The sequence below is a fragment of the Sinohyriopsis cumingii genome, unplaced genomic scaffold (genome assembly GCF_028554795.1).
Source record: "Sinohyriopsis cumingii isolate HCF-2022 unplaced genomic scaffold, ASM2855479v2 utg001339l, whole genome shotgun sequence".
Lineage (NCBI taxonomy): Eukaryota > Metazoa > Mollusca > Bivalvia > Unionida > Unionidae > Sinohyriopsis > Sinohyriopsis cumingii.
In genome coordinates, this window is record NW_028315985.1 from 4,089 (window position 1) to 76,177 (window position 72,089).

The window sequence follows — 72,089 nt, forward strand, 5'->3', positions numbered from 1 at the left end:
TACTGTGCTCTTTTCCCTATGGCCTGAGCTATATACTTCCACTCTCCAGTGTATAAAACCATCCCCATCTGTCTTTTGTATAGAATTTTTCTCCAAAATCACATGCAAACCATGATAAAAAGACTCCATTATCACAATCATATGTAAAAACCACCAAATTGATACCCTGGATGCACGTGGTAACCATGGAAACAACAAACTCCTATTATGGTATAGGTCGCATATAGGACTCACGGTACTAATTCCACTCCAATGGTAAACATATGGAAACACTGTCATATTCAAAATTCAATAACTTAAAATTTATGGGTGCTGATAATGACACCTATAATTTTTCGTGCACATCTAACCTTGGTGCAAGCTTATGTGTGGAGAACACCATATGACCCGCGGGCAATTTGTTTACATACATGTGCATGAAACACGTGTTATTGATTCTGCACCAAATGAATCAGGTGCTACTTTCAGTATTGAGTACTCCTGAGTCAAGCCTGTAAAAATGCTAAAATTGCATCAGTAGAAATTTGTCAATATTTTTTTTACATTACATATAGGGACAAGCTCTCAAAAGATATTTTTCCTAAAATTTTAATTTTCATTATTAACCAATTATGGACCACCAAACCTGTAAATACTCTATCATTTCTTCACCCATTTCTAGACTGGTTCACAGTTCTTCCGTATAATTAGTACCGTGTGTCCTATAACCAGATTTAATTTTTTTTGAAAAAGTTGTATTTTACTCCTTGATATTAGAGCATAATTGTAAGAAAGAATTGGCCATGCTTGTGCATGGATAATAGTGCAATAGCATTTTATGTGATACCAATATCTATAGTTAAAATTGCATCCGCATCACATGTTGCTGTGTTGTATTGTACTTATTAATGGCTTATTCTTGTTATTAAAATAATTGTTTTCTGCCTTTGTATCTTCATGTTATCTTTCTATGGCATGCATGCTACACAAAAGAAACACAAGCATGCTGACATCAGCAAGTATGACATCACAGGGTATCAAATTACATGACGCATTGTATTTTCATCTCTCACTGGCTATAAGACAAGTTTTAAATGTTTTAAATTTCAAAATTGCATTTCTTTTCTTGCTGACTCTCACAGAAATAAGATACAGTGCATCCCTATTCACATCAATCAAACAAAACAAATAAGTGTGCCACATGACAGGTCAAAATGATAAGAGGCCATTGCCCTTTTGTGACTAAAACATATACACACACCCATGAAGCATCAAGAGATGCTGACATTCCAAACTTATTTAAACTATCATCACATGTGATTCATGACCCCCAAATGTTAATAAAAAGGTATAAAAGCCAAGGAAGAGTTCCATAAGCTTTATTATATTGAATAATTAAATAACATAGTGCTACTTTTTAGTATAAAACTATGGGGAAGGGTGAATAAGCAAAGAATAGACAGAGTAATTTCTTCAAGCCTGGTAATGTTCCCCACAACGGGGGTGGGGGAATGTGTATCAACCCAAATAACACATCAGCATGAGGTATGTTAACATAAGGACAGCAAGAGACAAATTTGAAGAAGCTATCAAAAGTTCCTATAATGCTGACATTGATGTTGGAGACAGAAAGTGTATGCACAACTGTTATGACTCAAGCTATTAAGTATGCTGGAGGTGGAGAAATGTGTGAAAAACTTTGCTATGCCAAGACAAGTTCATGTCTCTATGCAATATGCAGACACTGATAAAAATTGTCACTGAATACACTACTTGTTAAATTTAAGTAATAGAATTGAATTGCATATTGAAGTTGTCTAATACATAAACATATACCTACATTTACCAAAGCTCATAAAAAGTTAAGAAAAAGTCTCAAAATCATTACTGTGGCTACTTTCCACTATAAGCAGTGTTAAATTACTTACTTTTTAATATAAAGCTGAAAAAATGCATACATTATTGAACAAAAGAGAACAAAGCAAACATTGCAATCACTCAATTACAGTCAAAGGGGAGGTAATACACCTTGAATTGGCAAACCAAATAGCAAGCTCTAATTTACAGCTAAATGATTCCTTACTATTACTTGATGGTAAGAACAGAGCAATGTAGGTTTAATAAATAGCTTTTGTTTCAAATATGAAACCATATTTCTGACATGAAGCTTGTTTTCATTTATTCACAACAACATATATGGTGAAGAAAACCCATATCACTTGGTGCACGCAGTAATCAAATGCTGAGATTTGGAATAATGTGTTCTGAGACCACAAGTTGCAACACCCTGAGTATAAAGGTTTTCTATCATGGGACTTGGTACATGAAGAAAAAAAGAGATCTGGTTTGGTGGGAGAGAGCAGTATGTTCACCATGCAGTTATACATCAAGAATGTTTCAACTGTATGAAGGGAGGTTGGGGGAAGAAAAACTGCTGTGTAAAGAATGCAATACAGATAGGACTTTTGCAGACTTATATTGGGAATGAAGGGTTGAAAACTATTATTTTAAGTGAAAATGTCCCTCCCTGCTCCCTCAACAAAAGGAATGCAGAAAAGTTCCAATACTGTTTGCCCAAAAATGTAATGTACCAATATGAGAAACATGCTGAACATAGAATAGGTGTCAAGGAGTTTAATTCTAGGATAAGAAATAAGACCGGTATAATTGATATTCAATGTGACTCGACATATAATAATTCAATTTACAGGTTGAAGGCAATGCAGCATGTGCAGTTTTGTGCACAGTCCTTATTTTTACAATGTTCTCTGCTTTGATCTGCTGAGTGTGTCTCTAAAGTTAAATGATCAGTACTGATACATAAGTGATTGTGACATAAGTGGCTTACATATAAAATCTACCCCACCCCACCCCATTTGGGGAATTATTGCATGTGTTAAATGGTATTTAACCATACAGGCCAATCTATGGGTACCATCATATGAAATTCTGCCATCAGGCCATACCTGTGCTCTTTTCCCTATGGCCTGAGCTATATACTTCCACTCTCCAGTGTATAAAACCATCCCCATCTGTCTTTTGTATAGAATTTTTCTCCAAAATCACATGCAAACCATGATAAAAAGACTCCATTATCACAATCATATGTAAAAACCACAAATTGATACCCTGGATGCACGTGGTAACCATGGAAACAACAAACTCCTATTATGGTATAGGTCGCATATAGGACTCACGGTACTAATTCCACTCCAATGGTAAACATATGGAAACACTGTCATATTCAAAATTCAATAACTTAAAATTTATGGGTGCTGATAAATGACACCTATAATTTTTCGTGCACATCTAACCTTGGTGCAAGCTTATGTGTGGAGAACACCATATGACCCGCGGCAATTTGTTTACATACATGTGCATGAAACACGTGTTATTGATTCTGCACCAAATGAATCAGGTGCTACTTTCAGTATTGAGTACTCCTGAGTCAAGCCTGTAAAATGCTAAAATTGCATCAGTAGAAATTTGTCAATATTTTTTTTACATTACATATAGGACAAGCTCTCAAAGATATTTTTCCTAAAATTTTAATTTTCATTATTAACCAATTATGGACCACCAAACCTGTAAATACTCTATCATTTCTTCACCCATTTCTAGACTGGTTCACAGTTCTTCCGTATAATTAGTACCGTGTGTCCTATAACCAGATTTAATTTTTTTTGAAAAAGTTGTATTTTACTCCTTGATATTAGAGCATAATTGTAAGAAAGAATTGGCCATGCTTGTGCATGGATAATAGTGCAATAGCATTTTATGTTGATACCAATATCTATAGTTAAATTGCATCCGCATCACATGTTGCTGTGTTGTATTGTACTTATTAATGGCTTATTCTTGTTATTAAAATAATTGTTTTCTGCCTTTGTATCTTCATGTTATCTTTCTATGGCATGCATGCTACACAAAAGAAACACAAGCATGCTGACATCAGCAAGTATGACATCACAGGGTATCAAATTACATGACGCATTGTATTTTCATCTCTCACTGGCTATAAGACAAGTTTTAAATGTTTTAAATTTCAAAATTGCATTTCTTTTCTTGCTGACTCTCACAGAAATAAGATACAGTGCATCCCTATTCACATCAATCAAAACAAAACAAATAAGTGTGCCACATGAACAGGTCAAAATGAAATAGGCCATTGCCCTTTTGTGACTAAACATAACACAACAAATGAAGCATCAAGAGATGCTGATCACTATTTAAACTATCATTTGTATATCTGTATAAAAAGGTAATAAGCCAAGAAGAGTTCCATAAGCTTTATTATATTGAATAAATTAAATAACATAGTGCTACTTTTTAGTATAAAACCATGGGGAAGGGTGAATAAGCAAAGAATAGACAGAGTAATTTCTTCAAGCCTGGTAATGTTCCCCACAACGGGGGTGGGGGGAATGTGTATCAACCCAAATAACACATCAGCATGAGGTATGTTACATAAGGACAGCAAGAGACAAATTTGAAGAAGCTATCCAAAGTTCCTATAATGCTGACATTGATGTTGGAGACAGAAAGTGTATGCACAAACTGTTATGACTCAAGCTATTAAGTATGCTGGAGGTGGAGAAATGTGTGAAAAACTTTGCTATGCCAAGACAAGTTCATGTCTCTATGCAATATGCAGACACTGATAAAAATTGTCACTGAATACACTACTTGTTAAATTTAAGTAATAGAATTGAATTGCATATTGAAGTTGTCTAATACATAAACATATACCTACATTTACCCAAAGCTCATAAAAAGTTAAGAAAAAGTCTCAAAATCATTACTGTGGCTACTTTCCACTATAAGCAGTGTTAAATTACTTACTTTTTAATATAAAGCTGAAAAAATGCATACATTATTGAACAAAAGAGAAACAAAGCAAACATTGCAATCACTCAATTACAGTCAAAGGGGAGGTAATACACCTTGAATTGGCAAACCAAATAGCAAGCTCTAATTTACAGCTAAATGATTCCTTACTATTACTTGATGGTAAGAACAGAGCAATGTAGGTTTAATAAATAGCTTTTGTTTCAAATATGAAACCATATTTCTGACATGAAGCTTGTTTTCATTTATTCACAACAACATATATGGTGAAGAAAACCCATATCACTTTGGTGCACGCAGTAATCAAATGCTGAGATTTGGAATAATGTGTTCTGAGACCACAAGTTGCAACACCCTGAGTATAAAGGTTTTCTATCATGGGACTTGGTACATGAAGAAAAAAGAGATCTGGTTTGGTGGGAGAGAGCAGTATGTTCACCATGCAGTTATACATCAAGAATGTTTCAACTGTATGAAGGGAGGTTGGGGAAGAAAAACTGCCTGTGTAAAGAATGCAATACAGATAGGACTTTTGCAGACTTATATTGGGAATGAAGGGTTGAAAACTATTATTTTAAGTGAAAATGTCCCTCCCTGCTCCCTCAACAAAAGGAATGCAGAAAAGTTCCAATACTGTTTGCCCAAAAATGTAATGTACCAATATGAGAAACATGCTGAACATAGAATAGGTGTCAAGGAGTTTAATTCTAGGATAAGAAATAAGACCGGTATAATTGATATTCAATGTGACTCGACATATAATAATTCAATTTACAGGTTGAGGCAATGCAGCATGTGCAGTTTTGTGCACAGTCCTTATTTTTACAATGTTCTCTGCTTTGATCTGCTGAGTGTGTCTCTAAAGTTAAATGATCAGTACTGATACATAAGTGATTGTGACATAAGTGGCTTACATATAAAATCTACCCCACCCCACCCCATTTTGGGGAATTATTGCATGTGTTAAATGGTATTTAACCATACAGGCCAATCTATGGGTACCATCATATGAAATTCTGCCATCAGGCCATACTGTGCTCTTTTCCCTATGGCCTGAGCTATATACTTCCACTCTCCAGTGTATAAAACCATCCCCATCTGTCTTTTGTATAGAATTTTTCTCCAAAATCACATGCAAACCATGATAAAAAGACTCCATTATCACAATCATATGTAAAAACCACCAAATTGATACCCTGGATGCACGTGGTAACCATGGAAACAACAAACTCCTATTATGGTATAGGTCGCATATAGGACTCACGGTACTAATTCCACTCCAATGGTAAACATATGGAAACACTGTCATATTCAAAATTCAATAACTTAAAATTTATGGGTGCTGATAATGACACCTATAATTTTTCGTGCACATCTAACCTTGGTGCAAGCTTATGTGTGGAGAACACCATATGACCCGCGGCAATTTGTTTACATACATGTGCATGAAACACGTGTTATTGATTCTGCACCAAATGAATCAGGTGCTACTTTCAGTATTGAGTACTCCTGAGTCAAGCCTGTAAAAATGCTAAAATTGCATCAGTAGAAATTTGTCAATATTTTTTTTACATTACATATAGGACAAGCTCTCAAAAGATATTTTTCCTAAAATTTTAATTTTCATTATTAACCAATTATGGACCACCAAACCTGTAAATACTCTATCATTTCTTCACCCATTTCTAGACTGGTTCACAGTTCTTCCGTATAATTAGTACCGTGTGTCCTATAACCAGATTTAATTTTTTTTGAAAAAGTTGTATTTTACTCCTTGATATTAGAGCATAATTGTAAGAAAGAATTGGCCATGCTTGTGCATGGATAATAGTGCAATAGCATTTTATGTGATACCAATATCTATAGTTAAATTGCATCCGCATCACATGTTGCTGTGTTGTATTGTACTTATTAATGGCTTATTCTTGTTATTAAAATAATTGTTTTCTGCCTTTGTATCTTCATGTTATCTTTCTATGGCATGCATGCTACACAAAAGAAACACAAGCATGCTGACATCAGCAAGTATGACATCACAGGGTATCAAATTACATGACGCATTGTATTTTCATCTCTCACTGGCTATAAGACAAGTTTTAAATGTTTTAAATTTCAAAATTGCATTTCTTTTCTTGCTGACTCTCACAGAAATAAGATACAGTGCATCCCTATTCACATCAATCAAACAAAACAAATAAGTGTGCCACATGACAGGTCAAAATGATAAGAGGCCATTGCCCTTTTGTGACTAAAACATATACACACACCCATGAAGCATCAAGAGATGCTGACATTCCAAACTTATTTAAACTATCATCACATGTGATTCATGACCCCCAAATGTTAATAAAAAGGTATAAAAGCCAAGGAAGAGTTCCATAAGCTTTATTATATTGAATAATTAAATAACATAGTGCTACTTTTTAGTATAAAACTATGGGGAAGGGTGAATAAGCAAAGAATAGACAGAGTAATTTCTTCAAGCCTGGTAATGTTCCCCACAACGGGGGTGGGGGGAATGTGTATCAACCCAAATAACACATCAGCATGAGGTATGTTACATAAGGACAGCAAGAGACAAATTTGAAGAAGCTATCCAAAGTTCCTATAATGCTGACATTGATGTTGGAGACAGAAAGTGTATGCACAAACTGTTATGACTCAAGCTATTAAGTATGCTGGAGGTGGAGAAATGTGTGAAAAACTTTGCTATGCCAAGACAAGTTCATGTCTCTATGCAATATGCAGACACTGATAAAAATTGTCACTGAATACACTACTTGTTAAATTTAAGTAATAGAATTGAATTGCATATTGAAGTTGTCTAATACATAAACATATACCTACATTTACCCAAAGCTCATAAAAAGTTAAGAAAAAGTCTCAAAATCATTACTGTGGCTACTTTCCACTATAAGCAGTGTTAAATTACTTACTTTTTAATATAAAGCTGAAAAAATGCATACATTATTGAACAAAAGAGAAACAAAGCAAACATTGCAATCACTCAATTACAGTCAAAGGGGAGGTAATACACCTTGAATTGGCAAACCAAATAGCAAGCTCTAATTTACAGCTAAATGATTCCTTACTATTACTTGATGGTAAGAACAGAGCAATGTAGGTTTAATAAATAGCTTTTGTTTCAAATATGAAACCATATTTCTGACATGAAGCTTGTTTTCATTTATTCACAACAACATATATGGTGAAGAAAACCCATATCACTTGGTGCACGCAGTAATCAAATGCTGAGATTTGGAATAATGTGTTCTGAGACCACAAGTTGCAACACCCTGAGTATAAAGGTTTTCTATCATGGGACTTGGTACATGAAGAAAAAAGAGATCTGGTTTGGTGGGAGAGAGCAGTATGTTCACCATGCAGTTATACATCAAGAATGTTTCAACTGTATGAAGGGAGGTTGGGGAAGAAAAACTGCCTGTGTAAAGAATGCAATACAGATAGGACTTTTGCAGACTTATATTGGGAATGAAGGGTTGAAAACTATTATTTTAAGTGAAAATGTCCCTCCCTGCTCCCTCAACAAAAGGAATGCAGAAAAGTTCCAATACTGTTTGCCCAAAAATGTAATGTACCAATATGAGAAACATGCTGAACATAGAATAGGTGTCAAGGAGTTTAATTCTAGGATAAGAAATAAGACCGGTATAATTGATATTCAATGTGACTCGACATATAATAATTCAATTTACAGGTTGAGGCAATGCAGCATGTGCAGTTTTGTGCACAGTCCTTATTTTTACAATGTTCTCTGCTTTGATCTGCTGAGTGTGTCTCTAAAGTTAAATGATCAGTACTGATACATAAGTGATTGTGACATAAGTGGCTTACATATAAAATCTACCCCACCCCACCCCATTTTGGGGAATTATTGCATGTGTTAAATGGTATTTAACCATACAGGCCAATCTATGGGTACCATCATATGAAATTCTGCCATCAGGCCATACTGTGCTCTTTTCCCTATGGCCTGAGCTATATACTTCCACTCTCCAGTGTATAAAACCATCCCCATCTGTCTTTTGTATAGAATTTTTCTCCAAAATCACATGCAAACCATGATAAAAAGACTCCATTATCACAATCATATGTAAAAACCACCAAATTGATACCCTGGATGCACGTGGTAACCATGGAAACAACAAACTCCTATTATGGTATAGGTCGCATATAGGACTCACGGTACTAATTCCACTCCAATGGTAAACATATGGAAACACTGTCATATTCAAAATTCAATAACTTAAAATTTATGGGTGCTGATAATGACACCTATAATTTTTCGTGCACATCTAACCTTGGTGCAAGCTTATGTGTGGAGAACACCATATGACCCGCGGCAATTTGTTTACATACATGTGCATGAAACACGTGTTATTGATTCTGCACCAAATGAATCAGGTGCTACTTTCAGTATTGAGTACTCCTGAGTCAAGCCTGTAAAAATGCTAAAATTGCATCAGTAGAAATTTGTCAATATTTTTTTTACATTACATATAGGACAAGCTCTCAAAAGATATTTTTCCTAAAATTTTAATTTTCATTATTAACCAATTATGGACCACCAAACCTGTAAATACTCTATCATTTCTTCACCCATTTCTAGACTGGTTCACAGTTCTTCCGTATAATTAGTACCGTGTGTCCTATAACCAGATTTAATTTTTTTTGAAAAAGTTGTATTTTACTCCTTGATATTAGAGCATAATTGTAAGAAAGAATTGGCCATGCTTGTGCATGGATAATAGTGCAATAGCATTTTATGTGATACCAATATCTATAGTTAAATTGCATCCGCATCACATGTTGCTGTGTTGTATTGTACTTATTAATGGCTTATTCTTGTTATTAAAATAATTGTTTTCTGCCTTTGTATCTTCATGTTATCTTTCTATGGCATGCATGCTACACAAAAGAAACACAAGCATGCTGACATCAGCAAGTATGACATCACAGGGTATCAAATTACATGACGCATTGTATTTTCATCTCTCACTGGCTATAAGACAAGTTTTAAATGTTTTAAATTTCAAAATTGCATTTCTTTTCTTGCTGACTCTCACAGAAATAAGATACAGTGCATCCCTATTCACATCAATCAAACAAAACAAATAAGTGTGCCACATGACAGGTCAAAATGATAAGAGGCCATTGCCCTTTTGTGACTAAAACATATACACACACCCATGAAGCATCAAGAGATGCTGACATTCCAAACTTATTTAAACTATCATCACATGTGATTCATGACCCCCAAATGTTAATAAAAAGGTATAAAAGCCAAGGAAGAGTTCCATAAGCTTTATTATATTGAATAATTAAATAACATAGTGCTACTTTTTAGTATAAAACTATGGGGAAGGGTGAATAAGCAAAGAATAGACAGAGTAATTTCTTCAAGCCTGGTAATGTTCCCCACAACGGGGGTGGGGGGAATGTGTATCAACCCAAATAACACATCAGCATGAGGTATGTTACATAAGGACAGCAAGAGACAAATTTGAAGAAGCTATCCAAAGTTCCTATAATGCTGACATTGATGTTGGAGACAGAAAGTGTATGCACAAACTGTTATGACTCAAGCTATTAAGTATGCTGGAGGTGGAGAAATGTGTGAAAAACTTTGCTATGCCAAGACAAGTTCATGTCTCTATGCAATATGCAGACACTGATAAAAATTGTCACTGAATACACTACTTGTTAAATTTAAGTAATAGAATTGAATTGCATATTGAAGTTGTCTAATACATAAACATATACCTACATTTACCCAAAGCTCATAAAAAGTTAAGAAAAAGTCTCAAAATCATTACTGTGGCTACTTTCCACTATAAGCAGTGTTAAATTACTTACTTTTTAATATAAAGCTGAAAAAATGCATACATTATTGAACAAAAGAGAAACAAAGCAAACATTGCAATCACTCAATTACAGTCAAAGGGGAGGTAATACACCTTGAATTGGCAAACCAAATAGCAAGCTCTAATTTACAGCTAAATGATTCCTTACTATTACTTGATGGTAAGAACAGAGCAATGTAGGTTTAATAAATAGCTTTTGTTTCAAATATGAAACCATATTTCTGACATGAAGCTTGTTTTCATTTATTCACAACAACATATATGGTGAAGAAAACCCATATCACTTGGTGCACGCAGTAATCAAATGCTGAGATTTGGAATAATGTGTTCTGAGACCACAAGTTGCAACACCCTGAGTATAAAGGTTTTCTATCATGGGACTTGGTACATGAAGAAAAAAGAGATCTGGTTTGGTGGGAGAGAGCAGTATGTTCACCATGCAGTTATACATCAAGAATGTTTCAACTGTATGAAGGGAGGTTGGGGAAGAAAAACTGCCTGTGTAAAGAATGCAATACAGATAGGACTTTTGCAGACTTATATTGGGAATGAAGGGTTGAAAACTATTATTTTAAGTGAAAATGTCCCTCCCTGCTCCCTCAACAAAAGGAATGCAGAAAAGTTCCAATACTGTTTGCCCAAAAATGTAATGTACCAATATGAGAAACATGCTGAACATAGAATAGGTGTCAAGGAGTTTAATTCTAGGATAAGAAATAAGACCGGTATAATTGATATTCAATGTGACTCGACATATAATAATTCAATTTACAGGTTGAGGCAATGCAGCATGTGCAGTTTTGTGCACAGTCCTTATTTTTACAATGTTCTCTGCTTTGATCTGCTGAGTGTGTCTCTAAAGTTAAATGATCAGTACTGATACATAAGTGATTGTGACATAAGTGGCTTACATATAAAATCTACCCCACCCCACCCCATTTTGGGGAATTATTGCATGTGTTAAATGGTATTTAACCATACAGGCCAATCTATGGGTACCATCATATGAAATTCTGCCATCAGGCCATACTGTGCTCTTTTCCCTATGGCCTGAGCTATATACTTCCACTCTCCAGTGTATAAAACCATCCCCATCTGTCTTTTGTATAGAATTTTTCTCCAAAATCACATGCAAACCATGATAAAAAGACTCCATTATCACAATCATATGTAAAAACCACCAAATTGATACCCTGGATGCACGTGGTAACCATGGAAACAACAAACTCCTATTATGGTATAGGTCGCATATAGGACTCACGGTACTAATTCCACTCCAATGGTAAACATATGGAAACACTGTCATATTCAAAATTCAATAACTTAAAATTTATGGGTGCTGATAATGACACCTATAATTTTTCGTGCACATCTAACCTTGGTGCAAGCTTATGTGTGGAGAACACCATATGACCCGCGGCAATTTGTTTACATACATGTGCATGAAACACGTGTTATTGATTCTGCACCAAATGAATCAGGTGCTACTTTCAGTATTGAGTACTCCTGAGTCAAGCCTGTAAAAATGCTAAAATTGCATCAGTAGAAATTTGTCAATATTTTTTTTACATTACATATAGGACAAGCTCTCAAAAGATATTTTTCCTAAAATTTTAATTTTCATTATTAACCAATTATGGACCACCAAACCTGTAAATACTCTATCATTTCTTCACCCATTTCTAGACTGGTTCACAGTTCTTCCGTATAATTAGTACCGTGTGTCCTAAAAACAGCGTGTTGTGCCTCGATTTCTCATAACAGGTTTAAAAATAACTCGCTATATTGTATGATGGGGAAATACGTTTATTTTTCTACTTTGTAAGTTAGAAACCATAAATATACTTCTACGAGTAATTAATTACGACGTAAATGGTTAAACTAACCAATTACGACCATAAAAATCGGAAATTTACGAAGAAAACTATATATTACAAAGTAATCTCCCTTTTGCATAATTAAAAATTCAGTAGTTTAAGGGGGACATACAGCGACTCCAAGTAATAAATGGTTCATAAATATAATTTAAGGTAATAATGATAGTTTATCTCATTAACAATATTGAAAGGTGATTTTCTGCTTATATTTTTTTGAGAAAGTGGATTTGTATATATTTTCCTCGACATAACGTACTGAAGGCATGCAGATATCAAGGTATTTCGAAGCCTTGTTCATTGATTGAAATATAATTTCTTTACCGGTTTCTGTATTTGTAGACTTTACCGCCCTCCTTGCAATTGTTTTACATCTTCCAGTATTACCATGTGTTAAGTTCTCGCTCTGTGTAACAGCTCGAAGATTGGATAAATTATTATCAATTTTCACCCCATTGACATGATCAATTACAAGACCGTCTTTGATCAACCCCTTGTGACACTCGAAAATAAATCTATGACAGAGATAAGTTTTCTTCCCAACAGAAAACAATAGATAACCCAAATTATTAATATAACCAACTGGTACTTTTTTCTGACAGTGTCTTATCATACCATTAATATTTGATTCATAGTTTGTTATTGTAGGATGTTGGACAAGTTCATTTTGCTCCATATATGATAATATTATTCGTTTAAATCATTGTTTGTCTGAAAACTTAGATAATCCTCCACGGATTTTATAGCATTTTCACTATTATTATTTTTTTTTGTCATAATATCTTTTAAGCTCTCTGTATCGTTTACCACCACACTTTCCACATAATTCTGTTTTTCCTCGCACTCCAGCACCACATCGCAGACACGGTATTGGTCCTAAGCTTCCACGGTTAACGCACTGCATGTGTTGTCCGCAGAATTCCATTTTACAGGATTTATTACAACGAGTCAATGAACCCACCATGAGCCATCTGCATTGAGACATTGTATACATAATATTTTAATTTAAATATTTGTTTGAAACATAATATGAACGAATTCGATAGATTATCCCGAATAAAGCCCTCGAGCGGAGATAGATTTATTCTTGACAGAATATCTCCTGACGTGCCGATACGAGATTTGGTTGATCCAAAAAACAAGGGTTTAATTAATAAAATTCACGACGCCAAGAAAGAATTTCACACAGATGGTGCATCTCATGTCTGGTCAACGTTGAAGATTACACGCAACAAAAATATCATTAACGCTATGATGAACGACAAACGAACAGCAATTATCATTAACTATCTTGATAATCGCAAGTATCTTTTCAGAATAAAATTCGTCATGTTGACAGAAACTAATGATTGGATTATCCGTGACAAATATGATCCTATCCACGGTAATAAAAAAACTGTCGTACTAAGTAAAGATTCCAAACCAGGTCTATTGACTGGCATTGACAAACCGTATTATGAACGAGCATATCCTGTGACCGCGGTTATTTATGGAATCTATGTGATAAATGAAAAACCTAGCGTTGATAAACTAGTGCCGATGAATTTTCAAAACTAAATTGTGTAGCTGAACGAGTAACAGAACATTTTACCGTTTCGACTTGTGGAAACGGTCTAACGGATAAAAGATGTATAATAATAAACACGTGGGGAGAAATGGTTAAAGATACCGGTGCGTCTATTAGAGATGTCGCTGAGTTAGGAAAAAAATTAAAATTTCCAATAACCGTAGCGACGACAACAGGAGAGATTTTGTACGAATCAAAATATAGATCAAAAGGAGCTTCGATTGAAATTATTGATCATAACGCACACGCGTGGACTAACACAGTAACAATATTTCCATGAGATAGAACTGTTAAATGTTATTCCATAGATAATTCTGATGGATGTATGTTTGATTTTATTAACGAAATAAGTAAAAACGATCCTGTGTCAGTATGGTTATTTCAGTCTTGCGTGGAAGAAAAAAATCAATTTGATCAGTTTGTGAGACCAAATGGCGTTATTTATCGAACAAATCCTCTTCACGAGAAAATGAAAAATCTTGCACTGCAATATACTGATGACACTGACGAACTATTAAGCAACTGTTTTACTGTTCCGTCAGTTGCGGCTCATTTTGCTAGAAAGAAAAATTCGTGGAAACCAACTCGGTTTGATTTTCTCAATGACAGTATCCAGTTGTGTCGAATATGGACACGGCGGATTGTGGAATGCTAAATACGACCACAGAGATGTTATTTCAGTTGATATGGTTGCGTGTTATCCCGGAAGTTTTATTGGATACGGAGATTGTTCTGTGTATTTTGAGCGATTCGGTCATCCGACGCACGAAATGACGCGAGTATCGATAAATGGACCATTACCAGATTTTGACCTAACTGGATTTGCTCGTATCGAGTCATTCGAAATGTCTAAAGGACTTCATCCAATTTGTTATGTTTGGTTTGGAAAATATTTTTCAGAAAAAATGTGGACACCAATAGTACTATTACGGTATATGCTTAATTGTGCGATATTAACACGGTTGATTGTAAGTGAAGCAATTATATCATATCGAAAACAAACCGAGGTTTGGTTATCACATTCGGACGAAACCGATTCGAAGGATCGTGGTAGAAAAATAATTGGCAAATTTACACAAGGAGGAGCATATGATCACAGACGACATTGTACAAGATTGATCATGGACGATGCTGAGTTAGATTTTATAATCGCTGATACAACGAACAAGAACACGTTTATAAGTCGAGAAACAGTTTTCTTGTCAAATGGAAATAAACTAGGTACAATTGTGAGCTACATGGACGGTGAGTCACCTCAGTATACTCATTTAAGATCATCGATGCTCGCGTATGTTTCAATAAATCTAATATCGATGATAAAAACGGTTTCTACGCTCGCCGTCAGAGTTGCTACTGATTCGTTTTATATAAGTTAAAAACATTCAATACTGTTAGAAGGATTAAACATAGGCACTTATGCTTCGTGGGGTTCGTGGAGAATAAAAAAGGAATATATGCTCGATTATTCCGAATCCGCTGATGTTGCGGTTAAAGATATTTACTGTAAAAAGTATCAAACGTTGACAACTTCGTTGTTACCATCGGTATACGATCCAATAACTAGACACAAAACGGTTTATCTAAATGGACCTGGCGGTTCTGGTAAAACCGCTCGAGCTATCGAACTATTTCAGAATTCAGATATGATTGTGCTAACACCTACACATAGACTAGCGCGAGAGATGAAACAACGCGGTGTTAATTCCTGTACTTATCACAGCTTTTTCCGATGGAAGGGCGATACATGGACATCTTTAAGGATGGGCGAGAAATACATTCCAAGGATTATAATATGGGATGAAATATGCACTGTACCGCTAGAAACATTAAAAACATTTCTTGATTGGTTGTTAACAAGAAATACTGCTGTGATAATGTGCGGCGATCACGGTCAACCACCACCCGTACCTGGACCATCTCCACATGGATGGCTGAAAAATTTCGTTGACCACTTCGAAGAAGTATCTAATGATCATAGAGCACTTGATGCAACGTTGAAGGAATTTAAAAAGTTAATCAGGCTACAACCGAATAAAATACAGTGTGAAGTAATGCGCTAGATAATTTCAGAAACACCCATGAAAGACTTTCTGCAAACGTGGCGACCAAACGATTTGATAGTTGCAAGTAGAAAGATAGTTCCTGATACACTTCAGAGGGAGTTGTTTCAGTTACAACGAGAAAAGTTTCCAACGTTGTCAGTTCCGTTATGTTATCGACCAGCAGATACGCGACGGCAAAATATCGACGTTGATATACCAGGACACACCGAGTCAAGGAAACAGAATCTTGTATTGAATGATATTGTTGCAGTTGATGTTGATGTTGTTGAAGATGCTCTACGTGCTGATAAATCCCCGTGGACGCTTGGATACGCGATGACGATTCATTCATCACAGGGATTCACTATTACTGATACGGTTTTTTGGATCGTTGATGATCGTATCGAATGGTCGAACTTGGTTTATCTTGCAGTGTCTCGAGTTAGAAAAATATCTCAGTTAAGACGAATCGTCATGGACTCGTCAATCAATGATGACCTCTATCGTCGAGGCCTTGACGAATGTCAAAGCGATATAATAAAAAAAAAATATCTGGTTATAAACAATGTGATAAAAACAACAAACTCGATTTTGATCTTGATGTTGATTTTATTAATGCGCTGAAACAACAACAGAATAATCACTGTATTTTTAGTCTTTTTCACCTCTTATTCCAGCAGTGTTCTCGCGATTTTTTTCTCCTTTCTATAGCTGATCCAGCCCGCACTTCCCAAAGGACTACTGCGATGCAATCTGTCTTTTAGAAAGCACCTAACTTTGATGACACCATCAAGTACCTGCGTCAAAGTTCCAACTCTCACATATGAAGGTTGAATTAAACCTCTTAACGTTTCTACTTCTTCCTCTATTATATAGTGTACCAGATCACTGGCTACTTTCAGGCTTCTCACAAACTCTAGACTACCTGGATTCTTCCATTGCTTCTCAAGCCTTTCGAACATATAGGCTGCATCCATGATTCAGTTCCAAAATTCCTTCAGTTTGTTGAACAACTATATTGCTATCCTCGTTTATTCAATGTTGAATGGCGCAAACGACGAACGCTTTGACATTATACTTGTCAAACACGGACGTAAAGGAAACCCTCCCTTACACTCACTTTTCAAATAATCTTATTTACATGGAGATACAAATATGTGATAAAGATCCAATTGTATTGCCCTGTAACCACACAGGATAATTGTAAAATATATTTTCTAACAATTGAATCTAAATTAAAGTATTCAGTACTTAAAAGGTCACATGACATCTTTCTTAAACTTTGTGTTTGTGAGTTATTACAGAAATAATAATGTAAAGTACCAGTTTAAATGGATAATAAAATATCACAGCATTAGTGTAAAAATGTTTTCTGAAAAATTGTATGACATTGTTTATTTGTCCCATTAATTACAAGAATACTAATTATAAATATACAACTGAGTCTGAAAAAATTGCAAGGATGAATGGCATGGCACTATATTAAATTATCATTTTTTAAATATGACGGCTGGTAATAAGCACAACTACGCTAAAGTTTAATCCCTTTCAAAGTTATTTAGGAAGAATGCAAATTTTATTCAGTCTGTCAGACTCCTCTTTTTTTTCTTTCTGTTTTCTTTGTCTTTTTTTTTAGCCCAGTTATCTTTTATCTTTTTCACCTCCACCTTCAGTACCTTTCACATCATTTCTTCAGCTTTCTTTAGCAAAATACAATTCATTAACAAATAGCGTTGTGCAATATTCTTTAACAAAATGTTTCGACCCAGTCTTTTCTAGTAACATACACAAAATTTATTAGAAATATAATACCATGCAAATACTATTAAATATTAAATATAACTGAGTAAGTAAATTATTAAATAAATATGTAAATCAATAAATAAGTAAATAAATCAAGAATAATAAATAAATAAATCAAAATTTAAATATAATATTGCATTGAATATAATAATGTTTAAAATCATATTTCAAGTACAATATTTTTAAAATATATTCCATAAAGTACTAAATAAATACATCTTTGAAAACAAATGTGTACTAAGAATTTCTTTTTGTAAAACTTATACTTAAAGTAATGCAAAGTACACAAACACACACACATACACGAAAATCTCTGGAAAATCATTCTGCTTAAGTCGAATACTCTGAACTTTCAGAAAACCAGACAATGCAATTTCTTGAAAGAGCACAATAATTTGGAATTCCAAGTTGATGTTGTATTATCTCCAGAATTGGCTTATTCCAAGTTGTCGCCCAAAAAGTAACATAATGTATTTGCACTTTAAGATACTTAGAAGTTTTAGCAATTATTATGTTTTCAAAAGGAAATATCAACAGGAAACGTTTAAAAGGTAATTTGGTTGTGTTCTGGGAATCCGGATGTACTGCTAATGGCTACAGTTTAAAGGGTTGTGTTAGGTAATCGGTGGTTGGTGTGTGTCCTACAATTCGTCCTACAATGTAAGATCTCGACCCTGATAGAGATATCAGTGTCGAGGTCTTACATTGTCGGACTATGTCAACCAAGTTGTCACATACTCAGTAGGGTCGTTAGGTGGTCCGCTCGGTCATTAAGGGTCATTGAAAAATGAACACCTCATTTGAAGGCCTTGAAAAATCATGGGAAGTCATTAAGTTTGAGAGATTTTGTATAGAAGTGATCGAAAAGTTTAAGTTGCCAGACATTAATTTTAGTTTACAAAGTGTATGGACTATGCTCAAGCAAGGTGGGGATAACTTTTGCTTTTGGAAATTAAGATTATACCCTGAGATCAAAACAAGTCTCTTTGTACCATACCTGCCATATTATTTGACAGTGTTTGTGGGGTTTTGAGAATCAAAAGTGTGTTTTGAGGCACCAGTGGCCCTGGGTGGGGAGGGGGAACAAGGGCTCGATTTGTTGCATACAATTTAACTAGTATTAGTTAAGGTAGGACTCTTCTATTAAATTTGGTACAGATGTTTAGCTCGTTGTTAAAGGAAAATTATTGCACTTGTGTATAACTTAGTTTTAGTTGGCCAATGCTTCTTGAACTTGCATATGAAGCGGCGCGATCATGGCCATGTCATGCGGTAGCGTGGGAAAATGGTTTGGTATTATTTAAAGATATGATAGTAAGCAGCAGAAAGGGGGGTGCTGACCCCCCACAAAAGAAAATGGTGACAATTTTGGGGTAGGGGCCCCATCCAATGCTACGTTTCAGAATCTGAGGCTGACATTATTTTGTTTTCACCAAGTGATGTTGACACATTAAACTATCCAAATGCCAATATGAGAGACTGACTCCCAAATAAGTAGTGACAGCTTTTGGTGGAAAGGACCCCTCATCAAGGCTCCAGGGATTAAAAATATGATATTTTAGCCAAGTGACGTTGACTCCTTAACTATCCATAAAGCCAATCCAAGGTTTATATGTAAGCATGAAGGGGGTGAGAAGCAGAGAACTATGCGTTGTGTGTGTGTGTGTGTGTGGGGGGCAACCTGTTGACATGTTTTAATCCGCATTACTTAGTTCAGGGCTTTTGTTATTACTTTTTGGCCCAATCCTGGCAACATTTTTTTGGGTATGAAATGCCTTCTTTCAGAGTTTTGTGCAGCAAAAATAAATAGTAAGAGCTGAGCTTTTTCTTTGTGCCAGTTTAGTTTATTGCCCATATTATATCTTATTTTATAACATGCAGGGATATTATGTTAATTAATATATACATTAGCAATCAGTTACATACAACATTAATCAATCTGATTATAAATCTGATGATGAAAAATAATGATGAAAAAAAATGAACATTGACAAACAGCTACTGTTAACCTAGTTTAACTAAATTAATAAACTTATTAAAAACCAATAAAGGTACCATTATTAGTATTTAAATTTTTATTTAATTTAATGTTTTTAATATTACAAACACAAGGCTTATATGCCGATTTTAAAATATTATTTATTGCTACTTCCACATTTGCACAATATCTTTGCATATTTTTAACGAAAATAATTACACATTTATTTTCCCTTTTGCTTTCACGGACAAATTTGTTACATAAATAAAAAACATCCAGATTATGTACACACACACACACACACACAATACATAACTTTCGCACAACATTTATTTAAATTAAAAATTACTATATCTATCATAGACCATAAATACAATTAGATCATGATCCTATGTATAATAAGGCACAAATTTTTTTTATTTCTCAAATTTTTCTTTTCTGAAATATGATGTGAAATACCAGATCTATAATGTTTTAAATCTCTCAGAGGAAATTTTTTGGTGCATGTACAATTTATTCAAAACAGAGATCCATACCTTTGATTTACATTTCAGCAATATCTTTGCTGAAGTAAGATGTGAAGTACCAGATATGTCGTCTTTGTTTTACCTCTCTCAGAGGAAGAAGACTTTAGTCCACATACTATTTCTTCAAAACATGGCAGTAAGTATCATTAATTTGTAAGGAGTTTCTTCTCTGTTGTGTTGAATTTAAATGCTTTTTGTTGTGCTTGATTTTTAGATACTATTCGATTTTTGCTTGAATGATACTTAACATGTTTAGTCTGTACTTTTCCAGTTTCCTGTCAGCTACCTTTGAAATGCTGCTGTAGGTTCCATAAAGCATGGCAAGGTTTTATTTGTCTTTATTTCAGGTTAAAAATAAGTAGACTTAGACGTTGTGATATTTATATGTACATATAGCATAAACTTAATTATATTTCTTTCAATATCTGTTTCGAAACTTCATTTTATATTGTAAAAAATAACTAGTGATTTTCAAGGATGATCACATATATAATACAAGTATACTGAGGCTTGTAGGGACTTGAGCTTCCAGGTCAAATACATGTGAAATTCTCAAAGGATGCACCGTTTCTATCTGTAATGCATCCATGTGGTGCACCTCTTTTTCCCCCAGGACACTCCCTCTTTTAATATGTTGGTGAACTGTGGCCAGTATGCACAATAACTAAAGGCTTGACTTAAGTAAACAAGCGTGAAGCCAGTGTGACATTAGTAATTGACAATCAATCCTTATCACTGCAATTATCTAATGCAATGGACTGCCCGTTTGAAGGCTACTTCGATTTGCTTCAAAAGAAGACTTGTTTTATTGAGTTGTTATATAAACATCTATGATTGACTGGCAAATAAATGGTGCCTTAATTTGGGTGTAAGAGTGTTTAAATGTAATTGATATTGTATCGAAAGTCTAGCTGGTAGTCACATGCTGATTTCTTCCCAGCTGCTTCATTCAGGATGCTGTAGGAAATTTCTTTAAATGCAGCTCATGCTGGAGGTTGTGGGATTGGATTTTAGCAATCACACTGAAAGCAGTTTTCTGAATTAGATTTGTATTTGTAATGTGATTGAATGATGAATCACATCTGTCACCAAACTCATGCACATTAACTCCAGCAATGTATTTAACAGAATGATTCACACAAAGTTTAACAACTGTTATAAGAAAATTATATTTTTCTAACTGGAACTAATCAGAACATGTATCTTTAAAAAGTAATCAAACAGGATTCAATGTATGGAGCTTTCAAAGAAATAAATTGATATCTGGATCAATCACCATTGATGATCAATGTTTAGAAGCTGAACACAAAAATGACCAATGTTTCATCAGTCACCAAGGGCATCAAATTATAAGATTTGTACAACTATGAATAAGGTATAATTCTGTCACCAAGGGTGTTCACAGCATAGAATTTGTACAGATGTGAATAAGGTATAATTCTGTCACCAAGGGTGTTCACAGCATAGAATTTGTACAGATGTGAATAAGGTATAATTCTGTCACCAAGGGTGTTCACAGCATAGAATTTGTACAACTATGAATAAGGTGTAATTCTGTCACCAAGGGTGTTCACGGCATAGAATGTGTACAAAAATATGAATAACATTTCATCCACCAGTTCACAACTAGGATATATACATGTATCCATGATTTTCACTCGTATAGTGATACTGAATATATTGATTTGACTTGTATAGTGATTGTGAATAACTGTTAAACAATGGCACATATGTAACTCGTGGCAAACTGTTGAAAATCATGAAGTATTTCCAGTTCCATACATCTTGTCCAATGGTCAAGGAGCCACCGCTCATGGCCCACCCCTCCCTCACTGCGAAAGGATCCCTCAAGGGCACCTTTATTCATTCCAGGGCTTTGGTCCCGAATGTTTGGTCACACATTGCAAGAAAGCCATTATTGTCCAGCAGGCCAAGATCACCATCTGCAGCAGTGTGTGGGTTATATGAAACCCGACATAATTCTTTGACTCCACATCCAGAAATCAGCTAAAAATGTAATATCTATAGTACATGAGATTTGATCAAGCATGAATGCACTGATATATTTTATGCATGCACACTCATGAATTTGCTTCCTCACGTATAGAATCATTTCATCAGAACTAAGAATAATCTCACTGAAATAAAAGAACTTGAACATTTTCTCATACTTTAATAAATGCAACATATAAATGAATTCAATCCATCTGTTCAAGTATTCAATGGCTAACTTGAAACCGACTTTGGTCCCTCTAATAGCATGGCAATATAAGACATATGTCTGACTGTCTGTGAAATTTCAAAATAAAATAAAATACTGTAACATCAATATATACAAAGTTTTATCACTAAAATGGATAGTGAAAAGAATACAGTTTTATATTTCACTTAATTTACAGCTGAAGATCTTAAGGCAGTCAGTTTTCTCCTTGCAAGGTCTTTGCTCATGCACTAAATTCAGATTGCTAAATATGCAAATAGACCACTACTGGGTAATGCTATATGGGATAATGGAACATGGGTAAATTTTCATTCATATATAAAGCATCAACATTAAATACACAATTCTGTGATCTCAAGACTGTCTTCAGAGGATTAATTCCTACCATGGCTTTATAAGGTATAAAGGCTCATCAGTACACAACAGAGTCCTTACATCTGCTTCAGGCCCAACACAGTTGTCTAAGAAGTGTGGTAATGCGATTCAACCTCAGTGGCCATTTGCAAAGTTATTTCAATAGACGTAGCCTCAATCCAGTCTACAATCTCAATATAAACATCCTCCTTGACAGTCATAATAAATGTGCAGCAACTGAAGAACCCCAAGGAGGAAGTACCCTCACCCTCATTCCTTTCCTAAGAAGATGGGGGTAGTCCTAAGGATTCCAAACATTTCCTCCATGCATTCATCGTTCAGATGTAGGTGCTTGTGTAGGCCTTTTGGGAACAATCTCCTCTGTCAATTTTCAATAATTCAGTCTGGTGAAATTATAGGAAGAGGTGCACACTTTTTTACTGGATAGGTCAGTCGATAGAGTTCTGAAAAAAGTCTATTGCGTTCCTGGACACTGGATTTTCCAATTCTTTCTTCTGCCATTATGTATGGATGAACCTAATCACAAGCCCGAACTTTGTCCAGGTTTCTTAGGACCAGATAGAATAAATCCTGACAATTTAAAGGCGTTACAAGCAGGACATCTTTGTCACCTTGCCTTTACTTATACCTTTGGAACCATGAAATACGCTGCAGATCCGTTTCCCTTAAGAGGTCTGCATATGCTCCCTCTGCACAATCTCCTTCTTGCAAGTTAGAAACCAGCTAGGGATTTTGTATCAGTTCTGATTCCACAAGGACTAGATTTTCATCACAAGTTGTATAGATGAATCGGTGACAGGTTCTTGAGTGGGGTCCCCATGCATGCACCTGACTCCCACTCTTGTCTTTTCACTGATGCATCAGATTCCAGTTGGGGCACTCAATTAGAATAGCTTTTAATTCTCCAGGATCATTGCCCACCACATGTTCAATCTAGAAATGACATCCTTAATGTTAGCTTTCCAAGGATGTATCAGCAGATTGGGGGATTTATGTGTCATGGTCACACCATTGTAGCATTTCTCCAACATCAAGAAGGCACACATGCCCTTTATCTTTATGTCAAGATCAGGAATGACTGCTGAAAAACCTCAGAGAACATCACCCTCTTAGTTTGCCACATTCTGGCGAAGAAGAATATATTAGCAGACAGTCTGTCCATGACAGGCAAAATGGTGCACATGGAATGGTCTCTACACTGCTCCATAACAGGTTCCCTCTTCACATTGCAGAAAGCCTCATGTGGACTTGTTTGCAACAGAGCTCAACAGCAAATTTCACTTTTATGTTTCTCTAATCTTGGACCAAAGAGTTTGGTCAGTGTATGCATTCCCACCATTCCAATTGCTACTTGATATTTGATTAAAGTCAGACCTTGCACTGCTGATAACATTCTCATAGCTCTGCTATGACCACAGTGATCATGGTTTAAGATCTTCTAGACCTGTTAGATGAACCAAGGTCTCAACCTCACAGGATGGATCTTCCGTTGGTAAACGTGGTCTCTGCCCTACTCATTAGCCCTCAATAGATCCAGTGATCTATCGATTATTGCCAATTGCATTGTTCAGACCAGGAAAGAGTTTACATCCAAGTCTATAATGCCATGTAAGGAATCTACTGCAGTGAGAAAAACATTGATCCTATCTGTCCCTCTCTGAGCTCCATTGCTAATTTCCTCTTACTTTTTTCCCAAGAAATAAAGGTGCTCAGTATCGACTGTCAGAGGCTAGAGCACTGCCATCTCCAACTACACGTTAATTCTCTCATGGAATGGCAATCAGATTGGATTCGTAACTTGTTGATCTCATTATTTTGTAATTCTGAAACCTGTGTCCCTCCATCTTATGCTCAGATGGAATGTATCTTGTGCTTTGTTGCTTTTAATCAAAATCAGTTATGAACCATTGAGTGAGGATTGCTTTCAGGACTCACAACCAAGACTGTTTTTACTCACCTTGTCATCTGTGAGAAGATGGAACATCCTTCAATTGACACAGTCCATCTCGGATTTGATGGGAGTTTTGAATCCATTTTTGTCCTTGTCATCTGGAATGTCTAGCAAACAAATCAGTTACTTTCAGTGTCCCCACTCCAAATAGTTTCCCAGTATCAGCGAAACCTGTGCTGAGGATGATGAAACTATGTTTATTTGTCCTTTTAATTTCTCTCTTAAAATCTGTGAATGGAAAAAGAAGGGTAGAAAATGTCTTTCCTGCCTTCAATGATAATATTTAGCTTGTCGCTATCTTACATGATGGATTGTCACTACTTTCAAAGGACATTTCAGTTCCATAACGATAGAGACTTTTTATAAACTTAAACCAGTGGCATATTTTAATCATTCTTACTTGGAGGATATTCTGAAGCCAGCATTTAGGTGATCACATACTACCTTCTCCCCCCTTCTAGCTTGCTGTTTAGCACAACAGATTGCATGCCATACTTGCAGCACAACATATGGCTCAGAGAAATAGAAACTTTCAGTAAAGTGGATCACTCCTACAAAGTTGACTGCATTCCATTTGTTATCTGCTTTTGTTAACTTTTAACATGCCATGCAGCATACCCATCTGACAATATTAGCTAATTATGCAGTAAGGTTAGGCCTTGTTTCTATTAAAATGTGATTAAAGCCATAATATGCTTTTCCGAATACTATGTGTGTTCATAACATTGTACCTACATTGACCAAACTGATGTCAATGTGGTTAATGCAGCATAATCAGTGATGGATACCAGAAAATATATATGGTGAGATATATCTTTGAAATATATTGGTGTCCTGGAAATTTAGAAAACAAACATCCCACACCAAACATTCGAGTGTATTCAGTTGACAAAATTCTTTGGAAAAACACTTTGTTCCATCTTTTTTTCTGACCAATTCCATAAGGGATGAATACAGTTTAAAGGTTTATTCACTGGTAGGTCTAACATTTTACTTACTTCCTTATTAATTGCCTTCCATATCAGACGTCTCGCTAGGATTTAAAAACTAGGAGTCCAGGACTCACATTTGGGTAAAAATAGGAGTCCCACCAGCACAATTTGCAGTTCCCTCCCCAGAAACTATGAAAGTTAGAAGAACTGTTGGTCGCCATTGAGTTCAATTTCTACATTTTTATAACACTGACATAGCTCTTGTTTGTCCATCAGAGTGAGACTGAATTTTGTCAATCCAAGTAAGAACTTATTCCAATTACTAAGCTAGGCATCACACACTTTCTTACACTTAGCCACTGTCCCATTCAAACTGTTAATTCTAGCAACTTTAGCACTCTTCTGAATCTCATTACAATCTTCGGAAGTTTGCCATTTAACCCCAAAATATTTATCCAAATTTGCGAATGGTATTTTGTTTAAGTCTCAACATGTCTTGATTTCATGGTCGTATGCACTGCTTATTCTGCTACTTTTGGAAATGACCACAATAATGAACGCTAAAGTTGTTTATTTGATGTACTCTTATAAATGTCCAAATGTACATCTCTGGGTCGTTCTGCCTCTGAATTCAATCACTGTAAATATAAATACATGTTCCCACCCAGCTGCCAGTCAGAGCCTTTGAACTTGCCACCCAGTTATTGCATCATGTACTTTTGATGTACTCTTCTAATGGCAACATATGTGCATCAAGAGGTCTTTCAGCCACTGAATTCTGTCATTGTAAATATCAGCACAGCTAGCTGATCAACACATTTTCACACTAAGCAGGTGGTTGAAGCAGGAATGGCAAGTCTTTGAATGTTGCCTCAATGATTTTCTGTGTCCCAGATTTAAAAAAAATTGGCATCAAAATATGTGTTATCAAGCATTTCCGAGACCTCTGCATACATTAATGGGTATTGGGATATATCATTTAATTCTAAGGTTCTTAAGTTTATTTCATGTTTTGTTAATCAAATACCCTGGTCCGTCTATAAATACATCTGGATATCTAATCAAAATCTCTGTGAATTGTCAACGCTGACCTTCAGGTAACTCAGAAATACACATTTCTGCTCCTTTTTCCACATTCATGGGACACTCTAGGAGAATTTCAGTGGTGGTGTCTGCTTTGGGTTTTCATTCAGCTCGTGTTCATCATGGTAAATTGAGCCTCTGCTTTACCATGATGCTTGTATACTCAGTCATGCAAGGCAATTAATTCTTAATCCTTGGTGGTACTACTAGCTGTCAGTCAACTTATGTCTAGAAAAAGTCCTTATCAGATGAATGCCATCATGATTGATCTGTACACACACCATGGACTCGAATACCATATCTGGGTTAGTAGTTTTGATTTATCATGTGGAAAATTTGTATGTGTGTCACCTCCTGATAAGCATCTGATTTCAGTAGTAACTGCCACCCTTTGGATATACCCCTTTTGTTTCAGACAATTAGGTAAGATGTGCCCCACCTCTGACATGTTTAAGATGGTTTGGCCTTAGGATTTGCACCCTTATCCAGTATGAAAAGTCCATATTTTTTAACACCATATTTATCGCGGTCTCTGGTCTTTAGGCTGAATACCTGATTTATTGTCTCTCAAGACCACATTTTGGGTGTCTTCTTGGGCTTTGGCAAAAGGGTCTACCTGTGCAGGCATATCAAAGATATTTTTGAAGGATTTTTCCCTCAGACGCAAAATAAAGGGTGTTAAATTGATAAAGGTTACAATTAATCACCAGTAGGAACACTTTACTGCATCAAAACCCAAGTTCATTTTTGTTCATATCCATAAACTTTTTTTATTGCACACAGTTGAGTGACATTGTACATTAGGAATTTATCTTCATTCATTGAAAATGGATAGCTCAAACATCAAAATATGCAACCGGTATCTGAAATTTTTGGGGACTTGGAGATTTTGGACACTGTAAGATAGATTAGATCTAAGTAGACAAGGAGATCAAGGCATCTGTTAATGAATTGTTGGTGTCTAATGATCATTTGATCAAAAGAAAAATTACAGAAGTCATGCTTATGCTGTGATACCTCTTTTGATAGACTCAACACAGTTTTAGTCCATCATTTTAAAATTCCTTACACAGTGCTTGGAGCACTTTCATCTGATTGTGTACTGTATTAGAAAAAAAGTGCAAGTTGGGAAGATTTTTGTTAGAAATATGAACTATTGTTTTATCATCTTATATCATTAAAAATATTGACATTATATCATGAATGAGACTTACCAACACAAATTAGTAGATGCATCTGGTTTTTATAAAGAAACTAGAAAACCCCAAGAAACAGGGATTCAAGGAATCCTGGAAGAAGACATTCCCATAGGCAAAAAGACAAGACAACCCTGGAACATACTACCTTTATTTTACATGGTATCATAACTGGAAGGAATAATGCCATGGCACCCCAGCACAAAGGGCCGTGTATGTTTAGAACCAAGAACTGTAACATAATTTATTAAGGTGGAGGAGGAAGGTCAGGAACTTGTGGATTATATTTTAAAAAGCCCACTGTGGAGAAGTTTCTTAATGTTTAAGAAAAAGTGAATGTAGTATGATGTGGTTTTGAAGATGAAATCTTAAAGTGAGCAGAATATTGTCATATGCTTCTTCTTCCACCCTCTTAAAAGATTGGTTGATTTTAAATGGGAATGAAGTTAATTAAATAAATTACTGTAGGAAAGAAGTGTAATCTTTCCATTGATTCTGTTAAGCTGAGCACGAAATTAAAAAGTGTATTGTACTGACACTGAAAATTTATATAGCTGTAACAAACAGTAACAATTGTAACAGTTATCAACTGCCTTAATTTTCGATTAATTCTTACTAAATATTTCACAGTGAAAGAGCATTAGCAGTCTAAAGAGACTTGGTTACTGGTGACACAACAGTGCATGTATAATGTATTAAAATAAAACCATATTGTTGTTGTTATTTTAGTAGTGGTATTGCAGTTGTTTTTCTTCAGTGAAACAGTCCTCGACTTTCAAGCTCCTGTGGATAAACCTGCTGATGGCACTCTGATTGCATTAGAAACATGGAACTTCTCTTTAATTAATGAATGTATAGGCCAAATAATGATTGTCCAGAATTTGAACAATAATATAAATGACGTCATACATGAATGTGAAAATAAGTATAATATCATATGATAATTTGAACTTGGCTTAAGATCCAGAATTAGATTCATAAAATTGGGATTTAGAGTGCAAACTATGAAAAATTGCAAGAGCATAGGATCAGATGGTTTCACAGTTGAATTCTTGACGTTTTTTGGATTATCATTGGGGAATGTGTTGATAGAACAAAAAAGAAACTTGGGAAACTGGATCGTTCCCAACTGTTTTGAGACAATGCATTATAACTTGTATAGCAAAGGTGGATTAACTAAACAAGTAAACATAAGAACTGGTTTCCAATTTATTTGTTTAATGTTGCATACAAATTATATTATGCCGAAATAATACCTTTTGAATGAAATAATATTTGATCATCCAGTTGGTTTTGTACAAGGAAGATGTACCGGATTAAATACAAGGATTATATATTATAGATATTAGATGAGTTATTCAAGATACACTATTATAGATTGATTTTGAAAAAAAATGATTGTATTTCATGAAAATGTATTCATAATGTTTTAACTTTCTTTAATTTTGGACCATTTGTAAGGCACTGGGCTAAAGCTTCATACTGTAGGATCTCTTCTGCTGTTTTATAAAATGGCAATTATATCTGATTTTTTTTCTTCAAATTTCCAGAGGTTGTAGAAAGGTGTTCAATATCTCCATATCTCTTATTATGTGCAGAAATACCGTCAACACAAATAATGGACAAATGAGAATATAAAAGGTATCAAGCTAAAGGAAACATAATATTTACTATCACATATTGCAGATGATACTGCATTAATTCTTGATGACTGTTATGAATTCTTGGAATCCTCTATTGAAGTATTAAACTTCTTTGCAAGGATTTCAGGACTGCAAACAGACATCAAAACAAGATCAGTTTGGAAAGGAAATTAGAAGTATAGTGCAGAAACATTTCATGAGAGGTTAAAATTACAGTGGATGACTGAATTTACATTATTGGGCATACATTTTTAGTTGGATTTGGATAAAATGGTGATGCATTTTGACAATAAAATGGAAATGATTAAAAAATATTTGAAACAGTGGATAAAGCAATCCTTAATAACATACGGCAAAATATGTTTTCTGATTATTCAAATCATTTGTTTATCTCGTTACCAGATCCTCTGCAAATTTTATCATGGAATTTTATTCATTTTTTTTTTTGGTGCCTTTATATGCCTATCACTGCCTTTTTCCCCTTATATACTTTTTATAATATCAAGTGATGCTTTGACCTCTGTTGTCAACACAAAAGGAGGCTGCACAGTTTTTTGAGTTAATCAAAAATAAGAAATGGCAGAGTACAATGTCCATTTTGTAATCACTAAACTTGTACTTGTGTATCAGCATAATTAAATAGATTAATAGGTTTTACTTGTTATGAATGAGATGGTAAATTCTTTTTATTTTCAAGCTAAATAAATAGCAGGCTCTACAAAAATGGCATCTCTTGTTTGCTTTTACGAGTCTATTTTCCTGATTCTCCCTCAGACTCCACAGCCTGGTCAACATGGTGGTGTTTCAATGACAGGAATACAGCCACCAACTGCTGACCCAGAAAAACGAAAGCTCATCCAACAACAGTTAGTGCTGATACTTCATGCACACAAGTGTCTGAGGCTCGAACAGAACACTGGGGAGGCTTGTGGGTTACCACATTGTCGCACTATGAAAAATGTTCTGAACCACCTGACCACCTGTGATGCCGGCAAATCCTGTGAAGGTAATTTCAGATTGTTTAGTGAAGACTCTTAATGCTGTAAGTAATTACAATGCTGACAAATACTTTGATTTCAAGGACTTGCTCTCATTGTTTGGTATTAATTGTCTGTCCAAGTAATATGACCATTTTTGTTTTGTATGCGAGATAAGTAGTCTGTATACTTTATTAAATTTAAATATGTATTTTCATTTATCATTAAACTTTAAAGACACTTTTACATTTGGATTGTTTTGAAGAAATGTAATTTGTTGAATGTTTCTGATGATGAAAATAATTCAGTGAGATCCCAGTTAATTTTGAGATGGCCACTACAAAAGCTCAAATTATTAATACATTGAGATGATACCCTAAAGTGTATTTTTGACAACAATTGTTGTTCTTGTATTTTCTGTTGTCTAGTGGCTCATTGTGCATCATCACGACAAATCCTAACACACTGGAAGAACTATATTCGACATGACTGTCCTGTGTGTGTGCCAGTGAAACTTGCCAGGCAGACACATCGAGGTAAGTCCCAGCTTCTGTTGATTTACTGTTTTCATTCTCATAAACATAAATCATTTCTTCTTTTATATTTGGACATTACATGATGATCGAAGAATTTCTATATATTCCTTTTTGTACGCCTGGTATAAAGATGGAAGTGGGAGGTATGATATCTAAACAGGTGAAGTGTGATCATAGCAAGAAATACAGTATATATATGTGTGTGTGTGTGTGTGTGTGTGTGTGTGTGTTCACGCATCGCCTACATTAGGAGGAAAACCCCATGTTTTCCAGCAACATTAGGAGGACCACCGACATTAGGAGGATATCCTCCTAATGCTTCCTCCTAATGTATGTGGAGTAACATGTGAAAAAATTTAAATATTGGAATCTGTGTGATTTGTTAAGTTAGATCGTAATAAATTTTGGTCATATTGGGTGGGTCGAAATATTGGATGGATATGATAATAGGTAAAGAAAGTGTGTAAAACAATATTTCCCTATGTTATCTGACATACGTTGGGGGACTTGTTTGAAATGTGTACCAATTGTCACTTAAACGATTTGCTAAAGATATCGCTAATAGCAAAAAATATGTCTTTATGAATTTTCTAAGATTCATACTAATCGCTTTAAAAATAAGAGAATACACACCTGATTTTTGCAGTCCTCTCAACGTCGGTGTGTAAACATGTCGCATGATAAGTCCTCGCAATGTTTGTGTGTTAACAAATTATCTATTGAAATATCTCGTGTTGATGCTAATACTAATAATACGATCTCTCAACGTTGTTGTGTAGTCAGTTCAGCACGTTATATCTGACACTTATAGGTAGTAGTGTGCTGACGTGCTGTTAAATCCTACACACACACATACATACATACATACATACATACATACATACATACATACGTACGCGCGCGTGCATTCATGCATGCATACATACATACATACATGCTGGTATGTAATAGTTGTGGGTGTTATCTACCTTTAATAACGTGTGAAGTTACAAGTTACAAGTTTGAGTTCGCAGGTTCATATATTTAATTATGCAGATGGTGTTTAAAAAGTTTCGAAAGTCTTTATCAATGTTTCGGAAGCTTATGGACCTGCGCAAGATTGACTAATGTAATCTTAAATATGGTTAGAATTCATGATAATAGGCCGACCAGCCCAATAATGTCAGCTTTTTGATGACGAATACAATTTGCTTACCAAGTGCAAAATAACTATAATAAGTGTCTGTTATTTTTTTAACAGAGAGCATGGATACTTTTTTCGAGAGTGAGAGTGGCAGTTGAATTATTGGCAAAATAATATAATTTCAAGAAAAACAATTCTTCAGTACGCTGACCAGACCGCTACACAAACCAATGCAAACTGACTGACCATTTACGGACAATTAAATGCACCATAACTGCCTTGTTACTCGGTTTTTATTGCAATTACATTATTTTGTAGAATAATGCTCAGGCTTTTCTTCGCAGATATCCAGAGTAAACCTGATTACGTATAAGAATCCATTTCATTGCAAATTCCAACCGGTTCTAATTCGAACCATAGATAAAATATATTCTTTCATGTAAATAATAATGATATTGTAGGTCATCCTTTATATACAAGTTCATATTTTGAACCAATACTTGGCCAAACAGCATCTAAACTTTGCATGAATTTGATTTTTAAACGTAAGCAACAATCACATTCGTTGTGTCTTTAGGCATTATGATAGTTTCGATGACAGTAGGTACTAATAGATGCAAGTACATATGATTGTGATGATAGTGACACGCGCACACAGTTCATTTAAATGTTAAAGTAGCACCACTCCTACACGTCACTTTAAGTAACATAAACATGTTAAGGCTAGCGCTGAAACATTGTTGTCACAAAAACATTTTCATTTCTTTGGCAAGGTTATGGGCATTTATTTTGTATCAAAAGGATAAATGAACGGGTTACCTTAAGGTACATCGAGTTCATACAATCATATGCAACTACATTCGTGGTGAGAAATTGTACATATTCTATAAATGAGGCCTAACATTACAAGAATCTACCTTAAATGTCACAACCATTATGCAAGAACCTTTCTTCAACAGTTACATGTATAAGAGTTCTGCATCAAACAAGTAGAAGAAATTAACCTCTTTAAGACGAAAATTTGTTTACAGAGGCTACTTGTTTAACTGCCTGAGGTAGTTGTTTCAAAGGGTTGTACAGTATTGAAAACCAGTATGGAAACAAATTTATTTTATATAGTATAAATAAAGTTTAGACTACGTGTAAACGAAACACATTATCATTGTATGTGCAGCCAAAGAAGGCCAAGCAAATATTTACCTGGCATACGTCGATTTATTAACTTAAAAAACCTAAATCATATTGCGGAAATATCTCATGTATTAACTGACAACCTATTTCGCACTGCAACTTTTCACAATAGATTTGTATCTTTTTAAAAATTGTGCAGATCATATTTTACCCAATTCTAATATTGAGTGCATTATTTTAAGGCATTTAATTTGGAAGCCTCTGTATACATTAAATTATTCTTCATCACATCAGAAATGACCTCGATATTATATAAAATGTTTTGTAAATCTTGTTTTATATTACCCGTATTTCTTGAACAAATATCATTTTCACCACACCAAGAAAACAAATATTCTTGAGTTACTGGATATATCGTGTTATGCCCCTTCTAAAATAGCACGAGGAGAGCATATTGTTTTGTTGCAAACCATGAAATCTGCAACTTTATTACCTGTAAGTAATGAATAGATGACATTTTCCATTTCCAGACAATTACAGCAATGTATAATTAAACATTTTTAAAATTTTGGTTTTACATTCATAGGAAAATATTAGTTATGCATCATTTTATTTACTAAATAAGTGTTGCTTTACGTCATAGTATATGACGTAATGTTTTCATCCCTTTAGCTTATTCCATCTCCATGATAGTAATTCCTTTCAGAACGTTATACTTGGCATTTTTTTAAATATTGTTTACAAATGTTATCTGTGGTAAGTTATATCAATAATGAGGATGTAAAATAAACTGTTGGATTAACTTGACTGATATTCAGAATTGAACAACTTTGTTATTATTATTGTTGTTGTTGTTGTTGGGGTTTAGGCCATTTTTCAGTACACGATAGGCTATACATGGCGGCCAGTATTAATGGTGGAGGAAGAACCCGGGAAAACCCCGGAAAGAACCACCGACCCACGAAAAGCTACTAGCAAGCTTTCTCACATACCCACATTAGCCGAATCCGAGACTCGAACCCACGCAGACAGAGGTGAGATGGCAGTGATCCGTAACGGAGAGCGCTTTAGACCACTCGGTCACTCGGGGCCCTGGTTATTATTATTATTATTATTATTGCCATGGGTTTGGTTCCCTTAATAAATTCGTCCTTGTTCAATCTCGATTTAAACATGCATCGGAGAGAGCCTCAGTTGAGTTCATGAAAACCAATTAGACTCTTTGTTAAAACTAAATTAAGCCTTCAATTCTCTGATTATGTAAGTTAAATTTTATTTACATTTATTTACAGATATGGTTTCAAAAAGATCAGATGCTGTACCTATTGACTGTAATGTATCACATGCATTTGTCTTTGTTTTTATAAAACCTTTAAAATTGAAATTTCACATATGCGGCATATACAAATCAGGAAAAGGCATTACGCATGCATTACATTAAATTCCCTTACAATCAGGATCAAGTCAGTTATTTAACAATAGTCCCAGTGGGGACTGAGTGGTCTTTTCTGACTGAAAAACTACATCAAAAAAACTAAATGCCGTGGTATTTCGCAGTGCAAATTATGTCAGAATGATCTTTTATGACATTTTACGTTTCACTATCTCATGCAATGGCAGCCATACTCGATGGCAGGTTTAGTATCATTTATACAATCTTGAAATTGTAATGAAACTCTTTCAAGACTGTAGAAGTGATACTAGCCAGTCACTGAAATAAACATTGATCTTACAGGATGTTTGAGCCTGGTCTATATCATTACTTGTCCTACGCTGCACATGGAATGCCTTGGCTGAAACAATTTCATTAGTAAGTGACAAAATGTAATCCTGTTTGGTCAAAATGTTGATTTACTTGAAAGAGGAAAAGCTTATATAAATTCTAACATCTATCCTCCTAATGTCAGAGGTCCTCCTAATGCCGGTGTGTAAACATGGGGTTGTCCTACTAATGTAGGTAATGTGTATAATCTGTTATCTTCTTTCATTAAATGAGTCAAAGCAATATCACGATCAGTTTCGAGTATGTAATCAATATTATTCTGAAGGCAACCATATTTTAGAAATAAAAAATGCATTTTATGAGGATAAATATCTCGATAAATGTGCATATGAGAACTGATATAAAGGAGGTATTCTTGCACAGATAATATTTCAAACAAATTTGGTCTACTGTGATTTTAAACTCACCCATTCATACATTCTTCAGTTTAAACCTCTCTCACGTTACTTGGAAAAAATCGTACTGCCGTAAATTATTTCAATGCCCACAGATTTGTCAAGGATAAAACCATTTTAATGTGAAATGAAATGTTCATAATGCGTTTCATGCAATATAAGAAAGAATTTCCGGATAGTTTGCAGGTGGTCTTTCTAGGCGTCACTGTGTATAATGATGTCTTCGATGTATGCATCATAGCCATCTACATGAGATGTACCATGCTCATTAAACGCTCAAACGTTAAGAGAGAATTTTTCTTACCGAAATGTAAAATTTATATTGGCAAATTCTACCCGGAAATACAAATACAGACATTTCATTTGCGCTTCCGTAAATGTAATCCTGTTTGGTCAAAATTTCGATTTACTTGAAAGATGAAAAGCTTACATAAATTCTAACATCTACATATTTTCATGTGTTACTCCACACACAGTAGGAGGAAGCATTAGGAGGATATCCTCCTAATGTCAGAGGTCCTCCTAATGCCGGTGTGTAAACATGGGGTTGTCCTACTAATGTAGGTAATGTGTATAATCTGTTATCTTCTTTCATTAAATGAGTCAAAGCAATATCACGATCAGTTTCGAGTATGTAATCAATATTATTTTGAAGGCAACCATATTTAAGAAGTACAAAATGTATTTCATGAGGATAAACATCTTTGTAATAGTACATATGAAAGCTGATATAAAAGAGGTATTCTTGCATAGATAATATTTCAAACACTTTTGGTCTAGTGTGATTTTGAACTTACCCATTCAAACATTCTTCAGTTTAAACTTCTCTTACTTAAGTCGGAAACATCGTGATGCATTAAATGATTCTAATACCCACAGTTTTGTCTGAGATAAAGCATTCTAATGTGTAAAGAAATGTTCATGGTGTACGTGTCCACGTTGACGTATTGTAATTTGTTTTATTTAATGAATCTGAATAAAGAATGAATTGCTAGTAATGTTATACATGGCATTTTATTTTTCTTATATGGTTTGCAAATGTTATTTGTAGTACGTTAATTCAATAATGAAGATGTAAAATACACTGTTAGATTAACTTGAGTTACATTCAGAACTTAACTACTTTATTATTATTATTAGTAGTAGTAGTAGCAGTAGTAGTAGTGGTGGTAGTAGTAGTAGTATTACTAGCATTGCTTTAATTCTTGCCATGGGATAGTATCACTTAATAAGCTTCTCCTTGTTAGACTTGCTCCAAACGTGCATGATTTGATTTGGTTTGATGGTTAACATTACAGCGACACAAATATACTATTTTGTACTGAGGCAACTGTAGTTACCCTGGGACACATTATGGCAGCCATCCCGTGCTGATATAATGGCAGGACTCTAACCTGCACAATTACACTTATAAGTTCACGTTTTGTTACATATGTTACGGTTGTATACATAGAGGTGGTAAAAACTGATTCTAGAAAAAAATGAACAGTGAAATATCTCGGTTTAAAATTTCACTGGAGACAGCTTCAGTTACATTTGTGTAAACCCATTGGTCTATTTTGTTAAAACTAAATTAAGCTCATCAATTTTCTGATTATGTAGTTAAACTATATTCACATTTAATTACAGATTTAGTTTTAAAAAGATGCGATGCTGTAACTATTAAATGTATCCAAAGTAAATGAAAATAAATGTATCATGTAATTTATTTTATTTTCTAATTTTCTTAAAATTGAAATTTCACACATGCGGCATATACAAATCAGTAAAAAGCATTGTGCAGGCATTAAGTTCCATTCCCAAGCAGGATTAAATCAGTTTTTTAACAGTACTCTCAGGTGAGCATGAGTGGTCTTTTCTGACTGAAAAACTACGTCAAAAAGCACAATGCTGTGGTTGTTGTTGTTGTAGGTTTAACGCCATTTTTCAGCACAAGATAGGCTATACATGGCGGCCAGTGTAATTGGTGGAGGAGGAACCCTGGAAAACCCCGGGAAGAACCACCGACCCACGATAAGCTACTGGCAGGCTTTCTCACGTACCAACGTTAGCCGAGGCTGAGACTCGAACTCACGCAGACAGAGGTGAGATGGCAGTGATCCGTAACGGTGAACGATTTAGACGACTGTGTCACTCGGGTAATTCCCAGGGCAAATTATGTCAGAATGATCTTTTATGACATTTAAAGTTTCATTAGTTTTAGTAATGGCAGCCTTATTCGATGGCATGTTATCAATTTTTTATAAAATCTGGAAACAGTGTCATACAAACTCACTGAAAGAAATATTGATCTTACCGGATGTTTGAGCCTGGTGTCTACCATTACTTGTTCTAATGCTTCATATTGCATATGGAGTGCCTTTATTGAAAAAGTTTCATTAGCTAGTAACAGAATATAATTATGTTTGGTCAAATGTTTTATTTACTTGAAAGATGAAAAGCTTATATAAGTTCAAACATCTAAATATTTTCATGTGTTACTCCGCATACATTAGGAGGAAGCATTAGGAGGATATCCTCCTAATGTCAGAGGTGCTCCTAATGCTGGTGTGTAAACATGGGGTTGTCCTCCTAATGTAGGTAATGTGTATAATCTGTTATTTGCTTCCATTAAATGAGCTAAAGCAATTTCACGATCAGTTTCGATTATGTAATCAATAATATTTTGAAGACAATCATAATTAAGAAGTACAAAATGTATTTCATGAGGATAAACATCTTTGTAGTGGTACATATGAAAGCTGATATAAAAGAGGTATTCTTGCATATATAATATTTCAAACACAATTGTTTTACTGACAGCGATCTCTATCCCAAAATGATAAGCAACTTTTTGCGTTTTTTAAGAAATTGTTTTGTGCACAAGAAAAATACACGTATATGAAATTTCGGGAGCCACACCACAACCGCGCTATATCAGAATTCGCGTTATAGCGGGGTCCCACTGTACATGTATACCTAAAGGGGAATGAGTGATATTTGGTAGATAGTGAGTTTCTAACCCTTTTGTATGTTAGGTTTTGTCATAGTTTCTGTATTTTTCTAGAGGGTAAACAGCTGTAATTGAAGCATAGGTCTACTTTGACTTCAATTCCATGTAATATACTATTTATAGAGAAATTATTGTTTTTGGACAAAGTACCAAGGCACGCTTAGTAACACGTAATAATTCATGGCAGATATGCAAACGTAAAGTTGTTTTTATTTGCACATTCACTATGTAATTTTTTATATATAATCAACTATAATATGGGTATGTATAGTAATAATTTTGCACATTTAATTTCTTTGTCATCCTTTTATATTGTTTTCAAATCAATATTGAGTAAAACTCTTTTACGTACACATTAAAGAAATATATATATATATATATATATATATATATATATATATATATAATCTGTGTGCCTCAAATGAATGTGTTGGACCAACATTATACATTTATATCTATTTTGTTTCCCTTTTAGTTAGTTTTTATATGTAAAATGTGTATCATTTTAAGGGTGCCTGCTGTCATTAGGGACAGCAGTTTTTGTATTGCTGTTTCCATCAATACACTCATACAATTATGCTTCCCAACAAAATGTAATTGTATACATCTTTTAATCAATTAAATGTATTATCCACATAGTATAAATATAATCAACCAGGGCAGATCTTGTCAACACCATAACTCTAATGAACATTATGCATGGTTATATGTTCTAAACTGTCATTCAAAATTATGATTTGTTTGTAAAACTAACATTGAAATAAATAAATAAGTTTTCGCTCCTCTTTTTTTAACTTTGTTACCGATTAACACATCATAATCAGCAAAGGGTAATAAAATCACTAATGTATAATGCAAGAAGAAAACAAGAAGAAAAAAAGAAAACATTGACACATTTTTTTAAATATATGGAATATATATGCAACATTTCTAGATTCTACATGCATAACATCACATCAACTAAGCAGGGTAATTTTATGCGCTAAGCAAAATATAAGAAATATTCACTTTCCTACATACATCCTTTCTATTAATATGTTGAAACATGAATCACATATAAGAATACTTAATCGACATTATTTAAGGGCGGATGGTTCCCATGGAATTTTCATCTCAGATTATTCAGGGCATATATATCGGTGATAAAATGCAATTAATTTGTGTATTATACTGTTCTAGAGAGATTCATCTGATTTGATTATATAATTTATACAGTCTGCAGGCTTAACCACCAATTTAACTAAATATTGGAATGCACATCTATATTCAGATGGAAAAAATTAACGCCTGGTACATGGTTTCCACCAAGAATTATAACTTGGAAAAGATAACACTATTACACCGGTTCGCCTTGTCCGAATGGCTATTATTAGAAACTGATATCAGAGCATGTGACGTTTCACAGAGGTAAAAAGTACAAGCGCCATTGTGTTATTACTACTCAACCAGAATGAATGTTTGTATCAACAAGGGATTTTTTGAAAAGCTATTTACATTTTTAGTTTGTACTCCATGAAAATAATGCCACTCAGACATGTCTAGTTTGTCCTCAATCAAAATGACACCACGTAGAGTGTCTGCCTTGAATGTGGGAGATCGCTGGTTCAAACCCCAGATGAGTCATACCAAAATTGATAAAAATGGTACTTGTGGCTGCCTCGAATGGCACTCAGCATTAAGAGGTTAATGTTCGGACTGCATGGCCTGGTGTCAGGATAATGTGACTAGGTGGGACACGATGTTACATGTCTGTGGCATGATACCCCAGTGCTAGACATCACTGTGAACTGCCACACTGCAGACATTGTAGCGATATGCCTAAAACTGTTAAAAGCTACATTAAAATCTAACTCATGCACTCAATCAAAATGATGCCACTAGAACATCCTATATGGCCTCCACAGTGAACATCTTGAAAATCTAGTTATCACTACTTTTCCTGAATGACTGGTCATATTGGTATGGGGTTTTCACTGGAAGACTTATTCTGATGTATACTCTGTTTAAAATGAGAACAGTACAGATCTGACCTCCAATGTGGTTGACACTCTTTATTGTTACTTCTCCTAGATTGCTGTTCACATTGATAGACCTTGTGCTTTCACTAGGAATATTTTCGCATGATGTCTAGATGGGTCTGAATATAAACAGTGTAAATCTGATATCATCTGATATCCATTTTGACCCCCATGACAGCCTCTTGAAAATCATTTCCTCGTTACTCCTCCAATGTCATATCAGGATGGGGTCCTCAGCAGAAGACTTCTTATAACGTCTTGTTAGACCTAAATTAAAAGGCTTATCTGATCTCCAATATGATCACTATGGTGCCAACTTGTTATCACTACTCCTTTTAAATGGAAAGTCATTTTGACATAGGATTTTCATCAGAAGAATTCTTACAGCATATATTTGGACATTAATCATTACTACAAATGATGCAGCTCACCCTCATTATAGTCACCATGATGCCCATATTTGAAAATATTGCTGTTTCATCTCCCAACAAATAGATGTCTGTATCAATATGGAGATTTTTATTTGATGTGATACCTAGTTAGTCCTAAATGATAGTTATGCCATTTGTGCCTCAAAAATGGTTACCATGACGATCTTGCTGTTTCTTTTCACCCTGAATGGATGGTCATAATGAGATGTTGTTTACACAAAAGGAATTCTAGTACTGTCTACTTGTCCTAAATTAAACTTGTTTCAGTATGACACCCAATATATCTACCACAACAGCTAATTTGAAAATCTTGTTATTGCTAAAGAATATCAGAGATGATTAAAAGGAAGAAATGATCTAGATGTGAATTATTAGAGATTTGTTGTTGCCAGTAGTGCATCAGTACCTTTGAGGGACTCTTATTTTTCTTCATAAATTTAAATTTGTAATACAGAGGTTTAGAAAGATTGATTATATTTCAGATGATTTTACTCAGGATAAATATATTACAATGATGGTTCCATATCCTGTATTGCAGGCCTCATTTGTACAGTGGGATATGAGGTGGGTGGGTGGGTGATGTTAGTTCTACCTGAACACCAGTTGATATGAGGAATAAAAGGTACAGATGTCAGACCGGAGGAGGAGGGTGCTTATTGATAAAAATATTATGGTTTACTACATTTTATATTTTCCTTTTTATAGGCAATTCATTGATATTAGTGATAGTTATGGGCATTATATTTTGATTGATTTATATATTGATTTTAGCCAAGAAGAAGAAACCTGTATCTTCCAATGACTCATGCTCTTATGATGAGTTTGAGTCAGTCACTTCCTCAGTGTCTGAGAGTGAGTCAGAGGCTTCCAGTAAATGTAGGAGGATAGAAAATAGGAAGAAAGTCAAGAAGAGGAAGCAGAAAAAGAAACTGAAGAGGAGAAAATATTCAAGGTTAGGGTTCTGGATGTTGCAGTGATAAACACAGTAACTACTCTTTCAATTTTGGCTTTTAAAGCTATGCAGTACTAAACGTGTCTACTTTATATATATGCAGAATTTTACATCACAGTTATGGAAAGAGCATGGGAAATAAGTATGATTAACCAGCAAATATCAAAGAGATCCTTTCATAATTAATGGGTTTTGAAATTTACTCTTTTCGTTTATCTGTCATGGCCGACTACAGTTTATGAACAGAGGTTAAATGCTGTAGTGGGCACAGCATCAGCATATCCACTCTTTGCTTGCAAGTTTTACTTCATTGAGTTTATGTCAACAAGTGCACCCACCAGTGAATTTTGACCAGACTTGACATGTAGTAGCACACTATGGAAAAAGTTAATAGTCAACAAGCTGACATTGATTTCAGGGTTAAAACGGTATTGGCTCAAGGTGTTTGGCTCTCCTAGCTTTGGAGCATGATAACACACACAGGAATGGATTATTTGTATAAGCCCCTTATTTTGGATGAACATTGTATGAAAAATACCTTGAATAATGCCAATTCAGTATTTTGGCACTTGTTTCAGAAGCAAAAATATTAAAAATAACTTGAAAAAATCATGGCATGTGGGTATATCTTGATATTGTCTGAGACAAGCTCAGTAATCCTGTCATTGATATCAAATTCAGAGTAAAAGGCAATGCCAGTAAATTGCCTGCTGCATTTACGGCTATCTTGTGTACATTTCAATCCCGATATATAAGAAAAATATTTTTGTTACCAAATATTTATATTGGAAAGTTTCTGAAGACTTCCAAAGGACAGATACTTATTAGGGATTCCATTAATATTTTTTAATGCTGGTCAAGTAGTTGTCAACTTGGAGTATATGAATCTGGCATGTAATATAATTTCTTGGCAGTCTGGACATAGCACCATTGTAGCCATATACTCTGACATACCAGATTTGCCTCATTCTGTGCATATGTGTATAATATGCATGCCTGTGTAACATGTAATGTGTACGTGTGTATAATGTGTACATGTATGCAATATGTATACTGGTATATATTTTCAAATGGCCTATACATTGTTCTTTTTATATTAAGTGAGCACTCAGAGGCAGGGGACTGACATAATTAGCATCTTCTTTATCTGGAGAGGACAGGGAGAAAAGTTCTGTAATTTCTCAAATCTGTGTTACACAGGAGTACATGAACCATCACCTTAGTACCTGTACCACACACATAAATCTATCATACAATCCTGGTCAATGAAGCCAACTAAACCAAAGGGAGACAAGTCAGAGAAGGACAATGTCAGAACACTATAGTGACAGTTAGGATCAGAGTTAGCTCATCCTGCCAAATGATGGTACACAAAAAGAGTAGAACAGCTGGACATGTTCTTGTTATATATTCTAATAAAATGTCAGCATGATTTCTGCTCCAACAATTCCAACATTAGGCCTGGGTAACCCTCCAACACAGATCAACCAAGATTCACAACACTTGGACTCAGTGTTGAATGAATTCGTTCAGCCAGGAATAATATTATTGGTCATTCTATGGATGAGTAGATTTAGTTTTAGGGTTACTGAACAAAGATTGATAATATGCGTCATGATGTAGGAAATATAATTGGTGACCATGGTTATTGGAGTTTGAATCTAGTTATTGCACAATATAGAACATGTGAGCACAAAACAGAGATGTACAGCATATATATTGATTGTAATCATTTCCACGTCTTGTCTTTCTGGACATTATTGTAAGAATTTAATGAGAATTGAAGTCTGTGTTTTTATATGACCCTCATACACACACATGCTCACACTCACACAATTGTGAGACATATTGAAGTGAAATATTTTCATGGCCCTTTTTGTGGACATCACCTGCTATTTATTTTTGTTAAAAAACAAGGTGCAATCTAGGCTTTTATTTTCATTTCATTTTAACAAATTTGTATTGTCCCACTATGCTGCAGTTCTGTATATTACCCTTTTCTCAATATATCATGGTTCTGTATTTTACCATGCATCTCAGTGTAACATGGTTCAGTACATAATGCTGTCAGCATAAATGGACTCTGTTACAACAAAGGAAAGCTGTATACTGTATACTTTTGGTTACCCAGTCATGTCAGTATTAGAAGTAATGAAAAACCAACTATGCGGCCAAAATAGTCCTGTTTCTGCAGCCATCTGATGTTAAAATACTATTCACTGATTTTAAACCTGGCATAGAAAAAACCCTTATTTAGTATATGTCACTGCATCATGGAATGATGCTGTCAATATCAAGCTCTGCATGCTCAAACCCTCCTTAAGCAAATGACCTTCCTCCTACAGAAGGATATGTTAGGACTACCAGTAGGCAATCATTGTACAAATTCAAATTGGCCATACTTATATAACCCACTCCTACATATTAAAGGATGAAGATCCACTTATATGCATTTCTTTTAATCAACAATTTATTCTGAAGCAGATTTTAATAGATTGTTTCAATCTCTAACCTATACACGATCGTTACTACACAATTATACACATAATGGAGCCTTTTGATAAAGTAAATGTGCTTTATATTTTAAATTTCTTGAATATGCGTTCTAAAATATAGATTGACTGCAACCCATTTACTATGAATATTTTTAACCAGCATGTACTGTCAATCACCAGAAATATATTTTATTATTTAATTACCCTTTTTACATACCAATTATATTACCTGTTGACCTGTATATTAGCATTATAGTTACAATGTTAGCATTATAGTTACAATGTTAGCATTATAGTTACAATGTTCATACATGACTCGGTCTAAAACAAGAATACTTGCACTGGATTAGAGAGACTAACTTCTCTGATTGGTTAATTTATACAATACAAATGAATTCAAGTTGTCCAAGTATAAATTATCTAACCTGAAATAGACTATGTTCTATCAGATTACATGGCATTATGGGATATAGGTCTGACTTTCTAGAAAGTCTGAATAAATTTCCAAACATTCAGTATATTAAACAACTTAATCACATATAATGGAGAGTGGGAAAGAATGAAGTTTTTCATTTTGATATTCCTCTACAGTTCAAGATTGATTCCACAGAACTGACAGCTTTCTGACTATGCTTGTATGCATTGTGATGGCATAGACAAAAAAAGCAGTGTAAGTACTATGGACATGGTCAAGTCCATGGCCAAAGAATTCCAGGTAAACTGGCTCCCCACTGCTGACAATGTGCTTTAGTGAGTGAATAGACAGCGATATTATTCAGTCACAGAGACTAAGTCTATGCACTGTGGGTAATGCACCATTCAGTAACAAATCCCATCTACATTAATGTTTATATGTAATACAAAGGTGCATTTGTTCACACAGTTCCCTATGGGTAATGCACCATTCAGTAACAAAAGCCATCGACATTTATGTTTATATGTAATACAAAGGTGCATTTGTTCACACAGTTCACTATGGGTAATGCACCATTCAGCAACAAAACCCATCTACATTTATGTTTATATATAGTACAAATGTGCATTTGTGCATACAGTTAACTGTGGGTAATGCACCATTCAGTAACAAAACCCATCTACATTTATGTTTATATATAGTACAGAGGTGCATTTGTGCACACAGTTCACTGTGGGTAATGCACCATTCAGTAACAAAACCCAGCTGCATTAATGTTTATATGTAATACAATGGTGCATTTGTTCACACAGTTCACTGTGGGTAATGCACCATTCAGTAACAAAAACCATCGACATTTATGTTTATATGTAGTACAAAGGTGCATTTGTGCACACAGTTCAGTGACACTAGGTTAGGTGGATAGACTAAAATGTAATGTACACTGTATCATCATATTTCTCTTGCTATGATTATATTTTAGTTGCGACTGTAAAGAAAATGGATAATTTCTCTTGCATTATTTACATATAAGTTGAGACTGTAAACATACTGGATAATTTATGTTTCATTGTTTATATTTCAGGTAAGACAGTAAACACACCATGGATAAAACTTATCATGTGGAAAACAGTTTTTCTCATCATCAGTGGTGATATACAGACTTTAGTTGGAAGTTCTAAGCTGCCTATCAGTTTGGGGACAGAACTGGATGAATTTTACCAAACACCAATAGACTAATTATTGTAGATACATGTGTACCTGGCAGCAAAGGTTGTGGATGTATTTTTCATCTCACTGTAATTAAAGATCATACTCATAGTGTCAGAAAGCAGATAGAGACATGGAAGGAATGGATGACATGTATATAACCATGAATACAGGAAACTCATTGTAAATGATGTTCAGTACAAACATGGATGGAATTGATGACATGTATATAATCATGAATACAAGAAAGCCATTGTAAATGATGTTCGGTACAGACATGGATGGAATGGATGACATGTATATAATCATGAATACAGGAAACTCATTGTAAATTATGTTCAGTACAGACATGGAAGGAATGGATGACATGTATGTAATCATGAATACAATAAACTCATTGTAAATAATGGTGTGTTTGTCTTGGTGTCTTGATGAAAAGGGTGAACTAAAATATTTAGGTACAGCACAGAGATTCTGAAATTGTGATATACATGGGTCTGGAAATGACAATGCATATAATATGGCTGTAACTAGTGAAAACAAAGATTTTTCCTGCATTGGATGTTGAGTCAGAACAAGGACTCGTATAAAGCATAAAGTGTGATGCTGTCAACAATCTTGGTAATAAAGAAATATTTTGAATAAGGACTCGTACAAAGCATAGAGTATGACGTTGTCAACAATCTTGATAATAAAGAAATATTTTGAATAAGGACTCGTACAAAGCATAGAGTGTGACGTTGTCAACTATCTTGATAATAAAGTAATATTTTGAATAAGGGCTCATACAAAGCATAGAGTGTGACGTTGTCAACAATCTTGATAATAAAGAAATATTTTGAATAAGGACTCGTACAAAGCATAGAGTGTGACGTTGTCAACAATCTTGATAATAAAGAAATATTTTGAATAAGGACTCGTACAAAGCATAGAGGGTGATGTTGTCAACAATCTTGATAATAAAGAAATATTTTGAATAAGGACTCATACAAAGCATAGAGTATGACGTTGTCAACAATCTTGATAATAAAGAAATATTTTGAATAAGGACTTATACAAAGCATCGAGTGTGACTTTGTCAACAATCTTGATAATAAAGAAATATTTTGAATAAGGACTCGTACAAAGCATAGAGTGTGATGTTGTCAACAATCTTGATAATAAAGAAATATTTTGAATAATGACTCGTACAAAGCATAGAGTGTGACGTTGTCAACAATCTTGATAATAAAGAAATATTTTGAATAAGGACTCAGACAATGCATCAGGAGTAATAATGTTAATAGTCTTGATGCTAAGTAAACATTTTGAATCAAGACTCCGACACAGCATGGAGTGTGATGATAATGTCAACAATCTTGATAAAAATAAAACGTGCACTATTACAATTATCATTTTTTCTACAAATCCTTTATTTCATTGTATTATACAATGAGCTTGGTTAGTGAAGCATCTTCATTTCAGTTCATTCCATATCAACCCTTGGCCTATCTAGCTAACTAAAACTGTATTTACTACTTTAATATCTGTTTGATGTAACTGAAAGAAACTGATACAGTCGGATCACTTGCTATATTTAAATTGTGAGATTGTTTGGAATAATCATAGCACTTTCTGTACACAACGACATATGTTCATGTTGTGAACAGATGATTTAGTAGAGATAAATATGAGACAGACACATTTTGATAGTAAAGGTAGAAATTGTGTTGTTGAATACATGTTAGCATTTGGATATTAATAGTGGACATTGTTGTATATAAAGATAAATGTAACATTTTGATAGTAAAAGTGGAAATTGTTGTATATAAAGATAAATGTAACATTTTGATAGTAAAAGTGGAAATTGTTGTATATAAAGATAAATTTAACATTTTGATAGTAAAAGTGGACATTGTGTTGTATATAAAGATAAATGTAACATTTTGATAGTACAAGTGGACATTGTGTTGTATATAAAGATAAATGTAACATTTTGATAGTAAAGTGGACATTGTGTTGTATATAAAGATAAATGTAGCATTTTGATAGTGAAAGTGGGCATTGTTGTATATAACGATAAATGTTGCAATTGATAGTAAAAGTGGAAATTATTTTTTAATTATTTTTTAAGATACATGTTAGCATTTTGTTAGTAAAGGTGGACATTAGTGTTGTAGAATATAACTTAGCATTTGATGGTAAAAGTGGAAAATTGTGTTGTAGAATACAAGTTAGCATCATCAAATTTATCTTATAAGATTCATAATTTGAAATTTTTGATAATGATGTATCTGATCATTAAAATCAAGTGTGCTTGTTGGGTGACCTTCCCTGGTCACACAAATGCTCTAATCACCACTTATGCATGCAGAAGATTTCATAGACAATACTAGCAGTTTCTGTACAGTACATATGTAAATTAATCAATTTGTGTAAGTGCTCGTGCTTGCTGCATGGTTTCTTACAACGATGAAACAAAAAGTAAAACAATTATATTAAATAGGAAATTAAATCTTCTTTACACATCCTGTATGGTAGGATATTTATCTGGAACATTTTAAAACAAATCATGTTCTTCTAAATCAATACCATCATTTTGTAGTGCTTTATTGTTTTGTATTGACTAATGATAACTTTATTGATGTCTTCGATAGTCAATGCCATCATTTTGTTGTGCTTTATTGTTTGATATTGACTAGCGATAACTTTATTGATGTCTTCGAAAGTCAATGCCATCATTTTGTAGTGCTTTATTGTTTGGTATAGACTAATGATAACTTTATTGATGTCTTCGATAGTCAATGCCATCATTTTGTAGTGCTTTATTGTTTGGTATTGACAAATGATACCTTTATGTATGTCTTCTAAATCAATGTTATCATTTTGTAGTGCTTTATTGTTTGGTATTGACTAATGATAACTTTATTGATGTCTTCGAAAGTCAATGCCATCATTTTGTAGTGCTTTATTGTTTAGTATTGACAAATAATACCTTTATTGATGTCTTCTAAATCAATGCCATCATTTTGTAGTGCTTTATTGTTTGGTATTGACTAATGATAACTTTATTAATGTCTTCTAAAGTGACGGGTCATCAACATCAATATTGTATTCACTGATATCGGTCAGTGTGTATTGTGGCATTGAAGTAATAACTGTATCAATCTCTTGTAGACAGTGTATCTTGTGCTATTAACATAATAACTTCATGAATCTCTTTTAGACTGTGTACATTCTGGTATTGACATAATAACTTTATTAATTTCTTATACACAAACAGTGTCTTGTGTATTGACATAATGACTTTATGAATGTCTTGTAGACAGCGTATCTTGTGGTGATGTAACTTTATCAATCTTTTTATCAAAAGGTATTTTATTTATTAACTATTTGAATCAGGAGTGTCATCTGTGGAAATAATTTCTTCTATGCAATCTATATTGAATTCATAGTTATTACTATTCTGCGATGGCTACAAGTATGCAAATCGTCCATTCGGAGATGTATCTCAGACAAATTATTGATCTCATTTATCTTTGAATATTGTTCCTTAGACTAGCTGTACCTGTACCTGTTGACAATTTGCACTATCATTTTTTTTTTTTGGGGGGGGTAATACTTCATCGTGTGTATTTTGAAGTATGGTTTTGTATTTTTATGCTGTACAAAACCGTCTTTGACTTGAATTTTCTAAACTGTTTTAGATACAAGAACTTACATTGTTTAGAAAGTTTAAATCGATATATATGAAATTCAAATCATTATATGTTGTCTAATTGTTAAGGGAGGCTAGAGTGAATTTGATTAATACTATTGCATATGACTGAATGCTTTGAAATGTCAACATTTAATGATAATAATGACAATTTAAGCATAATTATAAAGGAATTAATAAAATAGATACTAAAAATGTTGTTGTTGTGGGGTTTAACGCCATTTTTCAGCACACGATAGGCTATTCATGGCGGCCAGTATTAATAGTGGAGGTAGAACTCAGTGAAACCCTGGAAAGAACCACTGACCCAAGAGAAGTTACTGGCAAGCTTTCTCACATACATACATTGGCTGAATTCAAGACTTGAACCGACGCAGATAGAGGTGCGATGACATGATCCGTAAAGGAGAGCCCTTTAGACCACTCGGCCACTCAGGGCCCCTACTAAAAATGAATAGAGGACTAGATCGTTTCACATTCCAACTATTTTGAAACTCTTTTTATATTAAGAGAAACATATCAAAAGCATTTTCATTTTAAATCATCGATTAATTTTCTTTAGATACTCATTGAACTTGTAATATTTAGATATTCCATGCTCCCCCACCTTTCATTTTCTGTCTTAATGAATTATTGCTTCACCCTCTTATTTATATTTCATCATGATTTTTCTTACTTAATAGAACATTGATTCTACTTGAATTGCATGCCTTATATATATATATATATATATATATATATATATATATATATATATATATATATGTATATATATATATGTATATATATGTGTGTATATATATATATATATATATATATATATATATATATATATATATATATATATATGCCTGAGTAAGTTTTTTTCCATTTAAGTCTTGTTTTCTTCTGTTTGGTAGCTCCACAGGTTTTCAAAAGTCTTTAATCAGAATCAGGTTAGTGCCTAGCGATATGTGACAAATATGATAATATAACTGTAAAACCCTCCCGCAGTCCAATTTATCCTTAAGTGGTTTCTCAGTTTTAGTCCTTTTTGTTATGATTACTTAACTCACTTGTATACATGATATTGTCAATATAATGACTTCTCCATGTACTTTGCTTTTATCTTTGTGGGAAGGCTAATTATCATTACAAAGCTTGCTGACCGAGACTATTTAAAGATGTTTCTATATCAAAGGAAATTTCAACACACATTCATATTAATCAAGATATCTTTTGTAATCATATGGAGAAAATCAATGTAAAAGCAGCCATGTCTATTAATTTCTTATGCAGAAATAGTATCTCCTGATATACGCTGCTAAAACAGTAAATGTCCAAACCTTGTCATGTTGGGGCTTGCTTTTGGGTAATTTGGGTATTTCAGGTTTTAAAACTGCTTGCTGTAACTTTGTGACAGAGTGCAACTTTTATGTTCAAGTGTTGGGTTAACTTTGATGCCAGTTCTCAACACATGATAGGCTATACATGGTGGCCATGTAACTGGTGGAGGAAGACACCAGTAAGAACCACCAACTTGAAGCTTTCTCACATACTCATGTTGGCCAGGACCAAGTATTGACACTTTGCGGACAGGGTGAGATGGCAGTAGTCAGTAAAGCCAAGGATTTTACACCACTTTGCCAACTGGGTCCCTGTGACAGATTGCTAGAATATTTGGATCAGTAGTCCCTGGAAGCAAAGTAATAGATTTCTAATTATAACTAAGATTTTAGCTTGTAAGCATTATAAACTTTGTAGAAGGCTATTTTCCATTGGATAATATAGTTTTGTTTATTACAAAACACAGCTTGTGACCTCAGGTAAAGTAGAAGACTATATCATCTTGTTACCAGAAAAAATATTTGTCTTGTTATTGCTACTCCAGAATGGAAAGTCATATCAACATGAGGTTTTCGCTAAATGACTTCTTGTGATGTCTATTTGGTCTTAAATAAAACTAGTGCTAGTGTGTCAAATATGGCCACCATAGCACACCCATCTTAAAAGTTTACTTGTTGCTGCTCCTGAATGGAAATTCATATCATGAAAATACTGTTATCTCTACTTTTTCCTAAAGGATGGCTGTATCAACATTAGGTTTTCACTAATATACTTCCAGTTGGTTCTGAATGAAAATGGTGTCAGTTGCACATTCAATATGGGAGCCATGACTTAAAAATCTTGTCACTGCTCTACCTGAATAGATGATTACTGTGACATGGTGCTTTTACCAAAACACTTCAAATGATCTTCAGCTTTGTCCTAGATAAAAATGTTGCAAAGCAAATGTCCAACATGTGAACCAAAGCAGCTGATTTGTAAAGATTGTTGCTGCAGAACATCAGAGATAGTTTCAACACTTATGAGTAAAAAAAACAAGAAATGTTCTTGAATTCCTTGAAACTATTGGCCAATAGAGTTTCAAACATTTTAATAGACTCTTGATACACACAGAGTCTCTATTTTCATACACAGAATCAATAGGCCTAATTTTTTTTAGATTTAATGTGTAGGTCTATATTTATCAACACGGAATGGAATGGTAAGTATTTTGATACATATAATGTATAAACCTTTATGTTTACCTGATTAAATAATTTAAATATTTACATGTGCATTCATCAGATTCTGAACCATGATAAATCGGAGGAAATCTGTATGTGCATCATCGTGGTACCCATGAATTTAACAATAGTTAATGAAGTCTATTCGAGGCTGGCTGTTGTCTGTAGATCCCTAACCGAGTCATACCAAAGACTTATAAGAATGGTACTAAAAGCTGCCTTACTTTAGAGCTCAACATTAAGAGGTTAGTGTTAGGACTGGTCTACCTGTTGTCAGGATAATGTGACTAGGTGGGACATCATGCTACATATCACCGGCATGATGCCCCATTGCTAGACAAAACTATAAACTGCCACACTGCAGACATCATAGCGATATGACTGAAAAAATGTTAAAGCTACAGTAAAAATCCAAAAAAAAAAAAACCACACACACACTGTTATCTGTAGAGTCTACTACTATTTAAAGTAGAAACAACTGATGATGTGTGGTCACTAGTTCCATTTGTCTAAAACTGTCCGTACTAGGATGGGTGTCATGAAAGAAAGTTTAAAACGTAAAAATAAAAAAAATAAAAAAATAATAAAAAATCAAGGGAGAGTTGAAAAGAAAGCTTCAGCATAAAAATTCAAACAGGTATTAAGAAATATTAAGACAAATTGGGACATCTTGTTTGGCAGATGGGTGTCTTAAAAGAAAGCTTTAACATAAACGTGAAAAAACAAGAAAAAGAAAATTTGGATGCAGCAAGTTTCAAACATGTGACCTCTTGTTTGGCAAGCATTACACAGAAATACAAATGTGACTGTTTATGTATAACAATACATTGTGTCTAATAAATCAGATACATTGACATATTTGTTTAGACATGAACAAAATCTGATAGTAATTGGCTATTAATTGGCTATGATACTAAGTCTGTTTTGTTTTATAATCAGCATGTTTCATTACGTTTATAAAGGGTTATTACCCTTTTATGTATCTGCTTTCATATGCCACTTATGGACAGAACTATGTGACTTTCCAATTTGAGAAGGACTTGACCACATACCATGTAAACCAACTTGCATTGAAACTAATGGTGTAAACTAATCATCAGTATCCCACTCAGATTTGAAGGACACATCCATATTGATCAGTGTCAAAATAATCAGTGCAATATTTTTGCATCTCTGATACCTGTACTATGCAGTATGAAGATGAGTATTTGATCGCTGTTTAGATAGTCTGTTTACAGATCTCTTTGCTAGATTGAATGAAACTGATGGATGTTAGCTAGACTAGTTACACTTCATTATGCTACCAACATTATATTTAACATAGCAGTAAACAATAACTTGTTGTCCTCTATCCACATGTAGAGCTTCATATGAAATGGTGCACAAACATACTAGTGATATTTATTGCAGAAGTTAGAATAAATCAAGTTGATAGTATCCAGTGGAACATGAAATAATGCATTCCACCACTGGAACCAAATGAAATTAACTTTTGGTAATAAAGTGAGTAGGATTCACCATCGCCATGTTGACAACACTGTCAGAATCAAAATTTATATGTTTCACATAGTTTAGAGGAAATTTTAAATTTGGTACACTATAGGTAGTTACACACATGGAATTCTACATTGTGTATCATATATTTGCCTTGTAAAACAAGAGTGCCAATAAGCACCAATTGTCTAAAAGAAATACACATATCAGCAACTAGAAATGACCACAGCATTTTAATGTTAGTGTTTTCACATTCAGTATTATTAATTATAAAGTGTTCAATTACTTTATTTCAAATTGGAAGTAATAGAAACTGCACAGAAGTATTGACCCAAGAACGCCTCACCCAGCTTGTGAGAACATATCAATAGGTTATTGGTGAATATCCCTGAATCCCAGATTGAACACTGTGCATGTTGATTTTCGTTTGCAATTTGGCACAAAAATCAAGGTAATTATAGTCATTGTCCAATGCATTTCCGTTTTCAATATACATCATGATTAATGGTGTGTGATCTGATTTGTTTTAATGCAAAATCATTGGAATATTTCAAATTAGGCTTTATGTATTCATTGGTTGCCATGCAGATAGTCATGAGTACAGTGGATACGTGGCAGCTATGTGAATAGCCTTTGTAAAGCTGGTACATGGCCATCATACAATATTAGACACTTTAAATGAAGAATGATATCTTCAAAGAGTCACTTGTTTGTACTAAGATTATGGAACTCCTGACTACTGAAGAAAATTTATTTTCATTGTAAGTATTCATTTCATATTAACTTTCTTTAATCAGTCTGTTCAGGTCTCTATACATAATATTAGTTGACATAAAAGTCCATATAAGGTGATTATTATTAAAATGCATTGAAACATAGGAGAACTGATGAGGATCCACATATTTGTTTTATATGAAAACTGTGATTTCTCATTCTGTTAGGATCTTGTTGAAGTGTGTGTGCAAGATATTGCATTTGACACATTTTTTTAAAAGTTACCAAAAATAAATTTGCATCAGCTTATAAGCAGTCTGTGATACAATGCTCAGAAAACAATATGTTTGCATTGGAACTACTAAAATAGCTACTTTCTGTAATATTCTACATTGAGAGCACCCGGATGTGTTATATCTAAATAGTGAAAAACATCCTTTTCCTGGTTCTCATAGTTTAGTTCTTAAAATATCTTGCAAATTCTTAAGTCTCGTTTAAGTAGAAATTGACTTGCTTTTAAGTGTTTGATAATATGTTTATTTCATTGTTTGAGGAGATTCCAGCATTTATACATTGTAAGGCCTATAATAGGCAATACAATATTATTTTATGAAAGAAATTATATTTTGTATGCATTCCACTGTGTGTAAAGGATACTTTATAGTAAACATATGGCATTTATTCAAAGTAAAACAAATTACATCCAAATGGTAGTTGTTGCTTTGGAAATATATATCTAATTCATTCAAAGAATTTTGTTATTGATAATGATTGGAATGATGTATCAGTATACCGTTTTTACATGACCTGGGATGACAAGATATACCGGTCTTCAAATACCGGTAAAGGTGATTTCTTTGGTATGAATATTTCTTTCCCTTCCTCTCTGTCTCTGTATGTCTCTGTGTCTGTCTTTGGCTTTCTCTCTCTCTGTAGAGAGGGAGAACCGACTTTTAAATCTGCTAGTAACAATAATAACTGTTGATGAGGGTGCTGCTGACAATGGCACATTTTAAAATGTTTCAACTGAATAAATACATTATCTGCAGTGATAACACATTAATTTTTTTATTAATAAATTGAACCTGTCATGACACATTTAACAAATATTTGTTTTTCTTGTGTCTAGCACAAATATTCTATCAATAATGTACAATAAAATTTTGTATTATTGGGACACCGACACTTGGTCAAAAGACATAATTCCTCATAAGGATACCATAGTCTTCAGACAGTCAAACATTAACTTCTTTACAGTATGGGCTAATCAACAAATAAAGATGACAAATTGTAAAATGTGTGTAAACAGACTACCATGCACAGCTCTTGTTTCTATTTGCATCGCACTCAATACCTACTTAAAGAGAGCAAATAAACAAATTACTCTTTGCAAGTCACCAGCTTTAGAAAGGATTTCATTCTCTGTTATGTTCGTACGTATTTGCTATGTACTCTCATAAAAATCCTGCACATTTAAGAGATTTCAGGTAATATGAATATGTTCACAAAATGTTGATTAGAAAGCTAATTCAGAACTTTTTTACCATGTTACCTCACAGGACTTTTAGTGCCATGTTACTTCACAGAACTTTGCCATGTTACCTGTCAAGACCTTTCAATGCCATGTTACCTCAAAGGACTTTCAGTGCCATTTTACCTCACATGACCTTTTAGTGCAGTGTTACCTCAAAGGACTTTTAGTGCCATGTTATCTCTCACTTACAATCATTTCATTAATAAGACCAATTAGGCACATATTTTTAAAGACGATCAGCTAAAGTGTTCACAAGGTGTCATGCATAGATAATCTTAAATTAAAAATATGATTGTACTTGATAATGGAGTCTATTCATAATGCATACTGCCTATCCATCAGAGAGGAGGAAGCGAAGGGGAAGAGGATGATGGACTAATCCGATTTTTTTCTTAATTACCTGTGGTGAATTGTAAATAAATTTGAAGCAGGAAATAATTACGTCTTGATTTTTTTTTACCGTGAGCAGTTATTCAAGTTAGAGTCTTGCGGAACATGTTTTATATCTTTTTCAAAATGTTTAAGTTCATCTAGGATTGTTTCAATTAAAACAAGAAAACACTTTCCCCACAAATGACAGCTCTGAAATATATTCACAAATCAGTGTCAGTGTCTTGCTAAATTGGTTGTTTTTGGTGAGTGCTTTCAATATCGGGATTCCCAAATAAAATGTATGTTACCCAGTTACTACCAGGGCCGTTTTTGACTGTTCTCAATTAAAAGATGTCAAAGTTTGTATAAACTACAAAATATGGTTCATTTAGTATGTTTCAGGTTTGAAACACTGCACTTTTCAATTGCTTTGAATACAGTTTGTATGAAGGAGACATACCTGCAACTTCAAAAGTTACAGAGAGTTTCTAAATTTGTTACGACTCCTGGGAAAACTTTAAGTTGAAGGGTGGCCTTAACTCTGAAATATTCTAATGGGCAAAGAAGGTGGAACGTGGACTTGACTAACGTCTGAAATATTCTGATGACAAAGTAGTTAAAGCTCATACTTGACTAATGTATGAAATATTCTGTTAGCAAATAAGGTAGAACTCGTACTTGACCAATGTCTGTGCATTAATTAGTTTCAGTCCACAGTCATACATTGATATATGCATTGGTGTTCCACAGGGCTCTGTCCTCGGCCTGATTCTCTTCATTATGTACAATCAGTCACTCTCAAGTGTCATAACTCGACATCCAGTGTCTCAACAGTTGTACGCTGGTGACAATCAACTACACAAATCTAGCTTCCCAGTGGAAGTTGAGGCTACCATCCAAGGCGTAGAGAGGTGCATTTACAAGTGAAGTGTTGGATCATATGTAACACGCTGCAGATAAATGATGATAAAACGAAAGCCATCCTGATCACCTCGCAAAGAAATTATCATTCACATCTTTCATCTCAAGCAATAAGTCTAAGCAAAAACATTGAATTCAAACAGTCACTACTAAACCTTAGTGTCACTCTTCACAGTACGCTCACGTTACACCAATATGTAATGAATATATGTATATGTCATATTTGGAGGTGAAAGGCATCAGCTCCATTTGCAGTTTTCTTTCGGTTGATGCCTCGAAAACGTGTGTATTCCTTAGTACTTTCAAGACTGGATTATTGCAATTCGCTCCTATCTGGTTCGTCTTAATATCTACTTCATAAACTTAAAACCGTTCAAAACATGGCTGCTGGGATCATCAGTACGCAAAACTGAACGAACACAACATACACACACCTCCCCCCTCTCTGTGTCCTTCATTGGCTCCCTGTTCGATCTAGAATCGAACACAAACTCAGTTAAATATCCTACATTTCTTTGACTAGCTCCAGTCCAAAATACTTATCTGTCCTCCCCCAGGTGTACACTCTTCTGACACTCGTATTATCTTTGTTCCCACTGTTAAAACGAAGACATATGGACAACGTTCTTTTGCGTTCTTGAGCCCTGCTGCATGGAAGAATGTGTTTATTTTCACCTATTTCGACTACAAGAAGAGACTTATAGATTTAATAATGTGTAATTCGTTAACTTTTGCGAGCATTTTTTTAGTTCTGTAATTTCATGATGTTAGTGTTGTAATCTTGCCTTTGTGTATGTTTTCTTGTTATGTAATATTATAAAGCACCTATAGCTTCTAAAGATTAGGTGCTGTAGTAAGTCCATGTTATTTTCATACGTTACAAGCATGTTGGGAAGCCATTTTTTTGTGTCAGATAATTGAAAACCAATCGATTAATCTGTACACAAATCAAGACCAGAAGTATGCTTATATTGGTATTAACTACATAGAATGTGACGTGTACATCTCTCTTTCTCTCTCTCTCTCTCTCTCTCTCTCTCTCTCTCTCTCTCCACCATAACTACACAACAAGAATATCATAATTACGCTAACACTATTAGATAATTCTGATCCTTATAACACATAGGCATCCTAGTTTTTAGTCTAGAGTTTGGAAAAACGTCCCCAACATATAAAACTTTGTGTAACAAAGAGAATTCATGAATAATAATTACAAATTTGCGTAACTCATAATTAATACATTTTCCTATTACCTCAAGAAATCAGAACCGATCAGACAAACTTTGGAACTGTAGAACATAAACTGTACAAACACATGTCAAATTTGCAAGGTAATAATAGCATTTATTTCAGAGGTTCCCAAATGGTGCGGTACCGCCACCTGGTGGTGGGGGTGGATGTGGGATTACGGGGGGGGGGGGCGGTTATGCTGAATAATGCTTTTTATAGGGTAAGGCAGGGGGCGCTGAGGATAACCAAGGGGCCGGTGGACCGAACACGTTTGGGGAACACTGATCTATTTGGTGCTCAGTTAAAAAGATTGGTAAAGATTACAGTAACCTCAGACAGATCAGTTAATTAAACTGAGTTCAAGTACTTCGTCCATAATGATGTCAAAAACCTATATTGTTGATGAAAAAAAAAAGGAAAGAGGGAGGTAGCAGTTTCGAATCCCGGCCGAGTCATACCAAAACGGTACTAACAACTGCCTCACTGGGTGCTCGGTATTAAGAGATTAGTGTTAGGATTGGTTGGCCTGGTAACATAACAATGTGACTGGGTGGGACATGATGCTACATGTCTGTTTATCAACCAATTTTCTGTTTCAGTTAAGTTTGTTCTGGATCAGTTACAAGTATCACACAGTACAACAATGTTTGTACCGTATTTTTATTAAGAAGATGATACCAGACTGCACAGACACACGAGAAAACTTTTATAAACTATCGAATGTGTAAAACATATTACAGAAATTATACCTTTCTCTACGGCAATATAACCATTACAAATTTGACAGTGTATAAATATACTTCGAACAATTGTAATATTGAATTAAATGATAACAGCCGAATGATTTCCACTAATTTCCCTACATACAACTATTCGAAAGATTTCAGCCACTTTGAACAAACTGACAACTAATTAAATAACGGATGAGATATCAACGGCAAAGCACGGACTGTTAATGCTTTGAGTGATGAAGAGCTTTATTTATAGGGAGTACGTCATGGATCGGTGTCCTCTCTAGGACTTACGGTGCTAATGGCATAAAACAAAATCAGAACCAGTCTAGCATTGAGTGAATATAAAATAGAGCATATTTGGGTTTCAATGGTCATCATCGCAGGCACTTGATTTTGGGGTAACCTAATGTGTATACTCACCATGTTATATGGTGAGTGTACACATTAGTTTACCCCAGAGTCAAGTGCCTGTGGTCGTAACTGGTTGCTAATGAAAAGTAAATGTATAATAAAAAGATTCTTCTGAGACTTTATCCTATTGAAACTGAAAAGTAAAAACAACGTTTAATTGTTGCAGTTGCGGTGCTTTTACAGAATTGACGCTTGGACACTCATTACTGATATTAGCTTTGGTTCTTTAATTGCAGAATTGAAATCACACGTTTCAACGACATGCAGGTAAAAGATATATCGGCTCGTTTATTTATTCCACACAAAAACATGCATCAATGATTGGTCAATCCTTGAGAAATATAGGTTTCATAATTGCTTTTAGGAATTTAAATTTCTTGAATTTTTAATGTCGTTTTCCAAAGGTTTTCTACATGAGCTGAATAAATTCTGTGTTCTATATCCACAACTGAGTGATCTGAAATGCATTTTTATTAAAGTGCAGTGAGAAATTAAATCGTATTGGAAGTCCTGTATACCAGCATCGCCAATGATGCATTTCAGATCTTAAAGCTTTACTTGGGGATGCTAATATTCGCGTCAGCCAATGGTAAGTAAATCTTTGTAACAGTGGGAGTAGCAGTAGCAGACCTCATGCTATGATTCCGTTTATCAACCCTAGTCCAAAGGCTATGATGGTCAGGAAGACGCCGGCACTGTATTTGGTGTAAAAATCCTTCGCATTTGGGGAATACACTGCAAAGACTATTAAAGCGCAAAGAGCTGAAAACAAATAAATTAAATTAGAGACTATACTGAATTCAATTTCATGGAACTTAGGAGAATAAAAAAAAAAACATTTTTAGCGATATTTTTAACCTAAAATCATTGGCTGCTATATACTGACAAGGAATTGTGCAAAACCATAGTCTGACTCTACTTCCTCGAACCACCCCCCCTTAATTCAATAAAGAAACGTAAAAATGAGATCAGAAATGTACAGAACTTACTCCGTTCATTCAGTGATTCATAATTTCTATCCTGACTGTGACCAGGGAGACCTCAACAAAGTCATCGTCTGCGCGTTTCATTCTAAACGGAAACTTTAAATGTAAACGACCGCCATGCTCAAGATTCATTTCCAATTCCTGGACAAGTCCGTTTCCAGCAAAGGGGTGTATGCACTACTACACAAGCATATAAGTAGAAGGAAAATACTATGTCGTCTGCTTCCGATAATTACAATGTCGATTAAAGCAAAGGCAAAGAATGACAATTACAAGTTTACCTTTCACGTAGATTTAACAAGCGATGTAATTTCGATGTGCATGTGTGCAAAGCCTCCGGCAGTTACAGAATAGGATGAACTGCGTCACAATGCTGTCTGAGGAAATCAGCTTGCACATAGTGTACGCATCATGGTACCGTGTTAGTATGGAAAGTCCGTTAAGCATGAAAGACGCAGGGAATGCCAGTGTTTGGGCCATTCTCGTCACATTCAGATTATCCGGAATATAATTTGCGATTACATAACTTTACATAAAATAGAAGAATCCGTTATGGCTCAATAATTTCTAAGTCAATATAAAATATTTTCCAGCATCAGCAACAAGCTGAAGTAAACTAGTTGAAACAATACATTAAAGGTTTCATTCCTGTCGAAATAGTCTTTTAAAGTTTGGCAAACACAACGGGTTCATTTTGTTTTATTTGTCTGGTCTTGTCTATGTTTTGTATTTACCTTCCAAAAAGACTCACTAAGAGTCGAAGGCGCTCAGATATTAATTTTGCACTGTTGTGAGTTATTGCTTTTATCTTAATCAATCACTGACACAAATTATTCCTTGCTGGATCCAGTGCACATGGAAGGACTGTTATCGCGAAATGATTTGTAATTCGACAGACTTGGAGTGGTGGGCCGTTTGTGCTGGCTCCTTAACTAGTCAACAACATGTGTGGAATCGGAAATAGATAGTGCCCCATTTTCATATGTTCTATATTTGCATCCTTTATTATACAATATCACAAAATAATATCGTTATATGAGTGACTATCAATAATAAATATATGCAACTTGTGGATGAAGTAGTGTTCATATTTTCTTTGCGACCTCTATACTTGGATCACCCTTAGTGATACAAACATGCATTTTTCTTATATGTGTATACATTTTATACATTAATCACACTTGATGATAGATCCCTGTATCAACCATATATTTTTATAATTACCATGCATTGATTCTAGTTTGATTACTCGTTGTAGTTATATGTTCCGATTAGTTTCATCAGTAGTAAGTAGGGGCACCCTACGTACAATGGGAATTAGCATTACAGACCCCCCTGGGCAAATCTACGTACAATGGAAATTTAACATGGCGAAAAATCGTGGGCAAATCTACGTACAAGGGGAATTAACATGGGAATAAATCGTGGGCCACTTTACGTACAAGGGGAATTTAACATGGGGAATAGAGTTTGGGCTTGTTTAGGGACAAGGGGAATTGAATATGGGATTTTATTTGTTTGTTTTTTTTTAATTTTTTTTAAAAAAAGGGGTAGGCAATTGAAAAGTTATTCTCTTTTCGAGAAATATGGCTGACCCTGAAAAGGGCCTTTGGGTTTATGTTAATGTATCCATTAACATAAAGGGCACCGTATTGGTCTTCTTCTTGTCCTTAGGCTGCGTCTCACTGTTGGCCCGTAAATCAGGACTCTTTTGAGGCATCCTTGCCTCTCCACGTAAATCCTACGTATCCACAGGCTGGTGTCCGTCTTATGGACAACTTTCCACTTGGATCGGACATACATAAGTATGTCCGTCCGGAACATCATTGAAGACACAAGCGTAGAAGATTGCACATCGGTCCACATCTTGAAGCGACGAGAACAGGTGAATCAATGCAGTGAGCTGCGCTTATTTATAGGTAGAGGAAGGATTGAAACGGATTGAGTTTGTTGACCAATCCGAACACGCGTTACAAAATTCAGTCAGCGCGCATCCAATCCGAAGAGAGTAGTCTGTGACGTCAGTTGGTCTATATAGATTCACTAGCGCTTGTGTGCAGTCAATCTATGCGACAGTGATTCAACATGACGGAAATTCAGAAAACGATCCATTGGGGTGCACCAACAGGGGAGACCGCCCAAGGGAACCCGGACTTACTTTCAGAAGAGGTGAATTGGGATTTTGTGGATTTTCTCTCCTCGCAAGAATTTGTTCCGGAACCTTCGTTACCTTCTTCATTACCGCAAGTGGAGAATTTTAGACAGACAGAAAGAAGAATTGGAGAAATTTATACAACGACAAAAGGAAGCGGAACAAGCTTTTCTCCTACAGCAACAGCAGCAAGAAGAAGAGGTAAGAAAAAAACAACAGCAACGACAGCAAGAAGAAGTAGCAGCAACAGCAAAGAAACAAGAGGGTGAAAATCAAACGGTCACGGTACTGTTGGACATTTTAGCGGAGTTAAGGAGTCTGAAACAAATGTATCAGACTTCTTTATTACGACCGAAGAGAATACGACCTTCCCGAGCTAAACACGTCAACCCTGTGACTAGGCCTACCGTACCACCCTTAGTGATTTCAACCCAATCATCATCATCAACATTACGCAGTCCAGAAGTAGGCCTTGGACGTGGCAAAGGCTTAAGGCAGTTAAAGTTGATTGCTTGAACTCACCCCTACACCATAAAGAAAAAAGGCCCTTTTCAGGGCCACCCACATTTCTCGAAAAGAGATAGCCTTTCAATTTGCCAATAACTAAAAAAAAAACAAAACAAAAAAAAAAACAAAAAAAAAACAAACATTTTACCCCCCTGTAGTACGTGTCTTTGTATGAGTGCGTGAGTTTAGCTTCCTTTTTTAAAATCAAAACTCAAAGACACTTACCTTATATCATTAATTTATTCTTTTATAAATATTTACAATCCAATACACAATTCACAACACAACACTTTAATAAAAAGTTCATTGACTTCTTCTGCCTCCTTGTTTAGTCTCTCTGTTTTTTGAATTTCTTCACCGTCACACTCTTTTCCTCTTCTTCCTCCTCACTTTCTTCCCTTCTTCTTTTCTTCTCCTGTTTCTTTTTCTTCACCTGTCTGCTTTCTTCCTCTGAAAAATCCCTCTCTTCTTCCGAAGAATCCCTCTCTTCTTCTGAAGAATTCCTCCTTTCTTCTGACTCCTCTTGTTTCTTTTCTTGGGCAATCTGGAGACCAATGTCCTTTTTCTTTACAATAATAACAGGTATCTTGACTTTTGTCTTTTTTAGCCCCTGTTTTTTTTTTTTTTTTTTTTTTTTGACGGTCTGGACACTCTGAAGACCAATGCCCTTTCTTCTGACAGATATAGCAAGTATCTTGGCTTTTATCTCTAAAGGAAAGAGAGTAGTCCGTGGGCTGGTCTGAAGAGAATTTTCTAATGACCCCTCGCAAAGCTCTGACGAAACGTTCGATTTGGTTAGTCTCTTCCATCGTTGTGCTCGGCTTGAGAGTGAAATGAATAGTGAAATGACAAGACGCACACCCTTTTATATACGCTGGTTTGCCATGACTATAAATTAGTCCATGGTGTTTAAACTTGAGTCATTTGACGTTTTGCACTCAAGATGAAACGATCCTATTCATTCGAGAAGAAAGAAGAAGAAAGTAAGAGGCAGAAACGTGATCTATCGCCTCGTACCAAAGCTGAAATCTTGGCACAAATTCATGCCAGTGATTTTGAAGAGGACATGAGTGAACCAGAATCCGAACCCTCTAAACCAAGTTCGTCACCCTTAGTCAACCCTGAAAAATACTATTCCATTCGAGAGACGGAAAAGCGCTCCTCTAGAAAATTTAGAACCACGGCTTACACCTACACAGTGAATTTTAAAGATTTCAAGGCTGACGTACCCTTGGAGAAAGCAGAAGGGTTTATCACCGAGATGTGGGATTCTTTGCTCGCCTCACTCAAGCGACAATGTCAAGCCAAAGAAGACGATCGCTTGACACTATCCATAGATCACGACAGCTTGAAATCCCTTGTTTGGATCGAGTTTAGCAGACCCGCAGAACTAACCCCTTCCAAAGTTATGGACAAGATTCAACACGTACAACAATCTAATGACCAGTTTGATATCACCGATGGTAAAGCCACACTGAAAATGGCCCACGTCTCTCCTCCTCAAGGGACTGGACGCAAAAGGATGTTATTGGTGGACGATCTTCGCAGCACCAAAACGAGTCTCGTCCGAATTAACAACACTCATGACCAGATGTGTTTAGCCCGTGCCATCGTGGTGGGATGAACCTATGCCAACAAGAACGACACGGTAGAATGGAAAAGAACCTGGAACACTATTCAACGTTCCTATCGAGCCAAACAACGAAACGAAGCAGAACTCCTGTTGCAACAAGCTGGCCTGTCCAAAGACACACCCTGTGGCATTCCTGAGATGCAAAAATTGCAAGATGTCCTAGCTCCAAGCTACACCTTGAAAGTGCACCCTCAAGAAATGCGCGGGCCTCTGTTGTTTCGAGGCCAAGATTTTAAGGACGGAAAATACATTCATGTTTATTATCACAATGACCATTTCGATACCATTACCAGTATCACCGGATTCCTGGGATACAGTTATTATTGTGAGAAATGTGATTATGGTTATAACAATCGAGAGCAACACAAGCATTGTGGAATGAAATGCCCAGGATGTTTGGCCTCTCCACCCTGTCTGAGCGAAGAACCAGTGCCTTGTTCAACTTGTCTGCGCACGTTTGTCAGCCCTACCTGTTACCAACAACATTTGAAAACGCAAGGTTCACAGAAGAAATACGCTTGTCATCTGCTGAGATTGTGCCCTACCTGTGGACAAGGCATATGTACCAATACTGCCAAGGCACACGTATGTCGAGGAAAGAAAAAATGTCACATTTGTCACCACATCGTGGACTTGGAACATCAATGTTACGTGCAAAAATACCAACCCCCACCAGAGAAAGAGGACAGTTACAAGAAGAAAGGCAATTTCATCTTTTTCGATTTCAAATGCATGCAAGAGACCGGCATTCACATCCCTAATTTCTGCGTGGCTCATCGAGCGTGCGAGAAGTGCATTCAAGAACCTATCTTCAGTCATTGCCCTCATTGCAGCAAGATTCCTGGAGGGCGTGAAAAAATCTTTCGGGGACCGAACACGTTAGCCGATTTTGCCCAATGGGTCTTAGACCCCATCGACAAGACGTGGAGCCAAGAGGACATCGAACGTTACGGAGATTGTCATCGTCATGCCACAGTGATGGCTCACAATTTCTCCGGATACGATGGACAGTTTCTTTTGAGGTACTATACAGAACATGGCACCGAACGTCCTAAAGTCACTTTGAACGGAGCCAAAATCATTTTCATGCAAGTGGGACAAGTGCAGTTTAAAGATTCGATGAGTTACTTGGCCATGCCTTTGAGTCGAATGCCTAAAACGTTTGGAATGACAGAAATGGCTAAAGGTTATTTTCCTCACTTTTTCAATACGGAAGCCAATCAACAGCCGTTCTACCCCATTTGCCTGAGGCTCACTATTACGACCCCGACAACATGCGTACCGAACAACAAGAAGCTTTCTACGCTTGGTACCAGACTCACGCCTCCGACCCTTTCGACTTTCAGGAAGAAATGCTAAAGTATTGTCGTTCCGACGTGGACATTTTACGGCGTTGCTGTGGAAAATTTCGAGAACTGTTCATGGAACACGGAGGGGTCGATCCTTTGAAAGAAGCTTGCACCATTGCCAAAGCGTGTTCCTTAGTGTATCGACAACGATTCATGCCTGAAAACACCGTGGCTGTCATCAGCCCTCAAACGACCAACCATGTCAAACGTCAATACTCGGTCAAAGCCCTACGTTGGTTACATTACTTGTGCGACAAGGAACACAAATGGATTCAGCATGCCCGCAACGGAGGGGGTGAAAAGACCATCGGAACGTATTCGGTCGATGGCTGGGACTTAGAAAACCCCAAGATCGTGTACGAGTTTAACGGTTGCTTATTTCACGGATGTCCGGTCTGTTACCCTGATCGTAGCACTAAAAATCAGTTTTTGCAACGGACCATGGAAGACTTGTACCAGGACACTTGTCAGCGGCGCCTAAAGTTAGAACAGCAAGGATACCAAGTGGTGGAAATGTGGGAACACGAGTACGATCACCGTATGAAAACCGATCCCGAGTTTAAACGCCTCGTGGAAAGTTACCAGTTCATGGACCCGTTGAACCCGAGGGATAGTTTGTACGGAGGAAGGACCAATGCCACCTGTTTGCTGTACCAAGCCGACGAAGAGAAAGGAGAAGAAATCAAATACTTGGACGTGTGTTCGCTGTATCCCTACGTGTGCAAATATTGTCGCTTTCCTGTAGGGCACCCGCAATTGTTGACGGAACACATCGACCTGAAAAACATTCGACAATACGAAGGCTTGATCAAGTGTAAAGTTTTGCCTCCCACGAACCTATACCATCCCGTCTTACCTCACCATTGTCAAGGCAAACTGATGTTTCCTTTGTGCCGTACTTGTGCCGAAACGTGCAACCAAGACCAACCTTGTCAGCACAGCCAGGAAGAACGGGCCTTGACGGGAACCTGGGTCAGCGTAGAATTGTTCAAAGCTCTGGACATGGGATACCAACTGTTAGAAGTGTACGAAATTTGCCACTTTCCCAAGACACAACAATACCACAAGGGTGATCCCCGTCAGAAAGGCATTTTCGTTGACTACGTGGATGCCTTTTTGAAACTGAAACAAGAAACCAGCGGCTATCCTTCCTGGTGTCACACTCCCGAAGACCAAATACAATTCAAAGAGAAATACTATGAACAAGAAGGCATCTCTTTAGACCACATCGAGATAAACGAAGGCAGGCGATCGTTTGCCAAAGTGATGTTAAATTGCTTGTGGGGTAAAATGGCTCAACGACCGTGTTTACCCAAGACGGAATATTTGACAGAACCTTCCCGCTACTTCCAGATGATTCACGACAAAACTAAATACATGAAACACGTGGACGTCGTTCGAGATAATTTAATCTTGGCCAATTACGAAGAAGATCTGGACTTTGTACAAGACGACCCTTTTGGAAATGTCATCATTGCGGCTTACGTGACAGCTCATGCTCGCTTAAAATTGTACGAAGTTTTAGAACTGTTAGAGGAACGCGTCCTGTACTTTGACACGGACAGTTGCATTTACATCCATCACCCGAGTCAACAGCACCCTGACATCGAAGGAGACCGTTTAGGAGCCTGGACAGACGAGCATCCCGACGACAAGATTCTAAGTTTTGTCAGTGGCGGTCCCAAAAATTACGGCTACGAATACCGGGACGAACAAGGAGAAGTGCACACGACGTGCAAAGTGAAAGGACTGACTCTGAATCATCGTATCAGTCGTGTGGTCAACTTTGGGGTATTGAAAGAAGCCTTGCAATCGGGAGAGGATGGAAACTGTAAAGTGACCACCTATCAACCGAACAAGATTGTACGTTTACCCACTCACCACATCGTCAGTCGGCCCTTGGAAAAAGTCTATCAAATCGTGTACCAGAAGCGAGTGCGACTTCCCAATCATTTCACCTTACCGTATGGACACGTTGGTATAAAACATTGGTTTAAGAGGATAGTCACCCACCAGAAAGATAACTTCGCCACAGCAAGAATCGAGTGAGAAACCCGATGAGAACTCCAAGTTCAAACCCTACCATTTTCCAGTCTTCTTACCTGACTATTGTGATTGTGCCCGTCGATTGGGCACGTTTCAGAAATGGCCTACGGATAGGGAAGGATTACCTTCTTCGCATGTTTTATCTAAAACAGGATTTGTCTACTTGTTACCTGAGTCAGGATTGGGATACGAGGTACAGTGTTTCGCTTGCGGACTGAAGTTACGAATGGATCTATGTATCTATAAAGATTCAGCTATTCTGGAACATACTCGATGGTCTCCGCACTGCCCTTACCTTTCTATGGCCTTTCCACCCATCACACTACGGTACAATGTTGACGGTACCTTAGAGACGGTACCTTCCAGAACAAGACATAAAAAACGTAAAAAAGAAAAGATGTACAAGCTTGAGACTGCATTGCGACTAGTATAAAAAGGGGGCTATGGTCAAGATCGATAGTTCATTGTGACTACCAAGACCGAGCGAACAACATGAATACTTTCAGAGAAACACAGAACAAGTTGTTTAGAAAGGCACAATTCAAGTCTGAGGCTTCGGAAGTGGAATGCGATTGTGAGCCTTGCAATGGGTACGATGCTGTACGTTGTGACCTGAGCGATGCCGTAAAGCATCATGGGAACTTTAGTGTCACTGCCCCTATCATGGAAAGGGATGCTGTGCGTGTCAAACCTGAGGGATGCGAAAGTGATGCCGCTCGTCCTCTTGGACATTTTACTGGGTTTAAAGGGGAATGTTCACCTTCACGTCTACCCTCCTACGGATGTCATCCAGCCCTGAGCAAACTCCTGTTCATGTCACCCAACCCTCATCGAAACGAACCTGTGAAAGACGAATATTCGTTTCCTGTGCGTTTGTCGGAATACTGCGACTTTGAAAATCGTCTTCAATCGTTCAAAGGAAAATGGCCTAAGTATCTGGGAGGCCCGACCCCCAAAGAATTAGCCAGAGCCGGATTTTTCTACTTGGGCGAAGGAGATAAAGTCAAGTGCTTCAGTTGCGGTGTGTCACTTCACCACTGGGAACCGCAAGATTCGGCCTACGTAGAACATGCTCGATGGTCACCGAATTGTCATTACTTACCCTTAGTGGGACCGAGACATTGAAGTAACTTACCATAATCTGTTCATGGATACTTTACAAGAGAACATTCGTGCTTTGCCTGTGGAGTTGAGAGAACGCATTTACCGAGAGCTGGTCAAAATACAAGTGAAACGTAAAGAACAATTGCATCCGTTACGTCACCGGTGTTTGAACCACTGGTACCTGAAGGCTATACAAGGATTGATTCAATTGAAAGTGTTCCATTGGACAGACATTGATCAACGATCCCCTGGTTTTAAAAAGGATTGGTTTGTTATGGACGATTCTATCTACTACATCATTGTAAACTTACTACATCGAATTCCAGAGGAAGAGTTAACGAATTACCAACATCTTGAACACAATGTCAACTTAGTGAAAGAGGAAACTTCTGAACGAATTGTAATGTGTAGATTAGTGACTAAACGATTTAAATTCGACAATGAAGTAAAACCATGTTTGTGCAAAGAGTACATTTCTTGTGTCAGACCAAAGAGGATTTAGTATGACCTATTCATGGATACTTTGCTAGAGAACATTCGTGCTTTGCCTGTGGAGTTGAGAGAACGCATTTACCGAGAACTGGTCAAAATACAAGTGAAACGCAAACTCAAAGTGATTCATCCGTTTTTAAATTATGCTCTGTTCCAAAGTACAAGAAGACTGATTATGAGTGGATATTACATCAGGCACAAAGTTAAACGAGGCTATTGGCCACCACCCAAGGATTCCAAAAACAGTGTATATACTTATGGATACTTTACAAGAGAACATTTTGGGCTTGCCTGAGGAGTTGAGAGAAAGGATTTACCGAGAGCTGTATTGCTTCCGAAACAAAGAGACTATAAAATTAGGCTGCCATGCCACGGATTATGTCACATATTATTGAACAGATTCCGTGGAAGGAACTCAACGACCATATTCAAACCGTGGATCATTACCATCGATTATTACAAGAACTGTATCCATTCAATTTGGGTCGACAAGTGGTGTGTGTCTTAGTGACTTGTTTTCTGGGATTTCGTTTACCAGCCGATTCTTTGTGGACTCTTTACGATCAGTACTTACCACTTCAATGGCCTTAAATGGTCACGAAAAACTCCTTTTGCTCAAAGCCTTGCGGTTTCATCTGGATACTTCTCGACCTCAACAGGAAAAAAAGATTCGTCAACTTTTAGCTACCCAAGACGTGTATGACGATGTGTGTGTAGCTTGCGACTTACATCCCCATTGGACAGATGTCCGTGCCTGGAAAGAATGGGATTTTGAGGCTTGGACCCAAGAAGTGGCCCAGTATGCACGAGAGTTGTTCAAGGAAAAAAGTTACTTTTCAACCCGTGTTAGTGACGGTGCCAGAAGAACCTGTCACCCAGGACGGGACTGTCGTGGACAGGCCTGAAAGACCCTTTCGGGAGGACACTTGTATGACCTTACTACCCCCTACTATAGAACTGGTTAGAACATTACCCAAAACATGTTGTTGTACAGACACTTGTGTTTATTCCACGTTAATGGTTATCATGTGCCTTTTATCCTTGTACTTAAGCCTTTGGCTTTTATGTATTTTTGTCTTTCGTATTCATGTTTGAAAAAAAAAAACATTCAATGCACGTGTTCTGAAAAAGTATATAAACTCTTGTCTTGTTTGTTTTCGTGTCACAAGTGACATTTCTCACACTATCGCTACCTCTGCTGTCTCTGCTCCCTCTTCCTCTACTGTCAAAGTCATCGACGAACACTTAGATCGTGCCAGTTGGGAGGCTTTGTATTTTCGCCATCCCTTTAACATGCTCATTGCTGGACCTAGCGCTTCAGGCAAAACCGAATTCGTCAAACGTTTGATCGAACATAAACATCATTTGATCGATCGACCACCTCAACGGATCGTGCGGTGTTGCAAAGAGTGGCAATCGGCGTACAGCCTCTTCCGAGAAAGTCAAGGCGATTCCATCGTGTTTGTGGAAGGCATTCCTAAAGAAGACGACGACATCGTCTCTGACTCCCGTCTAACCCATTTGGGCATTTTCGACGACATGTTAGGAGAAGACGAAGAAGAAATTAAATTGTGGTTCACGCGCAAAGGGCATCACCGTAATGCCAGTGTCGTTTACATCACCCAAAATTTGTTTCAACAAAGTAAAGCCCATCGCACCATCAGTCTCAATGCGCATTACGTGGTCTTGTTTAAAAGCCCTCGAGATAAATCGCAAGTGCAAGTCTTAGCCAAACAGTTAGGAACGCCTTGGCTGACTCAGGCGTACGACGATGCCACTCAAACGCCACACGCCTATTTACTC

General features: G+C 35.7%; 1 protein-coding gene across 1 annotated transcript; it reads left to right on the forward strand.

Annotated features, from left to right (window-relative positions):
- Positions 1-18,456: 18,456 nt before the first annotated feature.
- On the forward strand, positions 18,457-50,742 carry LOC149772608 (uncharacterized). The gene is made up of 6 exons (XM_089947563.1): positions 18,457-18,549; positions 20,531-20,639; positions 30,679-30,910; positions 31,310-31,417; positions 42,062-42,242; positions 46,237-50,742. Exons 1-6 carry the CDS (start codon positions 18,467-18,469, stop codon positions 46,238-46,240), a joined length of 717 nt encoding a protein of 238 aa, XP_089803689.1. The 5' UTR covers positions 18,457-18,466; the 3' UTR covers positions 46,241-50,742.
- Positions 50,743-72,089: the final 21,347 nt, after the last annotated feature.

Bases quoted from the DNA above. Each gene is read 5' to 3' on its own strand.
- LOC149772608 (XM_089947563.1), top strand. From the start codon at position 18,467: ATGTATTTGCACTTTAAGATACTTAGAAGTTTTAGCAATTATTATGTT. The intron at 18,550-20,530 runs GTAATTTGGTTG...TTTACATTTCAG, and splicing joins CAACAGGAAACGTTTAAAAG to CAATATCTTTGCTGAAGTAA. The intron at 20,640-30,678 runs GTAAGTATCATT...ATTCTCCCTCAG, and splicing joins TATTTCTTCAAAACATGGCA to ACTCCACAGCCTGGTCAACA.